At 36.5% G+C, this 72089-nt stretch overlaps 1 protein-coding gene across 1 annotated transcript; it reads right to left on the bottom strand.

Annotated features, from left to right (window-relative positions):
- Positions 1-43686: 43686 nt before the first annotated feature.
- LOC120426924 (uncharacterized) lies at positions 43687-67864 on the bottom strand. The gene is made up of 3 exons (XM_039591731.2): positions 67442-67864; positions 44825-45076; positions 43687-44757 (listed from the first exon to the last, which is right to left on the bottom strand). The coding sequence occupies exons 1-3, from the start codon at positions 67466-67468 to the stop codon at positions 43897-43899; spliced, it is 1140 nt and encodes a 379-aa protein (XP_039447665.1). The 5' UTR covers positions 67469-67864; the 3' UTR covers positions 43687-43896.
- Positions 67865-72089: the final 4225 nt, after the last annotated feature.

Genomic DNA, 72089 nt, shown 5'->3' with positions numbered 1-72089 from the left:
AAAGAAAAAGCAAATAAAAAAATTCAACATTAAATCATACATTTTCGGAAATAAAATGAAATCTGATCAGTTGTAAAAACAAAACATGAATTTGTTTGAACGTAAATTGAAAAAAAATAACTCACCATTTTCTTTCGATTGTCGTCCCATTGCATTGACTGAATCATTGTAGCTAATATTATTTTTGCAATTCCGTCGTGAAACTACTTACTTTTCCTGACATTCTTGAACGACGAAAAGCCTACTTTTCTGTACCAAAAATAACAGAATCGAATAGCAACACTTTTCAAAATAAATGCTGAAAAGTTCTTCTTTTCAGCACTGAAATGGGTGCTGAAAAGTTGAACTTTTCAGCATTTTTTCGAAAAGTAACACTTTTCAACATTTTTTTGATTTAAACGATTTATTGACAAAATACATGAAAATTTGACATAAAATTTCACTCAATGGGTGTTTTTCGGAATTGCAAAAAATGTTGTATGGACCTCGTTGCAAAACTTGATTTTTTCAGCACTCTTCGTATTTATCCAACTCGGTGAACCTCGTTGGATAAATGTACGACTCGTGCTGAAAAAATCCTCTTTTTGCAACTTGTTGCATAAACTACTATTTCAAATCACATTTCATGATTTCTATTTGCATTTTTGCAATTCCGTTTTGAAAAACTTACTTTTCCTGAAATTCTTCAGTGACAAAAGGCCTACTAATCATCACCAGAAAAAAAAGTGGAGAAAAGTTTGTGCAACAAGTTGCTAACTTATACTTTTTGCAGCAAAGGTCTTACGAGGCTCTGCCTCTGAATTAATATTACGAGTGCTGAAATAATCGAGCTTGCAACCAATGCTTGAAAAGGGATCTATCACTGAATGGGACTGCTCGATATTCGATAGAACTTTCTGTCAGCGATCATTTCCCAAAACGATATTTGATCGCTGACACACAACGCCTATCATGACCGTCGTTGCTTGGCGACGGTCAGTGAACGTTAACACGAAGACGAAACGAACGAAAAATGCCTCAAGCTCAAGCAGCCGCCCGAACGAGACAACGTGCTCTTTCTCTTTCTCTCGTTTTTGTCTCTCTCTTCCTAATGTATGTTGCGTGGTGACAGGAGTCATATGATAGCTATCATTGGAGAGATGATCGGAATATCGGTAGAATGTCAAACGATCGCTCTCCAAGCGATTTTTCTCCTGGAGGGAAGTCAATGACTGTGTGAGTGACTTTGCGTAGCACTCATTCCTTTGTGTGTGAAACGAACGAAAGTAGAATGTAAAAATCAGGTTGTCGTGGTGAAGACGATTGGAGTGTTCTGTCAGCTATCACCAAAAAAGTCGAAATTTCGCAAGCCCTGCTTGCAACTAGTTGCATACAACATTTTGTGCACTTCCAAAAAAACACCATTGAAGAAGATTTTTCAGTAAATCTTTTGTTTCCCAGTATTAACTTTCTGTCCTTGTTTTTGGTCAACTTAAAAACAGTAACGGCAATAAATACTTTTAGATACAGGTATAAACAAGTTGAAATTGCACTCAAATGACTGCTACAATAATTTTTCAGCTCTGACATTTTTGTTGATGAAAAGTTGGCCATTTTGTCATTATAGAATGACGGGAAAAGTAAATCAAAATAAAATTGCAAAAAATTATTATCTGATTCTGTCTAATCTAATCTAATCAAATCTAATCTAACCCTAGGGCAGCCAGTCTTTCGAGGGCATCCTGGAAAATGCCTTAGGTTGATTAACGCCTAGCATCCTCTTGTCATTATTAACATTTGCAGTTTCCCAATGCAATAAATTGCTTTGAAACATCACAAACGTTGAAGCGGCCAGGCCACCTGCGTAAAGTTAACCGCAAAGATGATTCGTTGAAGTAAATTGAGTATGAGCACAAGTGTTCAAACAGCATTACATTACTGAATCTACAGGGGAGGAATAAACGTGGGGATCCCCCGCTCACGCTCCTGTTTGTTTAGACAATTTATCGTTGGGAGCACCATGCTAAGAAGTTTTGGTGCTCCGGGACCCTCAGGGATGGGATATTGTATTTCCACAGATGCCCAAAACCGTGGTTATACCGCCACAACTCGCTCTCTGTTGATTAAAACAAATAAATATTATTCCGAAAATACAATTGATTTGTGTTACTAGGCTCTTATTTACAAATTCTGATGGATTTTTTTAACACTCAATGTTAAGGCATGCATGTTTTGAAAAAATAATTATCTGATTCTGTTGTAATAAATCGAAAATTTTGATGTATACAAAAAGGCTTTCCGAGATTTTGGTTTCTATCGATTACTTGGGAATAAAATAATCCATTCGCTGATGTAGTTCTCGAGATACAGCCATTTTTAGATGTTATATCCGATTTTTAATAAGAAAGCCAATATATTTTTTACAATTTCAGCATTTCAAAGAACATGCATTTCGAGATAATGACAAGTTTTAGAAGTTTTGTTGATGTAGTTCTCGATATACAGCCATTTTAAAATGTTATATCCGATTTTCAATAGAAAAAATTCAGAAATAACATTTTAAAATAGCTGAATCTCTAGAACTACATCAGCTAATTTTGTAAATTGTAATTTGTTGCTTTCTTGGATACGATAACTTGAAGTGTGCACTTTTCGTCAAGTCAAGACGGCAAATGTATGATTTTACATTAGAGCAATAATAAAGATAACAAATTTTCCAAACAAAGTTATTTAAAAAGTTTAAAACTAATTTAGAAATGAGCTTCTCATTGCAAACCTTCTGAAACTTGGCCCAAATATACTTGACAGTCATATGAAGCCAAATCCATCATAATCTTGAAAAGCATATTCTTTGAAATGCTAAAATTGTATAGATTAGATTTCTTATTTAACATCGGATATAACATCTCAAAATGGCTGTATCTCGAAAACTAAATCAGCGAAAGTTTTCTTTTTTTCCCAGAGGTGCGCTATGGTGTAAGGAATCGATAGAAACCAACCTCTCGGATTGTAATTTTTTTTTTTTTCAAAATAACGGTATTTCGAACAGCTTGGCTCTAGGTTAGACCGGGCCAACATTTACTTAACCGTCTGACGGAAGGCGTGATCAGACAAATTTTGTCTCGAAAAATGCCACCGGGACCGTCTGGAACCGAACCCAGTCCAGCTGGGGTGAGAGGCAACCACGCTTACCACTACACCACAGGTCCCGGTCATTTGGATAAAGTTTCTTCTAAATAAGAAAATATCAAGGAAAGTTGATTTCCACAAACTATTTTGTTTAGTAAATAAAGTAATTCCAAAATGGCTCGTTCCAAATCTCCGGATTTGAAATACCTTGTCATCCTCCAAACAATATGTCAATTAAGGAAAAATCTGCCGAGATTTTAAATTCAATTCTTTGCCCTTCAGCATGGCCTTGGCATACGCTAGTGCAAGAATCCTACTCGAAACTAGGTGTCCGAAGGCTTGAAACGGTGAGGCACATCCACCCTGGAATTCCAGCCAACGACTTTTGGATTGTGAGCGAGCTGGCTGCCGACATTTTCCTACAAATAATCAACAAAGTTAAGGCCACAATTGACATGAATTGTTATGAAAAGACTTTATTTACTCATCATAATAACAAGAGTATTGTTAAACTTGATACCACATTTCATTCGAGCACATCGCAGCATAATTTGTGGGTGAGTACTTCGCCCATTTTTGCATCGATTATGCTGTGCTGCTCTCGTTCAGTTCCTCTACCAAATCGATGCTCTTCCCCTGTGTGCCGTTGATCGTGAATAGAAATGATAGCAAAAAAATAAATGCAGATTACCGGTAGCGAACAGCTGGTCGATCGTATGCAGGATGGTCAGCCGAAGCGGAAAATTTGCACTACCCTCCGACCATGCGGCCTTGCCTCACTTCTTGTAGGAGGCTCTCTCCCAGCAAGCCATTCAACTCCCAGGTCTCCGGAGCTGCTGCTCTACAACTACTACCGTTACACTCTGGCCACTCGACCACTCTCCGTACGGCGTTGGCCACTTTCGTCATCTCAATTTAGTTCCGATTCGCACGTTCAAAAGCTCGGACGCAAAAGCCGGGCACGCGACCACCAACCGACTCCGACTCCAGATCTTAACGAAAACAGGTGCCTCGCGACGCGGAAAAAAAACGAAACTGTCCAAAAAAACCGGAATTTTGTTTTGGTTTAAAAAAGATTGTTGCGCAGACGCGGTCAACCGCTGAAAGTTACATAATTTGACAAACGATATGTGGTGCGGTGACGAAGCTGCTAACCAGTTCAGTGCACAGTGATGATCTCCTGACCGATTACGAAGTTTAACCTGCAACTATAATTGTGCAAACATAGGGTAGTACATTAATGAACAACGAGATACAACAGCTGAGAACGCATTCTTCGAGGCATCTTCTCACAAATGAATCATGACCGGCAAGTGTTTCGTCCTAGGGATCACAACCCTAGCGTTGCTGAACGCCGTAGTGCCAACTTACCAATACCAATTAGCCCCAGGCCCTGATCCTCGGGCATCCCGAAGAATCCAGTACCCAACAACCCTTCAGCAACTGCAGCAACAACAACCCCGCGTGTTCTTCCCGCTCGAAATCAACGTCCCGGATGTGATCAACGGGATCCTCTCGTCGTTCCGGTTCATCTGGGGTCGTTTCCAGTCGATCTTCGGCCTCGGAAGTTCCACGGAGATCGTCGGTGCCAAAGACCCACCGGCCCCACTCACTCCCTCTCCGGCACTTCAGGCTGTCCCGCTGGCTCCGGATGATGAGGAGTACAAGTCACCGGTCAAGACCGTGTCCGTGGAGGTCGATGACCCCGTGCGGCATCCGGCGATGCATCGCAAGACCAAAATTAAGAATCGGAAGCGGACGCCAACTACGAAGAAGAAGCGGAAGAAGATTGACCTGTCGGCCCAGTGGGAGATGATTGCCATGGATGAAGGGTGGTTTTGAGTGAAGATTAGTGAACAGAGAAGAGGAAAAATGGAAGTGGTTAATATGATGCGCGAACTTGACTGAGAAGTGCGAAGAATGTGAGTTGCTTAGCATTGTTGTACATAAATAGACTGAATATGATCGTAAGATCTAGTTAGCATACTTGTTTAACTTATTTATTGTAAGTGTAAGTGAAAATAAAGCCAAAATATTATTTATCAATGAATCTGATGATTTCACTCAATAAATGATGATACGCCTGAAAAAAAAATCGGTGGAAGTTTATTCAATTAACAAAGATATTGATCGGATGAATTTCTAACCATCGCACAGTGGGAAAAATCTAGGAAAAAACAGCCTTAATTGATACTGGTTAATTAGAATTTTCAAGCAAGAACCAGGAAGAAACTGTTCAACTTTCATGGTGCAATTTTGAATTTTGCACCATAAAAGTTGAACAGTTTCTTCCTGGTTCCCGAAATTTTCGTAAGGCCCGTTTAAGGTCGGTTTAACCTTTTTTTTGCTGTTTTTATTACTTCTAAATATGTTGCTGAAATGTTCATTATTTTGACATAACTTTTTCTTAAGTGAAAAATTTCGAGGAATCGATTGGCGATAGTTAGAATCCGCAAAATGTACCTGAAATTTATTTCGATGGAGAAGAGAAGAGATAAGAAAAAGTTTTGTCAAAGCATTGAACATTTCAGCAACATATTTAAAACTAATAAAAACAGCAAAAAAAAAACAGGGTAAATTGGCCTTAAACGGGCCTTACGAAAATTTCCGCGGATTTTCACCATCACCAAAGTGGTTAAAAGTTCTAATTGACCGGCATCAATTAATTCCGTTTTATGCCTCGATTTTTCACACTGTGCATCGTTACCAACCCTTTTTCCACCTGGTGTCAAATATGAACCACATAGCAATTGATTTTTGGTTATAACTTTTCTAAAAGGTGTTTGAGTTTGAGTTTTATGGGTAAAGTCAGCAGACTGACTGCAAGATACGTAGTTTACATCATCGCATTGTTATGTTGCTATTATTATTTATTCTTTAAGCCCATGCTCGTCCATCAACCTTATTATTTTATATTTTTTTGCTTATTTTATCACCATAGAAAGATATTCACTGCGGAAAAATCTCAAACCTATCGAAGTCAAGGCTATCAAAGTCAACCCGTTTTACGGTACTTGACAAAGTACACCGCAACGGAAGTCCACAGAAACGGTGAAGATGGATCTGATCGACAATTGGCTCCTACGAAGGCTACCGAAGTTCTGGATGGTTCAACCTCAGTAATATTAGATTAAGTAACGCCTAAATTAATCAGCTGTTGGAAGGTTCCCCAAATCTAGGCTAAGGACAGTAACTGTACCCATTTAATACTACTAGGAAATAAATTGAAGGAAATGGAATCAGTAATATTACGAAAATATTAATTCAATTCAGTCCAAAATCAATGAATGTACTCTAATTTTATGGAAAAACCGTAAACGGGGGTGACATTGTTAGGTAACGTTTATAGGTTGCAGAGTTTTCAATTTTAATAATTTTCTAAGTAATTGATTTAGATATACAGTATGTAAAAATAAGTATTTACACCCCTTGGGCACTATGCACATTTTGTGATGAAACATGGTAAAAAATTTAATGTTGACAGAAATCTAGTACTACGTTTTGTTTAGCATGAGTTTCTAAACAAAACGTAGTACTAGATGTACACCTTTCGAAAAATTAACATAAATACAGCTATTTGTTGACAAATCACAATAAATCCAGTCTCCCAACTCTAAATAGGCATCCTTCACTTAAAACTTAAGATAAGATAAGATAAGATAAGATCGGAAATTTTATGCCCTTTCCGATGCCACAAAGGTTGACTTGTGAATTGTGGACCGGTTCGGATGCCGGCGGATTTTCCGACGACGTAATTCCAGGTTGGAACGAAATTCCAACGAAAAATCTATTCTATCGATACAAATACCCCCAAAACGGTGTTATACCCACTCCAAAATGTTTATTTAGCAATTGTATGGTAATATTTTGACATTTAGTTGAATTAAAAGTTTGCAAAATTATGTTTAGATAAGTTTTATATAGAATTTCTAGAGTTATATAAACTTTTATACTAAGTAGTTAGTAAACTTTATATTCAATCCAAATTATTTTTTTAATCAGTCAAGGATGCCTATTTGGGTTTCGGAGACTGGATTTATGGTGAGTTGTCAAAAAATAACTTAATTTATGTTAATTTTTCGAAAGGTGTACAAACTTTTTTTGCACCTTTTTTGATTTTGTAATAGTATTTCTAGATTAAATTTTCAAAACAACCTATCCCTCATGGATTTCCTATGCAGATAGGACCTTTTGAAAATTTAATCTAGATTTGATATATAACTTTTTATTGAAATCATCTTTTCATGAGCTTTTTGTAACAAAATGTTCGGCATGAGTTTCTAAACAAAACGTAGTACCGTAAACCGGGGTGACTTTGATAGGATTTCATTTTGTTTTTGGAATATTTTCCAACTGTTAAGGTTTTTCTCAAGATTATTATTTTTAAAACATGTACTGGGGTAGGCCACACAAAGTCCATGCACTATTTTTGAAAAAAAGTTTTTTCAATAGTGTTTGGAAAAATAGTTACGTTAAAAGTTCTTAGTTTAAATTCCGGGGTGACTTTGACAGCCATAGTTTTTCTTGTTAAAATCTGATTTAAGGTGCTCAAACTTTATTTTTACGTCAAATGTACCATCACTAAGGTTGTTGATATAGTTTTTAAGAATGAAAATCAATGTTTATATTTAGTTAACTAAGTTTATAAGCTTTTTTTAACAAAATACATATAAATTATAGGTAAAATTGCTAAAATGTTGGAATATTTCCTTAAATTCGTTAAAACTAGTTTTGTTTATAAAAATATCGATTTATATTGCATTTTATACTAAATTCAAAGCACGAATCACAAGTTTTCACATTTTACATGAAATTTGTTCAACTGAAATTGCCTTTAAATTTGAAGATTTCATTGAATTGTGTGTTAAAAACACATATAATTTATTATTTACAAACTTATTTTACCATCACATTGTGGAAAATTGTCCAAAGAATCTGAAAATGCATTCCGTTTTCCGATTAAAAATCATGTTCATTGAGAAAATCATGACACTCTGAGAAGTTTGAAATAATGCCTTTAATCAACATTTTCTTAGTTATAGTTTACTAACTATTTAAACTTTTCAAATTTTTATGAAAAGTTCTTCTTTAGGTACTTTGAACACTTCTCTACCCCGGTAAGTATGATTCCAAACCATTCCGTATGTAATTTATTTGTACTCTTCATTTTGCGGAAAAATCTCAAACCTATCAAAGTCACCCCAGCTATCAATGTCACCCCGTTTTACAGTACTACGTTTCTGTCAAACTTTAAATTGTTTACATGTTTCATCACAAATTGTGCATAGTACCCAAAGGGTGTAAATTCTTTTTTACATACTGTAGAATGAAATTAAATTCAATAAATATATTCAGACTCATATGATGGTTAAGAAGTACAAGTGTTTTAGTAAGTTCCTTTTTTCATTAATGCTACAAAGTTTTTAATGAAGCAAATAAAAACTGAAACTGTTTATCTTTATCTCAACTTTAACATATTTAATATTTAAATAAACATTTTATGAAAAGTTAATAAATAATGTTGAACAAACATTAAATTTTTATTTTTTTTATTTATTTTTTTTATTTTTCATATGAAACATTCGGAGCAACCTTGACAGTGGTCAATTTGACGTAATTAATTAAATTGTTACAATTTTAGGCTGTTATTTGTTACTATCATGGATGACCTTGATAGTAACAAATTACAGCCTAAAATTGTAATTAGAATAATAATTTTGAGACAAATCTTACCTGTAGAATAATATTTGAAAAATAACTGAAACCCGATCAATAATACCCCGGTTTACAGTGTTTTAAAAAAATTAACCATCATGCACTGCACGGGAGGTTAGGCAAAAATTCAACAACAATGTTTTATTTGGTCATTGCAAATTTTATTACAAATCAGTATTCGCCCCAGGGAGGAAGGGGGGGATAAATGGCTGGAAATTGAAATGTTAATTAAGAAATAACGGTAGGGCACTTTTAGACTATTTGCCAATTTTGAATTTTGGATAACAGATATGAAAAAGAAATAAAATTCATAGAAATTAATGCAGATTTACGGAAGGTGCATAACTGTTACAATATGTACAGAGAAACTTTTTTTTACGCGGTGGCGTTAAGCTTTTTGTTCGTGGATTTCTCTGTAACAATACAATAATTTTGCAAGCTTCAAAAAACATGTTGTAGTTCAGAACAAAACCTACAAATAACTTTTAATAGATTGCAAATATAAAGCTATTTGTATTACTTTGCACCAAACAAATTGCAAACAAAAAATACAAAATTTTATTCAACGAAAAGGTAAAAAAGAAAACTTATGAAAAGTCAAACCTGGGCAGACCCGAACAGACGGTAATAACTAAATTCATGCCATTTCAATAACAAATACTGTTAAAATAACAAAAAGCGTTATGGCATATTCTTGCAAAATCCATTTTTGCATAACAGTTTAATAACAGTTTATGTTATCATAACAAAATTTGTTATTGGTTGGATATTGGTTGAAAACCAAAACAACTTGGGAATAACATTTTTTGTTATGGAAGAATACCTTTAACTGTTATTGGGATGATGGGATTAGCTGTTAAAATAACAAAAAAATAATAACAAAGATTTGTTCGAAGAATAACTAAAAATGTTATTAGTCTGTTATTACAATAACAATCTAACAACAAAAAAATCATAACGGTGAATAACAAATCTTGTTATAAATAACATAAAATGTTATCGGCCTAGTATTTTCAAATATCAAAAAATTGTATTCCCAAGTTATTTCCGTCTGCTCGGGAAATGTGAAGTATAATTGTTAAATTTGGCATGACATTTCACTTTGGTTTGAGAAAGAAAAATTGTTGCAAAAGCGGAATCTCACTGACTTAGTTTGCGTCACCCAGAAAAAAAAGTCGATCACCGAATGATGGGAACAATCCACTGTAGTAATATTTTTTCACGGCGTTTATTTTGAGTCCATTTTATTGAGTAATGAAGTCTGATCTACAGATTCAGTGAGGAGATAAGAAGTTGTGTCATTTTTATTTTTGATGAACGAATATCAATTTCACTGCAGTGACATTCTTTGATTTACATAAGCTTGATCCTTCCCATACTTTCTCAGAAATTGCATTGTTTCATAAAATAAAGAATAGCTTAACAAAACCGTCTTAACACATGCGCAGCATTATATCACCCAATTCAGCGTCAATCAATCCCTAAGTATCTGTGGCGGTGGTGACATAAGGCCCCGGAACGGAATTACAATCAAATCACACGGTTTTCGTTTTGTTTTGGCCAATTTGGCCGAGTTATGGCCGGCGCCATTTCACGATCGGCCAAAATTGCGGCAAAAGATCGATTACCCGCGCGCACATTTCTTCGGTAGTTTTCTCCAGCAAGCCATAAAAATGCCCGCTCGCGGCTCATCAAGGGCTGCTATAGTGCCTTAAAACGATTCATTCAGCTACTTTTTGAGGCTATGTAAACTTCTTTCTCTTTCTCGCTCTTTAACGATTCCCAGGTGATGTCGCACGATGACCACTTAAATTTTACCACCTATCGGAGATTGACCAACATATTCACTTACTTAAGCTGCTTGCGTTGATTGATGAGACCACCCGCTTCCCTGCTAGGAGAAGTCATGGGGATCGGTTGAGCAGCAGCAAGTGGAACCCCCCCTAAAAAGCTAATATTAGCTCAAGCATGCCGACCGAGCCCCGAGTGTTGATTTAATGGCCGTGAATGGCTATTGAGGTCTCTCGAATGGACGGACCTCGAGTACACTGAGGGTGAGGGTAGGCCGAGAAGTAGGTTGTGCCAACATGTTAATTGAAAATCAAAACTGCGAATCTTAAGTTTATAATGTTGATGAAAAATTTGGTCATTTTGCTTTCTGTAGAATTTTTTATTTATTTGATAACACTTAAAATTAAATTACCGTCAGCAAGAGTGACATTGGACCTTAAGCAAAATAAAAAAAATATATCTATTAAAAATTATGTAAACAAATATCGTACGATTTGCAATCTTCTTGACCTCAGGTTCCGCAGCAGCTTGAGCAGCCACTGAGTTGAAGAGCAATACAAATTAACTGTGAAGTATGTTATGAATAGGCAAGCACTTGATAAAATACATGATTTTCACGATTCAATTGATATTTTTGATTCAAAATGATCTAAACTACTGCTTTCTTGATTACAACATATATGGTTTAACATTATTTACAGAAAAGTTGGGCAAAATAGATTAATATTGAAAAGTGTTACAAACAAAACTCAGTCCTAAATGATTAATTGCACTGCAAATTTATTTCCCGCCCAAAAATGACACATTACACTGCAACATTTTTAACGCCAGTAAAGATAAATTTTCGCGAAGCGCGCTTTCTTCTCATTTTTTTTTTTTTTTTTTTTAAATAGTATCAGTTTTTCTTTTCCATGTACATTCATTCAGTTAAAATTTTAATGAGTGTCCAATCACAATCGATGACTTTTCACCTCAATTTTAAATACTAGCAACTTTCATTTATTCATGAAATATTGTAGCTTTCGCTATTCAGTGATTTCAAATGTAGGAGGTCCTACATGTACAAAAGGGAAAAGGGATACCTTAAAACTAACTTACACAGAAAAAAAAGTAGTAAAATGCCTGCATGTAATGAAGGGGCATGTACAAAATTTTATGTGATATTACACAGTTTTGCAGTACTCCCCTACGCTATTTTTCTTAACACCATTTACACCCTATTTATGTAATATTAACAGAAAATTCGTTTAGAGTGTTGTTTGTTTCCCAACTGTCAAAATATCAGCTAGTTTTCGTCTTCGCACACCAACAACTTTGTGGCCAACAACCGCGTAGATTCGAAGAAGGAGTTTGTTTACGGGTTTTCGCTGTATTTATCCGCAAGCTGGAGGCCGAAGAAGGACCAGGCGCTGCGGTACTCGGGATTCGCCAGAGTTGAGTGTGGCTGAGCCGACGTGAAGCCGTTTGGAGCAGTGAATCGACAAACACATTCCACCCCTGGGGTCAACATTTGTCGCTCCAAGCTGCTCTCGAGGTTGACCCTGTCCCAGCAACCGGGCCCCGCCCAGCTTCTTCTCACGCTTAAGCGGAACCGCAGGTATCCTGTTGTCGTCGGAAGTCGATGAAAAAGTACAGTGCAGTTCGGACAGTGGCAGAGGCAGCACCAAGCACACACGGCGGCTGCAACGAAAGTGTCTCCGCCGGCCTCGAGAATTTTCCGCGGAACCGGAGGTGCCAGCAATTCGCACAAACAGCTCAAACGTATGGCCCCAAAGGACGACAAGGACCAGGATGGTCGAGGATCTCAAGTAAGATTGAGTAAGGTTTGATTTCGTTCGAGAACTAATATACTTTTTTTAGCAGGGAGGTCATCTTTGAAGTGGACGGTCGGTGCCGATCGGGCGTGTGCTCAAGATAAACAGTGACTAAACAGCCAAGTTCCCGCTGCTGACCACCGCCGGCTCCGGAGGTAACTCGGGCTGAGTTGGCATAGGCGGTGAAAGTAGTAAAAAGGACAAGTTTGTCGACACAATTGAAGCTTGGCAGGGCTGTCCCTTGCTGCGGAAGGACGATCTGCAGGTGATCAAGTCTGGGGACTTCCCCGTCGAACGTGTCGCTGATTTGCGTCGGAAACTGCCCACTGTCTGCTGTTACAAGATGGATGCTGCCAACACTCCCGCCGAAAATTGCACCGAGCACCGAGAGGATCATTCCTCGAAGTACGATCTGGTCAACGACTATGGAAGTGGAACAACGCCCAAGAAAAAACGCCGTTTATGATGGCCATCACGTACCGAGCCTACCATCGTGTTCAAAGCGATCCTCAAAATTGACAACGGCGACGCGGTCATTCGCGAATCGATGATTCTCATGGCCGGAAGTGCAACCGTCCAGTCTCTACTCGTTCACCTGGATTTGTGCCGATCACATCAACCAGGACATTTTTGAGTGAAGCACGTTTGGCATGACCAGCTCGCTGTGTTGCTGTACTCAATGCACCAAGGTTTGACACAAGAAGCACGCCTGCAAGCTGGAGCGAACCTTCCATACTGTGTAATGCGACTGCTGGTTAAAGTGCAAGTGCAAGGCGTTGATCGCCGGCAACCAAACCAAGAGGTTCGAGCTGCTGTGCAAAATGGCCACGGACAATTTTTAACACAGCACACATCTGTTTGGCTGTCTAACTATCCAACTCTGCACGCAAGAACAAACGGCGTCGATTCTGCGTAAACTGCACACAACAGCTCAGCTCATCCAGGACCTGTACGAATTCTTAGTCATTGAGAATGTTTTCAGGTAATTGTATTTTTTCCGGTTTCTGAATTAAATTTTAATATTACCCTTTTCCCTCAAACACAGTGCGGCAGCCAGAGGAAAAGTCCATGCCGATTGTGGCCATCTCGGCAAAGTTGTCGCAGCACAAGTTCATATGAGAGTGCTGATTAGTGACATTGTGAAAGAAGTTCAACAAGAACTCGGATGTTCAAAAAGCGTCGGAGAAAAGGTACCAATTAACGGAGTACAAGTGTGACGAAATGTATCGATGAGCAATAAATCAGATTTCGAACAAAAATATTCCGTTTGTTTATTTTTAATTTGACGTTTCTGCCTTGAAACCAATTCGATATCTATCCCTGGACCCAAAAATGTGCTTTGTGTAATATTACACATTTTTTGGTATACATTCATGAATGTAATTTTAAGTGCTTTTTTTCACAAAGGTGATGTGCATGCTTTTGCATGCGATTTTACCATCGGATTTTTTGCTGTGTATAGTTTATACACAGCAAAAAATCCGATGGTAAAATCGCATGCAAAAGCATGCACATCACCTTTGTGAAAAAAAGCACTTAAAATTACATTCATGAATGTATACCAAAAAATGTGTAATATTACACAAAGCACATTTTTGGGTCCAGGGATAGATATCGAATTGGTTTCAAGGCAGAAACGTCAAATTAAAAATAAACAAACGGAATATTTTTGTTCGAAATCTGATTTATTGCTCATCGATACATTTCGTCACACTTGTACTCCGTTAATTGGTACCTTTTCTCCGACGCTTTTTGAACATCCGAGTTCTTGTTGAACTTCTTTCACAATGTCACTAATCAGCACTCTCATATGAACTTGTGCTGCGACAACTTTGCCGAGATGGCCACAATCGGCATGGACTTTTCCTCTGGCTGCCGCACTGTGTTTGAGGGAAAAGGGTAATATTAAAATTTAATTCAGAAACCGGAAAAAATACAATTACCTGAAAACATTCTCAATGACTAAGAATTCGTACAGGTCCTGGATGAGCTGAGCTGTTGTGTGCAGTTTACGCAGAATCGACGCCGTTTGTTCTTGCGTGCAGAGTTGGATAGTTAGACAGCCAAACAGATGTGTGCTGTGTTAAAAATTGTCCGTGGCCATTTTGCACAGCAGCTCGAACCTCTTGGTTTGGTTGCCGGCGATCAACGCCTTGCACTTGCACTTTAACCAGCAGTCGCATTACACAGTATGGAAGGTTCGCTCCAGCTTGCAGGCGTGCTTCTTGTGTCAAACCTTGGTGCATTGAGTACAGCAACACAGCGAGCTGGTCATGCCAAACGTGCTTCACTCAAAAATGTCCTGGTTGATGTGATCGGCACAAATCCAGGTGAACGAGTAGAGACTGGACGGTTGCACTTCCGGCCATGAGAATCATCGATTCGCGAATGACCGCGTCGCCGTTGTCAATTTTGAGGATCGCTTTGAACACGATGGTAGGCTCGGTACGTGATGGCCATCATAAACGGCGTTTTTTCTTGGGCGTTGTTCCACTTCCATAGTCGTTGACCAGATCGTACTTCGAGGAATGATCCTCTCGGTGCTCGGTGCAATTTTCGGCGGGAGTGTTGGCAGCATCCATCTTGTAACAGCAGACAGTGGGCAGTTTCCGACGCAAATCAGTGACACGTTCGACGGGGAAGTCCCCAGACTTGATCACCTGCAGATCGTCCTTCCGCAGCAAGGGACAGCCCTGCCAAGCTTCAATTGTGTCGACAAACTTGTCCTTTTTACTACTTTCACCGCCTATGCCAACTCAGCCCGAGTTACCTCCGGAGCCGGCGGTGGTCAGCAGCGGGAACTTGGCTGTTTAGTCACTGTTTATCTTGAGCACACGCCCGATCGGCACCGACCGTCCACTTCAAAGATGACCTCCCTGCTAAAAAAAGTATATTAGTTCTCGAACGAAATCAAACCTTACTCAATCTTACTTGAGATCCTCGACCATCCTGGTCCTTGTCGTCCTTTGGGGCCATACGTTTGAGCTGTTTGTGCGAATTGCTGGCACCTCCGGTTCCGCGGAAAATTCTCGAGGCCGGCGGAGACACTTTCGTTGCAGCCGCCGTGTGTGCTTGGTGCTGCCTCTGCCACTGTCCGAACTGCACTGTACTTTTTCATCGACTTCCGACGACAACAGGATACCTGCGGTTCCGCTTAAGCGTGAGAAGAAGCTGGGCGGGGCCCGGTTGCTGGGACAGGGTCAACCTCGAGAGCAGCTTGGAGCGACAAATGTTGACCCCAGGGGTGGAATGTGTTTGTCGATTCACTGCTCCAAACGGCTTCACGTCGGCTCAGCCACACTCAACTCTGGCGAATCCCGAGTACCGCAGCGCCTGGTCCTTCTTCGGCCTCCAGCTTGCGGATAAATACAGCGAAAACCCGTAAACAAACTCCTTCTTCGAATCTACGCGGTTGTTGGCCACAAAGTTGTTGGTGTGCGAAGACGAAAACTAGCTGATATTTTGACAGTTGGGAAACAAACAACACTCTAAACGAATTTTCTGTTAATATTACATAAATAGGGTGTAAATGGTGTTAAGAAAAACAGCGTAGGGGAGTACTGCAAAACTGTGTAATATCACATAAAATTTTGTACATGCCCCTTCATTACATGCAGGCATTTTACTACTTTTTTTTCTGTGATATATAAAGAGCGGATCAATGCAGCTGAAGACTGCAATGATTTTTGTCGAAATGCATCAATTATCTTATTGGACATAACATCCAAAGTGTCAACTTCGGCTAATTGATGAAGTTCACTGGTGCTGAACCAGGGAGGAAGTTTCAGAATCATTTTCAGAATTTTGTTCTGAATCCTCTGAAGTTTTTTCTTCCTGGTTAAGCAACAGCTTGTCCAGATCGGCACAGCATAAAGCATGGCAGGTCTGAAAATTTGTTTATAAATTAACAGTTTATTCTTGAGACAAAGTCTAGAATTCCTGTTTATAAGTGGATACAAACATTTAATATATTTGTTACATTTAACCTGGATACTTTCAATGTGATCCTTGTAAGTAAGGTTTTTGTCAAAAGCAAGTCCAAGATATTTCACTTGATCCTCCCACTTTAAATTTACCTCATTCATCTTTATAATGTGATGACTTTTTGGTTTAAGAAAATTAGCCCTTGGTTTGTGAGGGAAAATAATAAGTTGAGTTTTTGCAGCATTTGGAGTAATTTTCCATTCTTTCAAATAAGAATTGAAAATATCCAAGCTTTTTTGTAATCTTCTTGTGATGACACGAAGGCTTCTACCTTTGGCGGAGATGCTTGTATCATCAGCAAACAGTGATTTCTGACATCCTGGGGGCAAATCAGGCAAGTCAGAAGTAAAAATATTGTATAAAATTGGACCCAAAATGCTTCCTTGAGGGACGCCGGCACGTACAGGTAGTTGATCAGATTTGCTGTTCTGATAACATACCTGCAGAGTACGATCCGTCAAATAATTTTGAATAATTTTCACGATATAAATCGGAAAATTAAACCTTTTTAATTTCGCAATCAAACCTTTATGCCAAACACTGTCAAATGCTTTTTCTATGTCTAGAAGAGCAGCGCCAGTAGAATAGCCCTCAGATTTGTTGCTTCGAATTAAATTTGAAACTCTCAACAACTGATGAGTAGTTGAATGCCCAAGGCGAAATCCAAACTGCTCATCAGCGAAAATTGAATTTTCATGATTGTGTGTCATCATTCTATTAAGAATTATTCTTTCGAATAATTTACTAATAGATGAAAGCAAACTAATGGGCCGATAGCTTGAGGCTTCAGCAGGATTTTTATCCGGTTTCAAAATCGGAACTACTTTGGCATTTTTCCAACTACTGGGAAAATATGCCAAATCAAAACATTTGTTGCAAATTTTAACCAAGCTACTTAAAGTTGCTTCAGGTAATTTTTTAATTAAAATGTAAAAAATGCCATCCTCACCAAAGCTTTCATATTTTTAAATTTTTTGATAATAGATTTTATTTCATTCAGATCCGTATTAAAAACATCATCTGATGAAAACTCTTGTTCAACAATATTCTGAAATTCTATTGAAATTTGATCTTCAATAGGACTCAAAACATTTAAGTTGAAATTATGAGCACTCTCAAACTGCTGAGCAAGTTTTTGAGCTTTCTCCCCATTAGTTAATAGAATATTATCACCATCTCTGAAAGAAGGGATTGGTTTTTGAGGTTTCTTAAGAACCTTTGAAAGTTTCCAAAAAGGTTTGGAATAAGGTTTAATTTGTTCGACATCACTTGCGAACTTTTCATTTCGCAGGAGAGTGAATCTGTGGTCAATAACCTTTTGCAAATCTTTTTGAATTTGCTTCAGTGCAGGATCACGAGAACGTTGATACTGTCTTCGGCGAACATTTTTCAGACGAATCAGAAGCTGAAGATCGTCATCAATAATGGGAGAATCAAATTTGACTTGGACTTTAGGAATAGCAATATTCCTAGCATCCAAAATTGCATTAGTTAAAGATTCCAAGGCTGAATCAATATCAGCTTTGGTTTCTAAAACAAAATCATGATTTAAATTATTCTCAATATGATGCTGATACCTGTCCCAATTAGCTTTGTGGTAATTAAACACAGAACTATTGGGTCTGGTAACTGCTTCATGAGAAAGTGAAAAAGTTACTGGAAGATGATCAGAATCAAAATCAGCATGAGTCACTAAAGGACCACAATACTGACTTTGATTTGTCAAAACCAAATCAATTGTTGATGGATTTCTAACAGAAGAAAAGCAAGTTGGCCCATTCGGGTATAAAACCGAATAAAGACCAGAAGTGCAATCTCTGAATAGAATTTTACCATTGGAATTTACTTTTGAATTATTCCAAGATTGGTGTTTGGCATTAAAATCACCGATGATCAAAAATCGAGATCTATGCCGAGTAAGTTTATTCAAATCCCCTTTGAAATAATTTTTATTTTCCCCAGTGCATTGGAAAGGCAAATATGCAGCTGCAATCATAATGTTCCCAAATGAAGTTTCAAGTTCAATGCCCAAACTTTCAATAACTTTTAATTTAAAGTCACGTAACGTGCTATAAGTCATACTACGGTGGATAACTATTGCAACTCCACCGCCATTTCGATTCATTCTGTTATTGGTTATAACTTTATAATCTGGATCACTTTTCAAATAAGTGCCAGTTTTTAAAAATGTTTCGGTTATAACAGCAACATGCACGTTATGAACTCGTAAAAAGTTGAAAAAATCATTTTCTTTCGCTTTTAAAGAGCGAGCATTAAAATTCATAATATTGATGGAATTACTTAGATCCATGATTAAACTTCAGGGTAAGAACAACATCATTCGCAAATTTTAATCCAATCTGGATAGCTTCCATCATGGATGTAGCATTACTCATTGTTTGAATCAAACCAAACAGTGAGTTTTGCAAAAAAGTCATTTTTTCAAACGTAACATCGCCGAGATCAGAAGATCCCAAAGCGTTGCCAGCAGAAAAATTTTCAAATGAAATTTGAGGTACCTGCCCAATTTGAAGATTGGTAGAGGATTTAAAATTCGTGGATGAACCCGAACCCGAAACGACGTTGGCATAAGAAATACCATTAGTGTTACCTAACTTTTCCACGGTAGGGGTATTTCTAGCATTGTTCGAGTGAGACAGCACGAACGTTTGATTTAAAGTTGCAGGTACAACCTGACTTTGAGAAAATTTCGGTTTGGATTTCGGCTGATGCTTAGCACGAGAATCCAAAACCTTTTTTCTGATGGGGCAATCCCAGAAATTTGATTTGTGATTTCCACCACAATTTGCACATTTAAATTGGGTGACTTCTTTCACGGGACAATTGTCCTTGTTGAACCATGGCGGCATGATCAGTACCGTGACCGAATGCCTGGCAACGCCGGCACTGGGTCAGATTCTGGCCATTACCGCCATGTTTCTTAAAATGCTCCCACTTTACCCGTACATGGAACAAAAACTGAACTTTGTCCAAAAGTTTCAAATTGTTGATTTCATTTCTGTTGAAATGAATCAGATAAAATTGTGAAGTCAAACCAAAGCGAGAAATATTCCCGTTTGATGTTTTCTTCATTGGTATTACTTGGGATGGGGCAAAGCCAAGCAACACCTTAAGTTCGTTTTTGATCTCATCCACCGACAAGTCGTTGGAGAGACCTTTCAGGACCGTCTTGAATGGACGAGCATTCTTGGTCTCATACGTGTAGAAATTGTGCTTGTGGTTTTTCAAATAACCAACAAAAGTTTGGTGATCTTGTAAAGATTCCGTCAACAAGCGACATTCTCCTCTTCGACCAAGCTGGAACGAAACCTTCAAATTGCAAGTTTCCTTGCAATTCTTCAGTTGCGTTCGAAAGCTGGCCAAATCGGAGACGGAAGTCACTACAATTGGCGGAGCCTTTACTCGTTTCTCGACGGCAGTAGGCTCAGTACGAGGAGAAGGATCCTTGTCAACAGTTTCGGATAAAACACCGAAACCGTTTGCCAATGGAATTGGAGGATTGACCTCACTTTCAGAATCAGAATCAGACCTCAGAAGAGGCTGTTTTCTTTTTCTGTTTCCGTTAGCCGATTTAGCGTTCAAACGCTTCACCGACGTAACGACCAAATCTTCAGAAGATTTGCGTTTACCTTTGTTTTGACGCATTTTGCAAGCAAAGTTCTCTTAAAAAGATGGCTTCGTTTGTAAAATACAACAAAATTTCAGGTGGGGTTAGTCTTGGAAAGACTGTTTAGAATTTTTGAAAAGTAACTCAGGTAGTCTTTAAAAAGACTGTGAATTTTGTTTGAAATAACTCTGAGCTTAGGTAGTAAAAAATACCGCAGCTCTAGTGTCCGTTCACCACGAAGGTTCGCAAGACACTGACTTTCTTCTCATTAATTTTTGCGACTTACCCTTTCCGAGTGCGAATTGGACAAATATATTGGACCGGAGCTGCTCTTGAACAAAAATGCAAATTCATATTCCCGCGGCATTATTTCGGCTGGGCTCGTGCCAGACCTCGTCATCGTCACCATCAAGCAAGACCGGAAGAAAGTTTTTTTATTTAAATAATAATTCCCACCGCTTTTTTAAATTTTATTACTCTGCAGTGTCGTACAGCGAGCAAGGGTCGGTGAAAATGACCGAATCAGGCATATCTTACCGGGGGGTCCACGAATGGCAAGAATTTGAGGGAGTTTTGTGATATTAAACTGAGAGACTTCAATGAGTGGCTTCCGCGAGATAAGCGACGAACCTACAGCTTGTTATAGTTAAAAATGAAGATTTTTGAAGCATCAAAAGACCCCTCGTGCAATTATGCGGCTGATCTCATCTGTGATTGTAAACCCGTGTGACCGTACTGCACAATGAGCTGCAATTTGGAGATGCCGCCCAAAAATCTCCCCAAAAAATGTAAACTGACTCCATCAAGGGGGGGTTGATGTCTGATTGCCGCCACGAGCTGACTTATCGCAAAACACGCGTGGGTGGAGGAGAAATACTAGCATAAGGTATGCGAACTCATTTTATTGTGCTTTAACGGGGTAATTAAAAAGTACTCATAGCTTAAATCGCACGACCACCACAAATAGCTAATTGCAATCGTCGTACTAGATAGAGCACCTCTTTCACCTGTTGTGTTGATTGGGTGTTTTCGGAGAGGGTCAACGAATGGGACCCCTCCTTGGTGAGGGTGGTCAGGCACGCGGAACTTGTACCGCGCAATGTGCGAAAACAAGATTCGTTCCGCCGACGAAACAAAAGTTCGAACGGATCGCGTAGTGGATTCTTGTAAGTTGTAAACGAACAACATTGTTGGTGGATGGAAAATGATCGGTTATTCAAAACTCACTTTTAAATAACTCCCATCCGGAACATAAATTACAAACTTGTTCATGTAAAGGTGCGCCGCTTATTAAATATGGTTGTAGAGGTAAATTTTTTTTAAATTCTATTTTTGTTGTAAATCTATACTACCGCTCTAAACTAGTCCGTACCATATGTAAAAACAGCATGCTGAGAAAAACGTAAAACAAATCAGTACCGCTCATAAGGCTACGTGTTAGAATTTCAGAACAAAAAATGAAAATGTTACGGTTTTCTGGAATAAACTACTAAATTTTATTGGTTTTTCTGATAGTTCACATGATTTTGAACCAAATTGCATCATTAACTCAAAATTGACGAAATTACATGTGGGACGGACTTGATTTGAGCTGCAGTATAAATGTTGTAATAAATAAAGTATGATTTTAAATAGAAAATTGCTATTGAAAAATTTAAATGATTCGCAGCAGCGTGGATCTTCAGAAGCTTAAACAGCAAACATCGAAGCGACCACTCAATTCATCGGTTTGTTCATCAGAGGATTCATCCCCGGTGATTGATCGCAACAAACGTGTCAAAAATCAGCACCAGTAATGACTGCTGCTGAAGATCATTTTTTTTTGTATTGTGTTTATAAATGTTGAATACCAATAAAAGTTTTAATTGTATTGATGAGTGGCTTATTTCCAATACCAATCTACCCTGCGAGTCGTCTTTGAGAATTATGCAGCTCAACATTCGCAGCATGAACAATGTAACAAAGTTCGACAGCATAAAAGAGGTTCTACACAGATTCGACAGAAGGGTAGACATAATTGTACTAGGTGAAACGTGGATTCAACAAGATCGCGTTTGCTTGTTCAACATTGCGGGGTACAAGTCTATGTTTTCCTGTCGGAATGAATCAAATGGGGGCCTGGCAGTTTTTTACCGAGATGAACTCGATGTGGATGAATGCTGCAACACAATTAAGGACGGTATGCACCATATCCAACTGGTGCTGAAGCGGGGTAAGCCGATTGATTTCCATGCGATTTATCGTCCACCAAATTTCGAAGCAAGGAGATTTATTTCCGAAATGGAGCAGTTTGTGTCCAGCAGCAAACCAGGGCACGATTGCATAATTGTTGGAGACATGAACATAGCAGTAAACCAGCCATCCGTCAACACCGTTCAGGAGTACACGCGTGTTCTGGAGTCCTATAATACTTACGTGACAAACAATGTGGTTACTCGACCTATGAGCTCAAATGTGCTGGATCATGTCATCTGCTCTGAAGCGCTGCTCGATAAGGTTGTGAATGAAACAGTCTTTCATGACCTGAGCGATCATTGTTTGGTGCTGTCTTCATTCAATCTTGGTTGCAGCACAACGAGAACGACTCTGGAGAAGGACATCATCGATCATAGGCGACTAAACCAACAATTCCACGAGTTTATGATAGGGTTGCCGATGGAAATGTCAGCCAATGAGAAACTTACAGCAGTAATTACCAACTACAACAATTTCGTAAAGCAATGCACTAAAACAGTAACGGTTCAGGCTAAGATAAAGGGTCACTGTCCTTGGATTACGTTTGACCTGTGGACTATCATGCGCTGGAAAGAAAATCTTCTTAAAAGAAGCAGACGAAATCCGCTGGACGAAGAAGTAGCAGGCCTGCTGAGTCACGTGTCACGGATGCTGCAAACCAAAAAGGACAGGTGCAAGAAAGATTACTATCAAAGATTGCTTTCAAACACCAGCCAGAAGAACGCGTGGAGGATTGTAGGAGACGTACTTGGAAGGAACGGTGTAAATGATGCACCTCGGTCTGTTTACGACAACGGAGGCGTGACGACTACGGACATGAACAAAATCTGCCAGCTGTTCAACGAGTTCTTCTGCAGTGTTGGGCACGAACTTGCGGCCACTATTCCAAGTGATCGAAATATATGTCGCTTCAACACTCTGCCGCGCCGTCCCGATTCTATGTTCCTCAGTCCCACTACGTACAATGAAGTAGTCTCGTTGATTAACCAGCTGGACACCAAGAAATGTGCGGGACCGGACAACATATCTGCAACTTTCATTAAGGTGCATTACGAGATGTTTGCGCAGCTGATAACAGATGTCTTTAATGAAATTATCATGACTGGACAGTTCCCGGATTGCTTGAAAGTGGCTCGAGTCGTACCGGTTTACAAGGCAGGAGATAAGAAGGACGTCAACAATTATCGACCGATCTCAACCCTCTCAGTCTTAGACAAACTGATAGAGAAATTGATCGTTTGCCGCGTTAACGCATATGTAACAAGAAAGACCGACGATCGCCCTGCAATTCTTTACTCACACCAATATGGGTTCAGACCGGGGTCGAGCACGCTTACGGCAACGTGTGATCTAGTCGAAGACATATACAGCTCGTTGGACTCCAAACTACTTGCAGCCACCCTCTTCATTGACCTCAAGAAGGCATTTGACACCATAAACCACGATCTTCTCCTACAAAAGCTGGAACGCTATGGGATCAGAGGAACACCACTTGAGTTACTGAAAAGTTATCTACAAGGACGACAGCAGTACGTGTCTATTGGAAAACACAGAAGTGGGTGGTGTCCCATAACTGTTGGAGTGCCCCAAGGGAGTAACTTGGGTCCGTTACTGTTCTTGCTCTTCATCAATGACATCGGCAAACTGCAGCTCAACGGGAAAACTCGACTGTTTGCGGATGACACGTCAGTGTCATACAGAGGAGGAACCTGCGAAGAATTACAACGACAAATGGCAGCAGACATCGTCCTCCTGAACGACTTCTTCAGAACGAACGTGCTATCCCTTAACCTTGCGAAAACCAAATACATGATCATCCACTCGTCAAGGAGGAGAGTTCCAGATCACCCTCAACTTATTGTAAACGGACAGACTGTTGAAGAAGTTTCCAGTTATCCCTTTCTTGGCCTTGTTCTTGATAGCACCATGTCCTGGACTGCGCATATAAGGGCCCTCAAAAGCAAACTCAGTTCTCTGTGTGGAATATTTTGGAGAATCTCGTCGTTCATTCCTTACCCACAAATGAAAATGCTGTACTTTGCTTTGGTACACTCCAGAATCCAGTACCTAGTTGCAAACTGGGGAGCAGCCTTTAAAACGGATCTACACGACTTACAAGTTCTTCAAAATCGCTGCCTGAAAATTATTTCACGCAAGCCATTGCTGTTTCCTACAACCCAACTTTACTCAGATTGTACTGATTCGATCCTTCCGGTGAAAGCATTGTATGAACTACAAACTATGATGCTGCACCGCAAGATCTCAACGGACGCCAAGCAACATCACAACTTTGCACTGAGGAGAAGGGAGTCATCTCGCGCATCCCGACAACTAGGAGATTTCATTTTACCACGGCCGTACACGGAGTTTGGAAGGAAAAAATTCTCCTACCTCGGGGGGAAGTTGTACAATGCACTGACAACCGACTGCAAAAAAACGACAACCATCGCCGCCTTCAAACGGTTACTCACCATCAACATGAAGCAGAGAATCCACCTTTTTGTGTAGAAGTCAAAACTAATGTTCTGTTACATCTCGTTTCATGCCACCACCGCCCACCGCCCGCCACTCACCGACCGCCGCCCACCGCCCACCGCCCACCGCCCAACGCCCACCGCCCACCGCCCAACGCCCACCACCCACCAGCAACCGCCCATCGCCATCGCCGCTCATCTTAGTCAACAACTGCCACCACCGCTCGCCATCAATACCAAATCATAGATTGTAGTTAGAATATAAGAAATGCACTGCCTTAAAAGAGCTTAGGCTCACTGGCTAGTGCAACAGATTATTGTGGAAGGTTAAAGATCAATTGAAAAGAAGGGAGCCCATCCCCAAACTTAAAAAGACAGCCGAGCCTAACTCCAGGTCAATCTTGGAGTAGGTGAATATTCCAGCAAAATGCTGAGAAGTGTGCAATTCGGTCTTTTTAAAAAAAAAAAAAAAAAAAAAAAAAAAAAAAAAAAAAAAAAAAAAAAAAAAAAAAAAAAAAAATCATTTGATTTAAATCAAAAATAAGCCGGATGATTGGAAAAAATATTAACTGATATTAAATCCAGTTTTTTCGTGAAAACTTAACACGTAGCCTTACGTGTGGGACAAACTTCAAATGCGTTTTTCTCAGCTTGCTGTTTTTGCACATGGGACATTTATGTGAACATGGGCAGTATATATCTAGTAAAATTCCTTCCTTATTAAAAAAAATGTTAGAATCCTTAAAATAATCTAAAATCGAAAAAATCGCTTCTTTTTGCTTGGACGATTCTATTGAAGAGCAGCAGCAGCAAAAAAAAAAACTAACTTAATCCACCTATGTGGTTAGAGCCTTCCTCACAACAATGGCTGTACACAAATTTCATCTATTTTTTAGATCCGGCTTCAGAAAAGTACATAAATGTCACTTAAGTGACCATATCTCGAGACAGGGTTGCCAGATCTTCAATGTTTTAGACTCGTTGGAAAGGTCTTTTGATAACCTAACAAACGATGGGTCACATGGTGGATTCGGACATAGTTTACATACATTTAAGTGAGATCCGGCTTCAGAAAAGTACATCAATATCACTTAAGTGGACATATCTCGAGACAGGGTTGCCAGATCTTCAATGTTTTAGACTCGTTGGAAAGGTCTTTCGATTACCTAACCAACGATGTGTCAGATGATGGACCCGGACATAGTTTACATACATTTAAGTGAGATCCAGATATATGTGAAAACACATTTTTATACATAACTTTTGAACTACTTATCGAACTTCAATCTGTATAAAACACGATCTATGGAACCCTAAGCCAAGTCTAATGCAATAGGTTCGGTTCAGCCAGTGCCGAGAAACATGAGCTAGTTTGTTGGTCACATATTACATACACACACACATACACACACACATACACACACACATACACACACACATACACACAGACATTTGTTCAGTTTTCGATCCTGAGTCGATATGTATACATGAAGGTGGGTCTACGACGTTTTTATACGAAATTCATTTTTAGAGCAGGATTATAGCCTTACCTCAGTGAGGAAGGCAAAAAGTTGAAATGTTGAAAATTTGGTAGGTTGAATATTACCTCTTTTTTTAGTAATATTAGTAGTATTGAGTATTATTAATGAACCTAATGAATATTCACCAGAAACTGATCAAAATTCATTTTTTTCTGAGGTAATATTACACATTTGCTTGCCACAAAATCTGTCACCATTTCTTGATGCATATTACCATAATTTTGATTTCAGTGTATGTTTTATTTTTGAATTTTAATTAAATGAGCGAAACAACGATTTAAGCCCAAACAGTAGACAGTTGTACATAATTTCTATGATACGGAGCAATGATTGCCAACCTATCACTTTTCAGTAAATTCAATCAAAAATGTCATATTCTTGGAACAAGTTTTTTAAATGCCATTTTTGTATGTTTCAATAGATTCAGAGTGATAACTGATTTCCTTAAATAAATGAGCAATTCTCTGAGATTTCGGTCATTCGATTTTTTTTTGTACTTTTTAATCCGGCCGAAACTTTTTTGGTGCCTTCGGTATGCCCAAAGAAGCCATTTTGCATAATTATATTGTCCATATAATTTTCCTTACAAATTTGGCAGCTGTCCATACAAAAATGATGTATGAAAATTCAAAAATCTGTATCTTTTGAAGGAATTTTTTGATCGATTTGGTGTCTTGGGCAAAGTTGTAGGTTTGGATAAGGACTACACTGAAAAAAAATGTTACACGGTAAAAAAAAATGGTGATAATTAATTTAACTTTTTGTCACTAAAACTTGATTTGCAAAAAAACAATGCCAACTTTTCAGAAATTTCCAGGTCGTACAAAAAATCTTTGACCAAATTATTTTTTTTTGGATCAATACTGATTTAACAAAAAAACAAAATATTGGTCGCAAAAAAATTTCAACTTTATTTTTCGATGTTAAATCAAATTTGCAATCAAAAAAAATTGATTAAGTGCACCGATTTCAAGTTAAAGCCATTTTTAGGTACCTTTTTTGAAAGTAGTAGCAGTTTTTCATTTTTTTAAATTAGTGCACATGCCCACTTTTGAAAAAAAATATTTTTTAAAAGCTGAGAAAATTCTCTATATTTTGCTTTTTTGAACTTTGTTGATGCGACCTTTAGTTGCAGAGATATTGCCATGCAAATGTTTAAAAACAAGAAAATTGTATTTTCTAAGTCTCACCCAAACGACCCACCATTTTCTAACGTCGATATCTCAGCAACTAATGGTCCGATTTACAATGTTAAAATATGAAACATTCGTGAAATTTTCCGATCTATTCGAAAAAAATATTCATAATTCGGGCACAATTTGGCATTTTATGTCCCCTAAAACATATCCAAAAAAAAATTACAAATAGTTTTTTTTTTGCAAATCAAGTTTTAATGACAAAAAGTTAAATAAAAAATAACCAATTTTTTTACCGTGTATCATTTTGTTTAGTGTAGTGCTTATCCAAACCTAGAAATTTGCCGAAGACACCAAATCGATCAAAAAATTCCTTCCAAAGATACAGATTTTTGAATTTTCATGCATCATTTTTGTATGGACAGCTGCAAAATTTTAATGGAAAATTAAATGGACAAACTAATAATGCCAATGGCTTCTTTGGGCATACCGAAGGCACCAAAAAAGTTTCAGCCGGATTAAAAAATACAAAAATTAATATTAAAAAAAGGACCGATTTCGTAGAGAATTGCACAAATATTATGTCCATACAAAACATGCAAGTTGAAGTTTGCTGAAAAGAAAATTGAACTTAAATAATTCGGCTGTGTCTTTGAGATTTGGATTTAGATTATAGCATCGAAGCTCCATAACTTTGAGGTCGAACATCTCGGAGATGTGACGATATTTTCAAATGCTCTTTTTGCACATATTTAAGGAACCTATAAACTATTTCCTGACAATATATTTCTTAAAAAATATATAAATGAGTATTTAAGTATTCAACTAGCAATGACACCTTTTTTGCTATTTTTAGTGATTAGTGAATTTGTGCCATACATATAAGAGTATTTTGAAACAAGTTATTAGATTTTTAAAGGTTCAGCGAAGTTTGAATTGTTATTACGTTTAAGTTAGAGGCAGTTTTAACTTCCTTATCAAACATTCATAAATCATGGTTTTTTAAATAATGATTTTGTACACATTGAGTTTTTGCCAGTTCAGAAAAAAACTAATTTATTTTTTAGTGGAGCTCTGATGCTCAACTTAAAATTTAATATTTTTTTTTTCATATGGGAGTTAAAAAAACTGTTTTGAAATATTAAACCAAAATTTACTCATTTACTATTATGAAGCTAATATGCCGAGAGAAGGAAATGCATCTTAAAAAATATCTGTTTTGTAAAGAATTTCTAAAGGTTTTTTAAAAAAAAACTAGCAAACATTACTCAACATAGCAGAAATTTATATTTAAAAAAATATTAGCTTAAAATGGTGACCAATTTAATGATATTGTTTATGAACCTAGATTCATAAACAATATCATTTACGGGCTTTTTATTGTTCCTCGAAGCTGCCCATTTAAAAAAAAAGTTATAACAAATCACCCCATAATTCACACAAACAGATCGAAATCAATTCTCCTCTAACGAAGATATTTCCCGTTTATCGCAAACTACCAATCAGAAGCACTTACTCATTCAGACCTGAACCAGATCTACCCTCCTCGATGGGCGTACCCACTGCTCCCAATAGAAGACAACTTAATTTCACACCCGTTATACATACCATTTGTTTGCCATTAGCCCCGGAGTAAAATAAACCAAATTAGCGACTAATCTGCCTCTCCTCTGGATGTGTTACACACAGTCCACCGACTAACACGCGCCGCGAACAATTCAGTGCGGAAATAAAAGACCATAATAGAGTAATAAAAGTTATGCTCATCACACTTTTACCTTTCCGTTCGCGATGTTTCCTCATTACCTGGAGTTACATTTGTTTTCTTTCCATTTGGAGCTCGCTTTTAATTGACTGAAAATTAGTGCAAAATTTGCATAACAAGGTGCGATTTAAACGCGTTTCTGGTCGTAATGGTCATCGAAGTCGAGAAATGTTGAGAAGTTGGTTTACAAATCGTCCAAAATTCATACTGTAAAGGTTTAACTCTCTAAAACCTAACCCATTTGATCTAAAAAAATCTCGACCGAGTTTTAATCTTTAAAAAAGCATTTAAAAGTCGAACTAATAATTTATTATTATAATTATTATTCTAGTTTCATGTGACTCTGCCAAAGTTTTATTTTTTATTTCAATAAGTGTTTTTATTAGAATATAACAGTTCTGTTCTAGAATGTTACATTTGCAATTCAGAGATTTGAAGAACCTTTCAACCGAGATCAATCCTTAAACCTTTGCAGTGAGATTTTGCTAGCTAAGTGCTCTGCCAAACTCTAAAAAGATATAATTTCTGGGGTCAACTTCCCGGGCAGGTGGGAATAGCAAAACGGAGGTTTTTTCAATAACAAGTCGTGTTGAAATATCTTATTGTATTACAGTGAAACCTCTTTTTACGCGGTGCGTTACGCTTTTCTATTTTGTCGATTTCTCTGGAACGATGCAACATTGTTGCAATCTTTTAAAAGCAATGTGCAGGTTTTGTTCAGATCTACAAAACGCTTTTTGAAGCTTGCAAAAATATTGTATGGTTTTAGAGAAATCGACGAAATAAAAAGCGTAACGCCACCGCGTAAAAAGAGGTTTCTCTGTATCAGTAAGTCATGATCATGGATAATGAGAAGATTGATCGAAAATGTTGCGCAAAACGTATTATTTAATTATTGTTTTTTAACGCTAAAATTTTCAAACATTTTGGTTATTTGTTCACTTAGATATTTTGCCTGATCTATGTGAAATTTTACAACAAAATTGTAAGCCAATGTTTACTGATTTTATTCAGCATTTGAGCAGTTGTAATATTTAACTGGAACCAAGCAATAATATTAAAATTGTATAATTAGCGTATAATAAGAAATAAATATCAAAATCAGTTATTTACCAGCGCAAAAAACATGTCTCACCAATACCAAATTGAGTAATCGGAAGCTTTTTTTCTCTGTTATCGAATTTTCATGTAATATTTTTTGTAAACAGATTGGGTTATTTTTCGAATAAATCTCTGTTATTATTTTGTGTTATTATAACAGCTAATCTAGGTGTTTTTCTAACAAGTTTTGAACTCCTGACAATAAGAACTTGAACTTTTCCAGTTATTTCCACCTGCTCGAGTTTGGTTGTATTTTTAACTAACATCCCCTTTTTATTAAAAAAATACATATTTTTTAATTTTGGTTATGTCTCAGAGTATGTTTTGACTGTCGACACACTTTGTTGCCAACTAATGCCAAGCTAATGCCAAAGTTGATATTTAAATCGCGAACATTATAAGGTAGTAAAATGTTGGTATTTTTGACTTACTGTATTAAATTTAAAAGAAAAAACAAATCTACTGAATTCCTAGACATTACACTCTATAATTATCTGATTCATTTTTTAAAATTTGTTGTCTTAAAAGTTCAAAGTTATAATATTATTATAAGATTAATTGAGACTTCGTTAAAATAATAAGTGTGTGGGAAATTGCTTTTAATATAAGCATAATCGACTTCACTTTTACTTTACACACACTCTATATTTATCTTAGATTCAAAAGATCTAGAGAAACAAAAATAATCAGCACACTTAGCTTAGCGACTTACTTTAAAATCAAAATTCATTAAAGTTACTTGTGAACTTTTCATTACTTTGAAACTTGTTTGTGACTAACTAAGACCACAAATGATTTTAGTTAAAAAAAGGCCAGTTTTTAAAACAGCTTTGAACTCACAAAACATTGTTGATAAACTTTTGTTTATTTCTTTTTAAATATTTTCACTGTAATAAAACACTGTCCATTAACGTTGCTTTAATTCTACAAAGTTTCATTTTCAAAATTATTTTATCACCTATCTGTCTGAATATTAAATGCAATCAAATATTCTTCGGAGCGAATTTTTCAAAGCCCAATATCACTATTCAATCAACTCAAGATCTTCTCGAAACAAACTCCACGTAACACTGCGTTACATACAATTGCACGTAACTTTGCAAATTTGTCTTCCGCTGCGCTACCAGCTCTTCTGCGAGGCTGTGTCAATTATCATTAAAAATTTACGCGCTCAAATAGCGCGCCTCGCGCAATTGTTTTTCCACCTCCCAAAACCGCGTAAAACCACCCAAAAACAAATCCACCGTTCCAAGTTACGCCTTGATCACCTGACCACGAAAGACCCGTCTACGAGAGGGGTGCGGAGATTTGCACTAAAAAAAGGTGTTTGTGAGGTGTTCGAATAACAAAAGCCAGCCATTTTATTTAATAGACGCGCTTTTATTTTCGCTAATAACGGCTTCGATTGCAATCAGCTTCTTCTTTTTCTTCTTTTTTCTATAACCTCGCGAAATACTTCCTCCTGCACACAATCACAGAGCGTTTTCACGTTATCACTCCATTGGAAAAAAAAACTACTTAATTTCTTAAGCGACGGTTGTGTGAGGTCTTTCTTTTTGGTCACTTTTGGGGCTAATTTGCGATAATCGGCGTCGTAAATCGCCGTTTGAGTGTACGCGTTACACGCGTGAACCACGTGTTGCCTAACGTTAGGCGATTTTTCTTTTGTTTCTTCTAGCACTTTCGGTGATTATGATGAATACTGTTGGCGTTACATTTGAATTTTCATAACAACTAGGTTAATAAATAAATAACTTAAGGGTTTGGCATTTTCTTATCGTTTCAAAAACTTTTCACCGGAAGAATCCCCACGTGTCAATCGCGATAAAGTCGTCGTAGTCCTCGTGGAGGGCCTTCTTCTTCCGTTTCCCATTGTGATGCTGAACCGGAGGTTTCGCCTTCTTGAAAGAGAACCGACTCTTCGGGTACTTCCAGTACACGACCTGGGTAGCTCCGACCAGATTCGTGATGATCTTCTTCAGGTCGTCCCCGATGCTACCGATCTGCTTCTGCACGTCGTACACATCGTACACGCTGAAGCCGCGATCCGCCGTCCCTCGGCTGGCCATTCCGCTCCAGATCCCATTGACCGGGGCCCCATCTCCTAGCCATATGCAGGTCACCAGCACCAGCAGGCAAACCCCAATCGTCACCTGGAACCTCCTCATCTTGCAGGTCACAACTCACTTTCACACAAAAAAAACACTCTTCTTCTTCGGAAAACCTTCGCCAACCGACTCGGCGTCGACTAAACCAGATACACGGCACGGAACAATACTTTATAGCCCCCGGAGAAGGTGGAGGTGGTCATCAGCTTCCGCGGCTGGACCCGGCTACTCTGCCGAAAATTTTGGGGTGGGTGAAGTAACGCCGAACGAGCCGGCGATCAACCCTGCCCCGCGTCGTCAAACGAGATGAACGAGTTGCAACGCCACGGTTTTGGAGAGGAGGGATGAAATTTGGTGGCAATTTTTTCGCTCTTCACTGTCGAGTATAATTAAAACAAATAACGCGATGGGTACGTGACTCGACTGGTGGAAAGTGCTGAAAAATAAGGCCTCAACGAATACAATCTTTAAAAAATATGTATAACCATGAATTAATGATCAACAATCGACAAACTACTTTTATAAAGAAGAGAACTTCTTTAAGAATGCTCAGCAACCAAGAAAGTTGTTGTCTTCTTTTTCCAAAATTATCAAACTTACGGACCAATTCCTGCAAAAAGTTGATTGTAAAATTAGTAAAAAAAGTGAATAAATTGTTCGATCTACAGCACTGCCTTGGCGTCCTCGATTGCGAGATTCCTACTCGAAACTTGGTGTCCGAAGGCTTGATTGTTGAGGCAATTGCTCTTTTTACACCTAAGAATCCATCCACCCCGGGATTCGAACTGATGACCTTTGGATTGTTAGTCCAACTGCCGACCAGCGACTCAACCGAGACAGGACCCAGAGAGACTATTCCTACACCTGGATTGAGCTAACGGCCTAACCTCTAGGTTAGACCGGGGCCAACATTTACTTGCCCGTCCGATGGAAGGCGTGATCAGACAAATCTCGTCTCGAAAAATGCAACCAAGACCGTTTGGGATCGATCCCAGGCCGACTAGGATGAGAGGCAACTACGCTTATCACTGCACCACGGGTTCCGGCAAAAATTGTTAAATTTTGTTGTAAATTGTGTTGAAGATAGTACTTTAAGGGATGAATAAAAAATAAAATAGAAAATTCCCGTAGTTCTAAAAACACTTAAACAGGGGGGCCCAAAGTTTTTGAATAAAGGGCTAAATTTGAAGCTCACATGGCTAGCAAAAATGTGAAAAATTGTTTAGTTGAAAAAATTAAAATATTTCATTTCTTACTGTACAACTGCAAAATACATTAACCGTCATCTGGGGTGAATCGAGACTACAGTCTGAATAGGGACAGAAGTGTTTAGAGCACTTAAAGGTTTTAAATTTGGAAATGGGTGTACACATTTTGTTGGTCTGAGTCTGTTCTATCCGAAACCAGCCAGAAAAATAAAAAAAATGTGCTCTAACAAGGTTAACACTGCTGTCCCAATTCGTCCCAGTTGACAGTATCGATTTTTTTATTTAGAGCATTTTTTGACATTTTCTTCATTCAAAATATATAAAAAAAAAACATTACAAAATTACATTTTTCAAAAGTTTTGATCTGCTGATCAATTGGTTCAATTTACTAAAATCAACAAATCCAATGCAAATTGCTAAACAAAAATTTATTATTTATACACTTTTATTTGAAACATTCATGACTCAACAAATGTTGAAAAAAGGCTATTAGACTGTCCATTTTTCCATCCCGGGAAAAAAATCCCGGGATTCTCCGAAAAACGTTTTTAAAATTTACAAAAAATAAATAAAGAGAAAACTTATTAATTTTATTAATTTTAATGTTCTGTTCATATTGAGCTTATCAATATCAATTAAGATTTATTTACTTTATTATGGAACGGATTCTGTTTAAAATTTGTTAGCCTTCTTAACGATTTTTTTTGTAATATCATTTGAAAATAAGATATCAACTCCTTCCAGTCAAGATCAAAGTAAGATTTTTTTTTTAATTTTGTTTACCGTGACCAAATTGGAAGAAAATTGAACTGGTATCATTAAATGTTTTAAAGAGGGTCGTGCAAGAAGAATTTGTTTAATTGTATTCGAGAAATTACGCCCATTTTTGAAATTTTTTGAATTGGTATTTCAAGAAATAGTTGTCCAAGTAGAATAACGCAAGATGTAACATTCATAAGGTGAATTCAATGATATTTTTTTTTATTTTGTCAACTTTATTTTTAAACATATTCTTAGAGACAAACGCAACTTTATGGTTGCATGGATTCATTTTACTCACTGCCATAACACTTTGATTTAAAAAATAATAATTCTCAACAAAAAAATACTACTGATCATTTTCTAATTCGGTACAATTTGAAAGAAAGCATATAAAATTAGAAGATTCATCTATTTTCTTGAAGATGTATGATTTTTTTTAATAATAAGGCAAGCCCTTTATTGATCCTCAGACTCATTTTAATCACTTAACGGTGCACATCAACCAAAGCTTTTGCACCCTGATTATTGTTACAGACATTTTAGTGTCTTCGAAACTACGGGAACTATCGATTTATTTTTTTATTCATCCCCTTAACTACTATATCCATAACCATTTACAAAAAATTTGTCAATTTTTATAATCAAATAATTTTGGGATTGGGTCCGTAAGTTCAACAATTTTAGAATAAGAAGGCAACAACTTCCTTAGTTGCTGTGCACCCTTAAGTTACTATTTTGTACAATTTTGTTACAAAATATTAATCAGAAGCAGGATCAGAATAATTTTCGAGACGTTTCAAATTTTCCGGGAGTTACTGTGAAATTAGTTGAGATTTTTCCGTTTCCCGGAAATTTTATAAACCCGGCTAATTAGACGATCTAAAGGTTATAGAATATTTTTATAAGAAATATGAGCAAAGTCGAGGGATGGTTGTACATTTTGGGTCATAAGGCAATCGTAATTTTACAAATTTAATGAATTAATTAGGTATTTAATTGAATGCGCTTGTATTTTCATTTTAATAATAATTGTTGCATAAAAGAGGATTAAAAAAAAATCTGTCTGAATCAGATGTAAGGCACTCTGAATCGTAACCCAAACGTGATGAGTTCGAATCTGAGGTAAAATAAGTTTGAGACCTAACCATCAACAATAGCAAGTTGTGACTTTAATTAAACCCAATCTTTACAGTTTTCTACTTAAGTCAAGTTTAACGTTTTTTAACTCACTTCCTAAAATGTTTGATGAACATTTTGAAGAAATGCATTCCTTTCAATCACATTCAAACGTGTGTAATTGTTTCAATGAGAAATATTTATATCATGCGGATTAAAAAGTATGAATGAATCTAAAACTCAAAAAGTTTTTTCTTCCTCATAAAAAATCTCACCAACACTTTTGAACTGTCTAATGGAAAGCAACTGTGTTGATGTGTATTTTATTTTACAATCATGTTATCATTAAAAAGAGGAAATGGTAATTTATAGTTAACCCTCGTATTCGTGATTGGGAACCAAAATATCCCTTTAGAGCAAGGTTTCACGAAAATCGTAGATCGTGGAGAACCGACCGAGAACCCACAACTTAATTCAAATATCACATCAATATTGTCATCTCACTCGGCTCGGGGTTTTTTCCCCCAAATTCCTTGACGTAATACAAACCGATCCCAGCAAATGACCAACGCGCGCGCAAATTTGGCCACAACCGCGGTAACCGATTGCCGCTTGCCAGTTGGGCTTTTCTACTGGCGCCCATGAGCTCTTGACCAGCTTCATTCAGCGGGGGGTCATTATTTGCCATCACTTCCACTACCACCATAACGTGTGTTACTCCATTTTCCCGCCAAAATATTCAGTCGAGAGTGGACAAACGGTCAAATGTGAAGAGATGGAGAGCAATGTGTGCGAAAATATTTCCGGCTGCTATTTTTATTTGGAGTAAAATTTTCAGGCACTGTAAAAACTCCAGTTTTTTTTTAACTTGAACTTTTTTTATGGCAACCCTATTTCTATTTGGAATTGTTCCTCAAATAAATTCTAAATTTAGAGGTAATAAAACGAAGAAAAAAAAGTAATCTGCATAAGAAATTGCTACAGTGTTGCCACCAAAATTGAGGGAAAAAACACTAAAGCCCAGGCAATTTTCTCATTATGCTGTGAGAGAGGCATCATCACTTCTTGTGCATCATTTTCGCTTTCAATGGTGGTGGTGGTGAAGGTGGTGGGTGGTGTGCAGTAATGGTCAATGAATTATGTCGAGCGGCTCGAATTATGCGTGAGATAATGCTTAAATTTTCAGCTTGCATTTTTTAAAAGCGTTTTATTTACACCGTCACCGGCTGTGTTATATGACACGGCCATAGTTGGCATTGTTGTCACTAGATGAGTGGGCCGGGCGGCGTGACACTATGAAAGTGACTCTTTTGAAGAGTGTCGGGGCTTGTTTTGAAAAGTAAGGTGTGAGTATATGATTAATTCAGGAGGTGCAACCACGGCAGAGACTGTCACTTTCAATATGAGGGTGAAAAGCATGGAATTTTTGCTGTTGCTTTTTTTAGATACATACTTTATATTTCAACAGAACGTCCAACAAATATGTTTTTGCCCATTCAAAAGTTAACTCTTGATTTAGAAATTATTTTTTGCAACTCCATTGCGAAACAACATTCTTCAATAACGAAACGGCCTACTTTTCTTAACCAAAAGTAACAGAATCGACAAGTAATACTTTTCGATACAAGTAGAGGGTGACGAGCGGGAATTTGGTCGAGAGTCCCGGGAAATTTTATACTAATGAATATCGAAGCAAATTTTTTTAAACTAATCAGAAAAACATTCGAAAATTTCGAAATGGTTTGAAACATTGGATGTTAACTTGTCGGATGTTCCAATAACTATAATTGAGAGAAGCCCGAAAAATATAAACCCTAAAATTTACCTTAAAGCATACTCAGTAGTTACTCAGTTTTTTTATATATTTTTTTATTATTTGTGATAGGGAAAACCCCTTTCAAAATGTTCAATTTCCATATCCTCTCTCGAGCATAGCAATTTCATTTTTGATGTTTATAAGTCATTTTTGATGTCAATAAGTCATTTGGTGTTTCGCATCAACCTCAATATTAGAATATACTTTGGAAGAAAAATGTCTTGCAATTTGTAAAGATTGCCTTAATCTTTCTTAAGGTCCGCCAATTGTTAACATTCGGGTTTTCCTGATAAATGTAAATATTTCTTCAAGGAATATTTCTAGAGTTTTTTTTATAGGCCCTATAAACATATGAAAGACAATAGTTTATTGGACCTTTTCAAAACAAACTCTAGATTTTCAGTTGACCTTAAAGCGGTGTATGCACTTCGGAAGGAATCGGTCAAGAAAAATTTGAAATGGGCAGCAGCGGCAGCGAAAGCAAGCCAGAGAGAAGTGAAGAAAAGCCCCAAGAAAACGCTCCCTCTCCTTTGTTCTACTGTTCGTAAAGCTGTTTCTTGACCCCTTTTCTTCCGATCTGCATATTAGCCTTAAAAAAGAAAAAAATATTCAATTGTTGTTTTGAGTTGTTATGTATCATATTGCAAAAATCCCGATACCGGGAAATAATATATTTGCTGTTTTTTTACTTCAAAAAAAATCTAATAACAAGTTCATGCAACAAGCTTGTGCAACTTTTGAAAAATCACTCTGTGCGAATTAAGACTCGTAAACATTTTAAACTTCAATTTTGAGTCCCAAAAAGCTCAAAAAAAAAGCTCTTGTATTTGCAGATTCAGAAAAAATCTAAATAGTTCCATGAAATAATGAGCCTTAAATAAACGTTTCTTTTAAGTATGAATGAATTGTAACTGAATTCATTGAAAAAAAAACAAATTTATGACCTTTCATTTTTAAATTTTACTACTATTGGCACACTAAAAAAAAACTCCCGGGTCCCGGGAATTCCCGGGAAAGGGCCAAACTCAACTCTCGATTCCCGGGAAATTCAAAATCTCGAGAATGGTCACCCTCTAGATACAAGGGATGAAAAGTTCTAGTTTTCAGCTCTAAAATGGTAACTATATAGGTAGGCTTAGTGATTTTTCACGCTCGAAAATAGCAAATTTCACGGGGACCTCAATTTCAAAACACAAAATTTCACGAAAATTTCGCGGAACGTGAAAAATGTTTTGTTTAAATCGCAGAAACTACTTTTTATGCTTCATAATATATTATTCTTCAATAAACTAAAAAAATCTTCACTAAATTTGAATGTGACACAAAAAAATCTCATAATTTTCAAAAAACTTTCCACCTGGTTTTAGGATGAGCTCTATTTATATTTTATAACAAAATATAGGGCATGCGTATTATCATTTATTGAACTACTTTTTTAATATTCAACTAATAATGCAAAAACATTTTCGCTGATTCGCTTCTGTTTTATCTGTTTACATTTTATTGAATTTCATATCAAAGCAAGATTCACGATCTTGTCCAAAATGAGTAAAATAGTTTGAATTTTCTGCGTCATTTAGCCCATTCAAAATATTTTTGAAGGATTTCATCTCTCTTTTCAAAAACTAAATTTAAAATCAATAGGCAAAAATAAAATAATTTGTAACAAAATCGAATTTTTTATTCAAAATGAGAATAGATTTTTTCTAACTGTCACGGGAATCATCCATCCAAATAATCAAAATTCTTTTAAAATTAAACAAAACTTCGAAAAAAATGAATTTTTTTTAAAAGGTGATTTCAAAGATAAAAAATACTATTAATTTAATTTCAAATAAAATAAAGCTTATTTATTTGAATTTCTTTTGAGATTACATTTCAAATGAAATATAAGTAAAAATTTTACTTAAGTGAAAAAAAATATTACCAAATTTGGTTAGTTCCTAAAAAACTGAAAAATCTAAACAATTCTTCAAATTGTTCATATCAAGCTTTTCAATTGAAAACTTATAAAATTTACTTAAATAGTCTTTATGGTTGAAATATTGATGTTAATATTTGAAAAAAAAAATATATATATACTTGAGAAAATTTATCAATTTCAAGAATTTCACACCGTCCGCGTTTTTAACTGAAATCGAGTGATAAATAGTTCAATAGGAAGTGAGCAAACAAGTTTCTATCATAAGTTTTGCAAAATTTGTTGTTTAAATAGTTAAAATTAGCAAATTGGATGGAGTTAGGAGCGAGTGCATTACCTGCCAAACATACGAGAATTTCCCCTAATACTTTTCAAAATCATTTCGATTTGTAAGTTGAATTGACTAAACACATGAACGTTTGACTTAAAATTCCATTCCTGCTACTATTATAAATAGAGTATAATATTTTGCACAATTTTCATTTACGAACATTTAAAATTGAAGCAGTAGCTGCAGTAGTTGTAGCAGTAGTTGTAAGGTTCTTAGCAACTTCTTAGCAAAGCTCTATCGACAAACGGAAAATTTTAGTGTTATTTTATGCTTTAAGTCATGGTGATTCATAGAAAAATAGTTGTTTTTTTCTAAATCCAGGTTTTTATTGTACCGAGCTGATTTTTCTAGACATTTGTAGAGCTTATTAAAATGGACATTTTTATTTAAAAAAAAGAATGACCATTGATCAGTCACAGTTTAAACAGTTATAGCCAACAACGGTTCGAAAAGACGGCATTTTTAAATGCAAATATCTGAAAAAGATGGAGAAATTTAACCTCGTTCTTGGAACAAATCTGATAGAAGCAAGCAAGAAAACGGTTTGATAGTTCTAATTTTTAAACGAATAAGTTTAACAAATATTTTTTTTACCAAAATACTCTCGTATATGTTGATGTGATGCCGCTATCAATTTTATTTGCTAGGTTTTATTTCATGTTTGGCCAAATTTAGGCTTTAAAAGGATGTATCTCAGCATCCAGCCGTTAGATCAATAAAGTCAAAATATAAAAATTGAAGGAAATTTTCTAAGATTTTCGAAAATATTATTATTTAGAGGTAGGGTAAATATGCCCTTTCTAATCAAACACCTAACTTCGTCATATGGAGAGTTTGATGCTCGATTAAAGCTCCAAAAATACTATTTAGGCTATAAACTTACCAGCAACAGCACCGCCTCGAGTAAGCACGCAAATGTATGCCACTTACTGGCCAAAAATATCAAATTTAATGCACTTTTGATCATAATTTCTATTTAGCGAGACCATTTCTCATAATTTTGGTGGCACACACATCCACATGCATGATGAGAGCTAAACTGCTTAATGAAAGTCGCTATCAATATCTTTTCACTTGCGCTATCGTTTTCAAAGCGCATAAGATATGAAATTGCTTCCAACTACCGGCAACATGTTCTTTTGAACATTAGTTAGTCACTCACTTGAAAAATAATCCCGAAACATATAAGGCTTCATCCATAAAGTACGTCACGCTAAAATCATCCAAAATTTACCCCCCCTCCCCCCCTTTGTCACGCTATTCCTATACTTACAACACGCAATGTCACACTTGCTCAGACCCCCCCTCCCCCCCTAGAGCGTGACATTAGGGTGCCCAGAAAAAATGACCCTCTGCTCCACAAGCGGAAAACGGTTTTTTGGGTTATTTTAAGCATCTGTGTAAATTTTGAGCGAAATTGGATGAGATTAACCCATTGATACCCGAGCCTGAAGTTGGTGGAAAAAATGTTTTTCATGCAAAAATGACTTTTTTAAATCGCTAATAACTTTTCAGGATCGAGTTTTACAGCTTTGGTATGTTCTACAAAGTTGTAGAGCATTAAATTTCCAATAAGAATCTCACTTTTGAGAATATTTGGATGGAAGTAGCGCACCGTGTAGACCAAACCGTAAGAAACTTGGGTTTTCCATACATTTTTTCGATTTTTCCCATACAAACTTCACCTCCGAGTATCAATGGGTAAATGTTGACCGGTTTTGCTCATAATTGGTCCAGAATCCTAAAATAGGTCAAGGAACAATATTCAGCTTGTGGAGCGAGGTTTTGAAAAAAAGTCCCATATTCTGGGCACCCTAGCGTGACATACTTTATGGATGATGCCTAAATAACTAGCAAGCGTCATAAAAAAACAAACGCGCCAAGTCTTTTGACGTTTGACTTTTGACGACACATTCCAATCGAAGGCTGAAGAAAACCGAGCGAGAAGCGAAGGCAAATAAAGAACAAAGGGTGGCCACCAACACCACCAGCAGCATTTGTTAGAGTGAGCCAGTGATGCCAGGAAACTTTCTCTATAAATGCTACTTTTCGTGAGTGTTCGGTTTAAAAAACAACACAATTGGCAGCACTAAGCAGACCCAAAAGAGCGCTTGCTTTATGGATGGCCCCATAGTTGAATCACGATATTTTTCGATGTATTTTGATTAGTGACTAGCTCGAATAGATTTACAATTTTTTAATCTTAAGTGGTGCTGAAATATTTAAAAACGTTTTTGGTATGCTTACTAGGGTGGGTACGGATTTTGAAAAGTTTTCAGATCAAGTTCTGGTGTGGTTCCCCTTATAGGGCATACCCACAGGGACTCTCACGCCAAATTTCAGCTCATTTGGTTGAAAACTGGCTTGTCTCAAGCGGGTTCAATTTTACATGGAAATTACTACGGGAAATTTTGAATTTTCGTTCATTCGCTCCTACAGGCCTGGGAAAAACATGTAGAAACTTCTAGGATGGCCAGCGGAATTGTCTGGAGAACAACTTTCCCTAAGAGACCAGGTCGATTCGTTCAACCCCCATCGATCTCAACGGCAATACATCCGGAGTTTTCGGAACCAACGGTTTTCCTCAGAAAAGCATCAAATTTTCCTCAGCATGCTATGAATGCTTGATGAACACCGCGACGCCACATGTCAAACAGCTACCACGTGATTGTAAAATTAGCACCATAGCAGTTTTTTTTTATTACTTGGAGGTTTAGAATACAGCTAAATAGTATCAGGATCACCATAAATGATAATTCTATAGTTCAAAAAGTAATAAAAAGTTTTTTTCATAGGCGATGCTAGTCCACGTGGTAGCTGTTTGACATATGGCGTCGCGGTGTTCATCAAGCATTCATAGCATGCTAAGGAAAATTTGATGCTTTTCTGGTGAAAACCGTTGGTTCCGAAAACTCCGGATGTATTGCCGTTGAGCTCGATGGGGGTTGAACGAATCGACCTGGTCGCTTAGGGAAAGTTGTTCTCCAGACGATTCTGCTCATTTCTGGCCATCCTAGAAGTTTCTACATGTTTTCCCCAGGCCTGTAGGAGCAAATGAACGAAAATTCAAAATTTCCCATAGTAATTTCCATGTAAACTTGAACCCGCTTGAGACAAGCCAGTTTTCAACCAAATGAGCTGAAATTTGGCGTGAGAGTCCCTATGGGTATGCCCTATAAGGAGCACCACACCAGAACTTGATTTGAAAACTTTTCAAATCCGTACCCACCCTAATGCTTACACACTTACAGGCAATATTTTTTTTTTAAGAAATACGAAAAAAATATTATGTTCGTGATTCGATTATTCTAAGTCCCATACAAGCCTTCGAATAATCAAGGTTTTGGATATTCGAGTCTGAACTGTTTCATTGTTTTTTTTTTTCAAAATCACTTTCCGTGTACTTAAACAACAGACAATAAAAATAAACTATAACTTTGCCCTTCTTAAGGTCATCAAACTCTCTCAAACTTGTAGATTGGAATTTTAAAAACAAAATTATTTTTGAACCAACGTCTCAGCTTCTTCAAACTTCTTGTTCAACATTTTGGATATTTAAAATTGACCCATTGTTGAGTTGTCCCGCCCGTGTGGATCAATCGGACCGCGCACTGGACTTACAATGCAGAGATTGCTGGTTCGAATCCCGCGGCGGGTGCTCTAAAATTCTTTGTGTAAATATGGGTATTCGGCGCCGTCGCTCCGTGCCGTACACTTAGGAGCCCAGGGCGGCGAAGTCCTTGTAGATAAAAAGGAAGACACTAGTGGTTGGTGCTAGCAATGGTGGCCGACAGCTATAAAGTCAACTTCGTCGTCATCGTCATTGTTGAGTTGAAAGACAGTTCACCAGACGTTTCCATTCCGACACCTCATCACGACTCTCGTACCAAAACCTCAAACCCAAGCAGCACGTCATCGATCAAATGCCAAAATGATTCATTTCTAACCATTTGCACCGCTGCAGTTTGTTCAAGCACAAAGCAAACGCCAATTTTCAACTCGAGAATGCAAAAATCCACTCAATTTCCGACTGACCACCACACGAGTAGCTCATGTGGAGTGTTGATCCCTCGAAAACCCCGCAGAACTGCTTGATTTATTATGGTAATGAAGTTCACTCGATTAGTGTTTATTTTTTCACAGTTTTTGCCTTTATTGTTCGTCGTTTTGAGTATTTATTCGTCATTTTTTATACAATTTGCTTCGCTTGTACATTTGTCATCACTTCGTTTTATTTTTCAAGATTTCGTCCTGTTGCACACTTCTGGGGAGATCTTTTGCTGTATTTTTTTTCTCTTGAAACGCGCTCTCATTGCTGGGAGCTATCAAAATCTCTTGTCATTCACTGCTCACTGTTGAGCTTCTGCTTGGGCGAGATCTGCACGTCGTGAACCGCGGCCACCAGCTGTTCGCCGGTTTGGATGGCCTTCAGCGACACCCGGTTGTCCTCGGGCTGCTCAACCGGTTCCGCTTCGACGACCGGTTCAACGACGCTCTTTACCACCGGTTTGGGCTCCTCGACGGCGACGGTCTTGACGAGGGGTTCACTTTCGACCTGGAGTTCGGCCGGCGGGTTGGAACGCTTGAACTTCTGGGTGCGACTCTTGGCGGCTTCCGTTTCCGAGATCGTGTAAACTGGGTACTCGAAGCTGTAGAAGAAACCCTTCGGGTCGTACTGGGGCTCATCGTCCTGTTGGTCAGCGGAGCCAACTTCGTCGTTTTGACGCTTCTTCAGACTACGGACTGCTTCAACCACAACGGCATCGTCGGAAGCGGCACCTTCGGGAGCGATGTGGTCCGAGTAGGGCAGCGTTGGGTAACGGACCAAACTCTGGTGCTGATTCGACAGAGCCCCAACGACCTCATCCTCTTCGTCATCAACCGTGTTCTGGACAGGCTTGTTGTAGTTCACTCCCGAGGGGCCTCCAGACCGTGCCAGGTTAGCCGCCTCCTCCCAAGCCTTCAAGTGAGCAATTCTAGCTTCGCGCACTTCGGGCGTTTCCGTGACCGGTTCCAGCCGCACCTCCGGACGGTTGTCAACCTGGTGGAAGCCGAGCCCGTCGGACCAATACTGCACAATGACTTCCTCGCCGAACGGGTCGATGTACTGGTACGAGCCGCGCACTTCACCGTTGGCATTACGAGCCTCCAGTCGGGCCTGGTTGTAGTCGGTGTAGCCGAACATGGCGCGGCCCAAACCGTCCTGCAAACAGAAAGAAAGTCACGGTCAATTTTCAATTAGGAAATTGTTACATGACCATTTGCCTTACCTGTCCATGGAACTGGTTCGCCTCGTACACCTCCTCGACATAGTCTTCCGGCTTATCAATCAGTCGGCCATTGTGAAAGAACTTCGCCTTCTCGGGATCCTCAATGTTGCGGAAGTACCCCAGCGGATGCTCGCCCAGTTTCTTGGCGTAGCGCAGGTCCAAACTCTGCTGGGTGATGTACGACTGGGCTTCCTCGGGCGACAGGTTCACCCGCTGAATTCGGCCGGCCAGCAGCAGCGAAGGGGCGGCAATCTGCGAAATTAAATAAAAAAAGAAAAATAAGATGATGGATGGTGAAAATGAGGTCAGACGTGTTTGTGGAATTTATAAACCGGAGTATTTTAACTAGCTATGACAATTAGCTAAGCCGACAGGAAGCCAAACAAACGGATATTAATCCAAATTTTATACCAGGAGATTTGCCGTGAGGTGGGCTGTCAATCAAATGGGTAGACAAGGTGTTAGGAAGAAACGGGAATCGATTTCAATCTTGGCGTCAAGTGCGCATGAGAAAGCGACAAAAAGCGGATTCTCGAATCTGAGTCCAAAAAAATATAAACTGTGGTTTGGAAATAATTTCATCAAGATTTCTTTTATGTTGATTGCAGTGCAACAAAAACAAGTAATAAAAAGTATGAATATGGCAGGTCTTAAAATATACCTCAAAGAGCATTGGACAGAATGTTTTCTTTGTGAATATAAAAATAATCATACGAAAATATTCGTGACACAAAATAAACATGTGATTTGTCTAAAGATGTGTTTAAAGATGTTTAAAGACTTCGGGAAATTATGAATATTCTTATTTTTTTTATTTTTCTCATACTTAAAATACACATTTCTCACATCCAAAGTAGCCATTTTTATCATTTATTCGTCCATACAAGATTCCATACCAATTTAAGGAATCATAGCACAAATGTTATATAAATATTCGAATTCTGTATCTTGAGAAGCAATTTCCTGATTGATTTGGTGTATTCGGAAAAGTATTAAGTAGGTAGAATTAAAACAAGTAGGAAGAAAGTAAGTAGGAAGAATTAAGAAAGAAATTAAACACTCCAAAAAATAACGTTTTTTAATGATCAAATGGTATAGACACATCATTTTTGTTTTTTTGTTTTTTTCATATTTGGATATTGTTCAGATGTCTAAAAATGCCATCATTGAAGCTCCTTTTTGTTTTTTTTTAGATAAAATTTGATTTTGCAATTGAAATGTATTTTCAATTTTTTTAAAGTGCAGTGTCTTTAAGTTTTATCTACCCAACAGTTTTTTTTTACTATAAAAAGCTATTTTTTTACCTGTAGTAGTCATGATCAAGATCGTTCTTTTCGAAACATTTTATTTTATGAATTATCCTAAAGTTTTTGATGGTTGGGCCAAAACAGAAAACTTCTAAACTAGGGGTGCCCATTGTTTTGGTCTTGTGTTGCAAATAAGATTCATATATCTTGATTTTAAGAAAGAAAAACATTGATAACTTTCACATATGTGTTTATTTTTATTTATTTTAATTTTATTTTGGTTAAAATTGTATTGTAATTCTTTTTTTTTTCTATTGAAATTATATACCCTGATATACCTAACAAAAAAATCAAAGCTGCAAGTTTTTTAAGTTTAATTTTCTCAACACAAAATTATCAAAAAAAATCAACGAGACAGGATTATTGATAGGATTGTTGAAACGAAATTTGGATTTGAATCTTCTTTACATAAAAAAACATTTTTTGCGTTATTGAGCACCTTTATTCAAATATTTTACAAAAGCTTTGAAAAACGATTTGTAGAATAGAAAATTGAAAAAAAGTTTAGAAAAATATAAATTGAATAGTTTTTAACTCTCCATTCTTCACATTCTACGAATTATTGAAGTTTATGGAAATAATTTTTTTTGCTCTCTTATTTCGTGACATTTTTTTTATGTTTTACAAATATTTGCAGCGGTCTTTATTTTTAATATGATAAATTAGCTTTTTAAAGCTTTTTCCAGAAAAACTTTATCACTGAATAGTTGTTCTGAGTAAAATACATGATTTTTTGCTTACCCATTAATCAGAAATATGTTTTTATTCGAATTACTCAAAACAAATTATTTTTCAAATATTATTGGACCGGTACAACTTATCTCAAAGTTATTATTCAAACATTTACTGAAGTAAGCCACACAATGTCAATGAGCGATATCTTTAAAAAAAAAAATGTTTTCGGTAGTACTTTAAAAAACAATTTCGTTTTGTAAATTAAATCCAGGTTGACTTTGATAGCCACTGTCACTTACGAATTTCAGCTTTGAAGGTGTGGAAATTATATTATGAACTTTTAATAAAATGAAAAAATAAAAAAATAAATGAATAAAAAATTCCCAATCAGCTTAAATTACATTATTATTGGTTTTTGTTTTTCAAAGAAAATATCCATTTCTGTTGCCACTAAAACAAATGTCCTAGAGTCCTTTACATTAAAAGAAAACTCTATAACCAGTACACTGCCCATGTTCGCATAAATGTCCCATATGCAAAAACAACAAACTGAGAAAAACGCATTTGACCGATTCTTAGCGAAGCTACACCAAAATGTCACATTTTTCAATTTTCAATGTGATTTTTAATATGAAAAAAATCATTTTTATTATGATGCAATAATTGCAATGTGCTTTAAATGCGTTTTCTTACCTTAAAAGTCAAGAATAATGACCAAATGTGGTCTGCAAGCCATTGAACGGGAGAGGAGTTTTTTCATAAATCTGCTCCTTTCGTTGTCCCGTCACGAAAAGAAATGGCTGGCCATAACTCAAATTTCAACCAATTCTTTCAGTTCAAGGAGCAAAAGATTCGTTTTTTAATTTGTGATAATGTGTAGAAGAGCAAAAGTTTTTTAAAATCAAACTGGCAAAACTGTAGTGATTTTTGTAGTGTGCCTTTTAAAAGTCCAGTTTTACGATGTTGTCCCGTCACGCTACATTTTTATTTCAGGGGAAGCACAGGTACTATATGGTTCATTCTGCATGATATTTCTTTGTAGGAAAATCAATTATCTTTCCAAATATGTAATAACATTGGGGGGTTTCTTCTTTTATTTTGCCACTACAGCCAAAACGCTGAAAAAATTGGATTTTTTTTGAAAAGGAGCCGAAGAATCGGTCATTTGAAGTTTGTCCCACACATAATGCTACGTGTTAAGTTTTCACCGAAAAAGTGGATTTCCTCCCGATTTCTAGAACAAAGTACTGGATGTTATAGGCTCTTTAGAAAGAGCACACGATTTTGAACAAAACTGCATCAATAACTCAATAGTGATGAAAATGCATATGGGACATTTATGCGATCATGGGCAGTACACGTATTTTTCAATTTTCTAAGATTTGTTCAAAAGCTTAATGTGTTGCAAATTAAAAATATTTCATGAAGGAAAAGCACCCAGCAAAAAACATCAGTGAGCTCAAAAAAATTCTTTCATTTTAATCTTTCAGTGTAACCCAATTAGCTCCTTATTTTTGCACAGACGGTATCTTAGAAAATAATGAGTCACAGGAACAGTGAAAACTTTTCAAAAATATGAAAATTTAATGTTTTCTTTTTGAAAAAAATTAAAGCAAGCCAAACATTTGAAAACGCTTAAGGTTTTTTTTCCAAGCCGAACATATACGACATTCTTTAAAAAAAAACAGAACATTTTACAAAATTTAAAATTTTCAATATTATGCAATAAAATTTCATAAATTAAAATTTCGCAATTTACGAATTACCAGCATCAAAAATGCTTGAAAATATTTATCAGCAGGTCCTTTTGATGGTATTTTACTGAAAAACATTTAAATATTTGATTTGTTTTAGAGAAAACTAGCATACAACCGAATCCAACAATTAGACTAACTGGATTGGAATTGGATATTTTAATATATGTGGATTTAATCTATTCCGTTTAATTTACCTGAATGCAATCCACTGATCAAAGATGTTTTCTCCAATAATTTTTAACAGTGTTGAATCATAACCCTTTCAACACACACTGCATTGAATGCATCTAGAACAAAACTCAATTGACGGGCAATCTCAGATCAGAGATCCACATCTCACGAGTTGTCAGTCAACCGGGATGCAAATACAACACGCGTGCCAAAAGTGTCAATCAACGCGGGTGCACCTCAACCACGCTATATGTCCACCTGGTAATCTCACTGAGTCTGATTTATGACAGGATCAGAGATTGGGATCAACGGATTAATAGAACATGCATTTTACTGTTGAATGGGGAGATATAAACTACTGCGAAACTTTTATTATTTGGTGAAACTGTTCAAATTTCTAATAATCACTGATTTAAAAAAAAATACATAAAAATATTGAAGACTTTCATAAAATACAGAATCACACTTTTCTACAGTTCCACTTATTTGCTTTCTTTTTTTTTCCTCCCCAACAAATCATTGTTCCAACACCGGTGGCGACGTTCCGTTCGATTGATCCTGTATCATGTGTCGGTTTGTTGGTTTGATCTTTTGCTAGTTCCAGTCGAGTGAACCCGGCGTTGACAACTTGCGTAGGTTCTTCTGGCACGTGAGGTGTTGAACCCCCGTCCACCATCCACCATCAAGAGCTTAAGGTGACGACAGATTGTATCTGCGTGGCTCGTGCGGTGGCGGTGGTGACCAGCAGTTAAGAAACAATTAATGACCGGTTTTTATTGTCCCGTGGGTTATTGGAAGGTGATGAAGAGTTGCGGGAAGTGCGGGCCTGAGGTGATATTAAGTCATGTCACACCACGTTATTAGTGTCAATCTAGATGCGGTGTTGTGTTGTGCGGACGGGTGAGTAATGAGAAGAATGGTATTTAAAAGCAATTAAGTTCTGCGTTGAGGTTGGGTTCTTGAGTAAATTGGACCCCAAGTGCAACTGTAATTTGAATTCTTTGTCTTGTAATGAACATGATAAAAACATTATTTAATCAACAAAACTTTTTCCTTTTGCTAAGAGGAAACTTAGGATGCATTGCTGTTAAGAAAGTATATAATATTTGGATTTTAATTTAAACAAAAAAAAACATCTGTTTAATTCATCGACGCCCATGGTTTTAAGCACTAAAACATTGAAATGAGCATGAGTTATAGAATTAATGATATAGAATGATTACTGAAATCTGTTAAAATGCTACCAAATTTTGTAAAGTTAAATCGTGTTACAGGGTAAAATGCCAAAAAAATTTCCTCGTCGGTGGAATATTTTCCTCCCGGAAGTGAAGAAAGTTCAGGAAAACCGCTAGTAAATCATTTTTATGGCTTCACTAGTCACAGCCAACAGGACTCGTTCAAAGTCATCGCCACCAGGCTGAGGGGAACTAAGTGTTCCCCGGAGGGACGTGTGCAAAACTTTTGCACTACTGAACCGTAATGAATCTACAATGTGCACAGACGACGACCAGTTGGACCCGGCAGCCTTGTGCATCCTGTGTCACTTTTTTGGCAACCGGTCAAAGTCGGTTTGCTGGTGACTGGAGCCGAAGAAGGCAGCCAGTAGACGCCATCAAGGGATGTTGGAGCTGGCCGAAGGAAAAAATCGAATTTATAGCTTGGGTTACACAGCTGATTACATGGTAAGTCGAGGAGAGTTACTCGATAGGAAGGGGTTTATGACATCATCATCCAACGAAGCGGTGACGAATGGAAATAGATCTTTAAAGTATCATCATAATTTGATATATTACGGGTTCTAAAACGGGGAATCTTAAACCGGCCTCTAAGGAGCCAGTTCGTTCCAAAAATATTCCGAGAAATACTCCATATTTTGCCATATATTCCAGATTCCAACGAGGAAATTGTCCATATTGTGGCAACAATTGTCTCGAGTATCATAAATAACTTTGAACATTTATTTTGAATTAAATATAAAAAAACCATATCAACTTTCTGTCTAAACAAATACCATAAACTCGAAAAGACATTGATAGCCGGGGTAACTTTGATAAGCTAAACTTACTTTGATTTTTCCGCTAAATGAAGAGTACAAATTAAATACATACCGTGGTAGAGGAGTGTTCATAGTACTTCAAGAAGAATTTTTCATACATAATCATTGAAAATTTTAAAAAGTTAGTTAATTATAATTGAGACAATAATGATAAAGAGTTCACAAAGTTTATAGGTATTTTCAGTAGAATAAATATCATAATATGATAAAATATAAAATGTTGGAACTTTTAATTCGTGCTTCAATTTTATTTTCAAATCCAACATAAATCGAGAAAACTTGTTTCCAGAAATAGAGCAATTCTCCCCCAAAACCGAAAATGGATCGGTACACTTTATCAAAAAATCTTTTAACCCTTTACAACCCAACCCCACATCTAGGCGGGCTTCGATTAAAAATATCGCCAAAAAATCAACCAATTTTTGATATCAATGTAGCATTGAAAAGAAGAACTGTTAAAATTTAAGAAAATTTTAAGGTTGGAAGTGTGCAGGGTTGTTAAAATATCAAAATATCAGCTGTCAGCAACTACAATTATCCCGCCTGAATATTCATGCTTCAAATCCAACTGCTCTTCTCTCCTTATTGAAGCTCTCAGCGCCGAACATAGCCGAACACGTTTGTGTTAACACACTCGCGATTGACATTTTCCTTTTCTCTCACATTCCCGCTTCCACGATCATCCCACCGCAACAGCGTTTAACCACAAAAGCCGTCACAAAACCAATTTCGCAAACGCAGTTTAACGGGACGTCATGCTTGGTCGGCTCCTAACTTGGGAATAACTTTTTTTGATACTTGAAAATACTATGCCAATAACATATTCTGTTATTTATAACAAAATTTGTTATTCATCGTTATGATTTTTTGTTATTGGATTGTTATTGTAATAACAGGTTAATAACATTGTTAGTTATTCTGCGAACGAATCTTTGTTATTATTTTTTGCAGGGCTGTGGAGTCGGAGTCGGAGTCGGAGCCGGAGTCGGTGGAGTCGGGTCTTTTTGGGGACCTGGAGTCGGAGTCGGAGTCGGAGTCGTCAAAACTCGAACAGCTGGAGTCGGAGTCGGAGCCGGAGTCGGCTAAATTTTAAGAGCTGGAGTCGGAGTCGGAGTCGGAGCCGAAGATTTCTGATAACCCGGAGTCGGAGTCGGAGCCGGAGTTATCTTAAATTTAACAAAAAATATGTTTTTTTTATTGTTCAGTATTTCCTATAGAACAGCTTAATTTACAAAACATCTTATATTTTTAATGGATTTATCAGATGACATTATGTTTTTGAAACAATTATTGTGATTGAAAATCTCTAATTGTGTTATTACACTATAATCACTAAATGATAACCTCTTACCCAAGTATGTAGTATCATAATTTAAAAAAAAATAATAAAAAATATTGGTTATGTAGTCAGACATATCTTATTGATTCTTGAATGCTTCTTTTTGCCTATATTTATGTACCCTTTAAATTCAAATATGACCAAATTTCATCCAGTTATTTCTGAAAAAAGTAAACACACAGTCATCTTTTACCCCGATAGCATATGTCTTGGAAGTTTTAAATCAAATCATTTTTTAGGAAAAAATTACGAGGTACATAAAAAGATTAAAAATAGTAATCACTATTTTTGCAAATCGAAAAAAGTCACTGACAGTTTAAGTTTTGTAACAAATAATCAACGATAATAACAATCTCTTACTTGGAACTCAACATGCGCATTTTGTTTATAACTGAGTACAAGAAAATCAAAGTGTTGCATTTAAAATAATTGAAACTAACAAAAAATATCAAAACAAGTTGCAACAAATTTTGAAATAATCATTGATTGTTGATGTTGATGTTGATTTAAGGTAAACTATTTTGATATCGTTGCAAATTATCGTTGAACAAATCTCAAGAATTCAGTACAATAATGAACTTATTAAAAAAATGTGTAGAACAAAATATAGTATTTTAATTTATTTTTCAAATATTAATAAAAAAAAAACAAAATCAAAATATTATCAACTGGTACGAATTTTCTCATACTGTTTGTCCCACGCCAATATGACGGAAGGTGATAATCATTGCATATCAATGTACCTTAAAAAAATGAAATATTTGTGACCTAGAAAATATTTTACTTGTGGATATTTGTTTTTTATTACATATTAAGTTTTTTCATATATTTTGATGGAGGCGCAAGATCATTCATAAAGCTTCGTTTTAGGTGAAGATTCACGAAGTATCGTGCGCCTCCTTTTTAATGTATATAAAATTTTAAATTAAAATAAATTAAAAATTTCCAGGGTAAAATATTTTCCATGTCACAGATATTTGAAGGGGACATCTTAAGCGTCCTTTCCACGAAGAAATTGTTTAGATACATTGATTTGCAATAATAATCTCCTTCAGCCATGGCGTGATGTCCATGTACGTCTTAAAAAAAAACAAAAAAAAATGTTTCGTTTAAAATTGTCATTTAAAAATAAGGTGCCTGTCACTGTGCTTCTTACAAATGTCAGCCTGAAAGTGAGCAAATTGAATTTTAATGTTCAATAGATCATTAAGGCCAGGTTTCTTTTAGTTATTCATTCAAAAATAACAATTTCATATTTAAATTTATTAGCTTTGAAAAAAATATTTTCAAATTTGAGGTTAAGCAAATAAATCCAATTCTCAAAATGCCTCTAAAACTGAAGCTTTTTTTTTATTTCTGTTTCCATAACGTATTAAACTTGTAACCTAGAAACTTTTTTCCCGTTTATTTACTTTACTTTACTTTTACTTAACTTATTTTTCTTGAGAAAAACATGACGCTTAGAGAGTATTTAAATAATCCTATTTATCAATGTTTTAAAAATAATTAACTAATAATAGTTAACTAACTTTTGAAACATTTAAAAATATGTGGAGTCGGAGTCGGAGTCGGAGTCAACGATTTGTTGAAAGCTGGAGTCGGAGTCGGAGTCGGAGTCGGCTAGAGTTGGTAGGCCGGAGTCGGAGTCGGAGTCGGAGCCAACCATTTGTTGAAAGCCGGAGCCGGAGTCGGAGTCGGAGTCGGCTAATCTGAGAAAGCCGGAGTCGGAGTCGGAGTCGGAGTCGTTTGAAATATGACCCGACTCCGCAGCCCTGATTTTTTGTAATTTTAACAACTTATCCGATCATCCCAATAACAGTTGGTGGTATTCCTTAATAACAAAAAAAATTATTCCCAAGTTGTTTTAGCTTTCAACCAATATCACACCAAGAACAAATTTTGTAATGATAACATAAACTGTTATTTAACTCTTATGCAAAAATTGATTTTTCAAGAATATTCCATAACACTTTTTGTTAATTTAACAGTATTTGTTATTGAAATGGCATGAATTTTGTTATTACCGTCTGCCCGGGAATCGCCAACTCGCGTTCTCTCTTTGCAGTTTTCGGAGAGATTGAGACTCTCAGCGGTGAGAGCGCATAGTCGAGGAAAAGGGGAGGACTCCTCCGGAGGAGTAATAAAGAGAGAATGACATCGCTAGGAATCACGAGACACACGAAGAGATCTCACAAGCTATAGTGACGGCCGCTATACTCTCGGATGTTTTTGGTGCAGAGATAATCAATTGATAGCTTTTCTATCACTCATTTGCAACATTGGAAGTGTGACTTGTTTCATGTAACTTTGTCAATGTTTTAAAAAATGTATTTTTTGTGGGGTCAATTTTGACTGTGTTTTATATTTTCTTTAAATAAATAAAAATAAGTATGCAGTGTCCCAAATTATGCCTCTAAACAATTTAAATGATCATAGTTTCATTCTAGAGTATAAAATGTAAAAAAACATGCAAAAAAATAAAAGGTGACTGTATAATAGGGTGCCCAGAATATGGGACTTTTTTTTCAAAACCTCGCTCCACAAGCTGAATATTGTTCCTTGACCTATTTTAGAACTCTGGGCCAAATATGAGCAAAATCGGTCATCATTTACCCATTGATACTCGGAGGTGAAGTTTGTATGGGAAAAAATCGAAAAAATGTATGGAAAACCCAAGTTTCTTACGGTTTGGTCTGCACGGTGCGTTACTTCCATCTAAATATTCCCAAAAGTGAGATTCTTATTGAAAATTTAATGCTCTACAACTTTGTAGAACATACCAAAACTGTAAAACTCAATCCTGAAAAGTTATAAGCGATTTAAAAAAGTCATTTTTGTATGAAAAACACTTTTTTCGCCAACTTTTGGCTCGGGTATCAATGGGTTAATCTCATCCAATGTCGCTCAAAATTTACACAGATGCTTAAAATTACCCAAAAAAAACGTTTTCCGCTTGTGGAGCAGGGGGTCATTTTTTCTGGGCACCCTACTGTATAACCATGAAAAAACTAAATAGACTAAAGGTAATGATTAAGCTTAGTGATTGTTCACGCTTTAAAAAAATCAAATTTTCTCAGGGACTACTATACGAAACCACAAAATTTCACGGAAATTACACAGAGTGTTTAAAATGCTGAAATAACCTGTAAAATCTTATATTATATAACGGGAAAAAAATGTGTACGCTTAATCCTATATTATGCTTCAAAGCTTAGTGATTTTTCAAGCTTAATATATCCAGTTTTCCAGTCCCAGTCAAGGGCATTTCAGTGAGCAAAAGAGTTCCTCAATTTCGCCCAGTGAACGAGAGTTTCTCAATTGGTCCCAGTGAACCATCGAGCTTAAAATAGATAATAAATGCAGGGTAAGGCTTTTTTTTTAGTTGATTGCTCTTCTAATTTCACTAAACATTTCAAAGTATTTAAAAACTGTATAGTTTTTGTCCCAGAAAATAATTTAAAAAAAAATTACCTGTGTATTTGTTGTCATTTAAAACAAAAAGCATCCATTTCCAATTTGGAAAAATCTTAAAATTGCCAAATTTTGTTTAAAACGCTCTAACAAACCAAATATATTGTACTATTTTTTTTCAATGAAAATCGATAGTTTTAGCATTTTTGTTTTTCAACCCCTCAGAAAATCTTGGAATTTCACGGGATTTCGCGGAAATTAATGAATTTTACGCTGTCCGCGAAATCTATGGTCAAGTCCTGCCAAGACAGGGGTACTGTCCGCGAAATCGTGAAAATTCACTAACCCTAGTAATGACAGAAGGTGTTAGTATTAGCCCATGCTATCAAAAACAAAAATAAACTAAACGAGATTAATGCAAATATAAATAGGGTAAGTTTCCACCAACTCACACAGCAGTTGGCTCGACCCCTCTTCGATTTGCGTGAAACTTTGTTCTAGGGGTAACTTTGGTCCCTGATCACGAATCCGAGGTCCGTTTTTTGAACATGTGAAAAAAGACATGTTTTTCAATAATTTGCAGCCTGAAAAGGTGATGAGATGGAAATTTTGTGCCAAAGAGACCTTTATGTACACAGTAAAAAAATGATGGTAATATATACTCTGGTAAGGGGTACATCTTTTTGTCAGAAAAATGTTAAATTTTCTGATGTAATGTCACCTTTTAAGTCTAAATTGAGGTAAATTTACATCTTAAAAGAGGTAATATTCAACCTTCCAAAATTACACCTTCAAAATTTACACAATTTTTTACTGTGTAAAATTGGACGCTATACTCAAATTTCCGAAAAAACGATTTTTCCATCGAAAAAAAAAAACACTTTAAAAGTTTTAAAAACTGTACCAATTTTCGTTATTAATTTGTAAAAAAAAAGATAAAAAACATTGGAATATTTACGTACCATTTTTAAATGGACAGCTGTATGGATGGAGATGGAAATGGAGTCTGTATGGATGAACCTATGAAACAAAATTGCGTCTTTGGTCATTGGGAATGCTTACAAAAAGTTTGAGCCAAATTAATTAATACAAAAAAATAAAAATGCACGAAATCGGCAATTTTTGTAGAGAATTCCTCAATAATTTTGATTGTTGGAAATTATTTTGGAAATTTCAACTAGTTAATAATTTGATTAGTTCTTGTAAAAGTGGTATAGTTACTTTAACCGTTTTTAATTTATGCATAAAATTATGCCGGTTTTCGTTGCAAAACGTAGCCCCAACAAATCACTTTCCCTCAATTTAAAATTTTAATATTTCCTGGGCGCAATTCATACCGCCATTTGCATTCCGTTTCCCGAGGGATCCAATCATTCCAGCCCCAGCAGAAATAATAACACATTCAATTTTAATCTAATTTCAACCGGCTGCCACACGCTGGCGCGTAGAATCCCGGGACAAAAACAGATAACTCATGGTTAATTCCAACCACGTACGCAATCGAAATTGCAAAGTGAGTGAGCCACGGCTGGCGTTTGTATTTTTTTTAAATCGTAGGGCGGTTTGGGGTGAATTTGTTGGCGTGTTCCTCAAATATCTTGTTTGGTTTGGCGAAACTTGGCATTCGTTTTAGGTAAATTAATTGCCGAAATTTGGTACTTTTTTGGATGTCTATAATTCTACAACGCTCAGAACGGGTCGATGACTCGCCGCGTCCAGCTAGGAGGGCTCGTCAAATATGGGGTAAATTTATTCCATTCATTAATCGACCGAAAGTTTGCAAACCACTTGAAATTCAAGCGGCGTTTGGCAAAGTCAGAGAGTACGTAGTAGTGTACTAGCGGGGATAATCAGTTCGGGAAGAAATGCCAACTAAAGATTTAGTTTTTTGCAAACTATGGATTCGTGACCGATGAACGATTTATGGTGCGGATAGAGCTGGTGATGTTCTAGTTTATTGAGCTTTTGATATTTGAGTCACGGAATGCATGAGACTATTGCAGTGGGTCATGCGTCCTAATTAAAATTCACAAGTTCGAGAAGCCAGTTTTTGCGATGTTTTGATTCCGCAGAATCTAGTCAATGTTAATTTATATAACTGTACAAGAAATAAACTAGAAACCAGTTTCTCAAAAACCAGATTCGTTCTTGACTTTATCAAACTCTCAATCACATTCCAGCGAATCCTAAAATTATGCAAAGCAAATCGCTTTCATCTGTTTCCAGCAAATTATTACATCAGGATTAGCATTTCTCATGCAGAAAACTAGTTTGGCGTTGGCCGCCAAAGTTCAACGTCCACAATTTAATCGTCACCCTAATGCGAAATTCAAATTTTCTTGGAATCAGGCGCACTCCCACCGAAATTTCAAAATATCATTTTGATGCTTTCTGCCAAAAAAATCGCGAGCAAAGCAAATAAATTTTCAATCCCATAAAAAATCCCGGCGCTGATATTTGAAGTTTATGCAAATGAGCGATGCTTTTTGGCGAGCGAACAAGTTTTTGTAGGAAGATCTTCCCCGAACGTCGTAGGACAAACAAGTTTGGATTATGGGGTTGTAGTGGCTAAGATCACCTTTCTTTTTGGCATAAATTTACGGCCCGCTTCAGGTGGAAGTCGAGCAGGTTTGGTTGGGTTTCTGCGCGGCCAAGATCACGGCCACTTGATACACTTTTGAAAGGGGATTAACTTTGGATTGAGGCATTTTTTGTGATTTTTTTAGACTTGAACGAATTTCTCGAAAGCTTTAGTAGTTACTAGTTCGATCAACGAACTTTCTTGTTTCTTCATAGTAAATACCAACTCAAGCTAGCTTTTCAAACCTATCCTGGAGCGTATATCCCGAACCAAGTCGAGCAAGTCCCGGATCATAAAAAGATCCAGCTAATTTATTCGGATTGTCACCTACCGGGCGGGATGATCGTCAACTTGTTTCTTCGAAAAATCTCACCACTTTATGATTATTGCCAGCATTGTTCGATCATCGTTCGGCAAATAAATGTTCAAAATGTCTGACGCAAGCGTTAGATTTGATAGGCATTTTTAAATAAGTTTCAAGTGCTTAGAAGCGTCGTCTCGAACTAATCGCGCGGTGAGTGATGACACTTCGTGACAGGGGGCTTTTTGGGGTGTAAAACTTCTCGGTCATATGGAATTTCCGGGTGATTTATGGGCAGAGCGGATTACTGCCAGGGACAGCAATAGCTGATCGTTTGGTTAGATTTAAGGATGTGGAACATGTTCTTGTAGACTGAAATTCTCATGAAGATGGATTTTAATCGAAATATTATGCCAAAGATAACTTTTTGGGTTTGAAACAGGAAATTCAATAAAGCGTCATCCATAAAGTACGTCACGCTCTAGGGGGGGAGGGGGGGGGGGTCTTAGCAAGTGTGACATTGCATGTTATAAGTATAGGAAAAGCGTGACAAAGGGGGGGAGGGGTGGTAAATTTTGGCTGATTTTTGCGTGACGTACTTTATGGATGAAGCCTATCCCCAGAAACGCCTCACGTTGCTTAAATTAAGTCCAAAGGGACCATTCAGAAACCGCGATCCTCACAAAAAAAATGTTATTTAACCCTCCACTGTTCAGTTTTTCTTTACAAAGATTTTATTTTTCTCGTGTTAAGGTTACGTTTTTGAAATATTTTACTTCTTCTGTGTTTTGTTTTTCCTCTGTATTTTTTTTAATTGTAAATTTATTTGGGTAATTTCTAGTACATTACAAATTTTGTAGAGTTTTTTTAAAGAAAAATCTGCTTAATCAATGCTTATCATTGAAAATCGAACCAATAGTTTCCAAGAATCACTACCGATCAAAAATGGCAAAATTCAATTGGCTTTCGAGCAGATAGATTTAATCAATTTCAAACTTAATATTGCCGGTAACATCACAAACTCTAGCGCAGTGGTCACCAAACTGCGGCCCACTGAGCTGTTATTTGTGGTCCGCGAGATGGAAACCTGAATGACTTATGAATTTTATAGTCTAATTATATGTATCAAGTCAAATCAGTTACTAAAAAAACCTTTTTTTTTTGTTTAATAAAAGAAAATTATAAAAAATTATCTTAATTTGTTTAAGCTTTGCATTAATTATATTTTTTTGAGAGGAATGTATCATTAAAGCTTTGAAAATCTTGGAATTTCGACAGAGGTGTTTCACAAATAGAGTTGAAAAAACTAGTTGTATTTAATTATTAGATGAAGATTTTGTAATTGTTCCATCACGATTGAAATCGAGTTTACAATATACTTTGTATTTTTCAACACAATGAAGCATACGTGCATAATTTTTCAAAAATAAGATTTAAACAAAAAGACAAAAAAAATAAATTCTGCGGAATTCTTTTCTTTAAAAACTAACTTAATCCACCTATGTGGTTGATGCCTTCCTCACTGTTTACCAACAATGGGTAATATGAGTGGTTTGGACACATATTCCAGCTATTTTTTTAGGTCCAGAAAAATAAGTACACAGATATAACTTAAGTTGTCATAACTCGAGACAGGGTTGTCAGATCTTCAATTATGTGTACTCGTTTGAAAGGTCTCTCGATTACCTAACTAATGATGGGTCGGATGATGGTTCCGGACATCGTTTACATGCATTTGAGTGAGATCCGGCTTCAAAAAGTACATAAATATAACTTAAGTTGTCATAACTCGAGACAGGGTTGCCAGATCTTCAATGTTGTGGACTCGTTGGAAAGTTCTCTCGATTATCTAACCAACGATGGGTCGGATGATGGATCCGGACATCGTTTACATGCATTTAAAAGAGGCCCGGCTTCAAAAAAGTACATAAATATCATTTAAGTGGTCATAACTCGAGGCAGGATTGCCAGATCTTCACTTTTTTAAGCTCGTTGGAAAGGTCTCTCGATTACCTAACCAACGATGGGTCGAATGATGGATCCGGACATCGTTTGTATACCTTTAAGTGAGATCCGGCTTCAAAAAAGTACATAAATATCACTTAAGTGGTCATAACTCGAGACAGGGTTGCCAGATCTTCAATGTTGTGGACTCGTTGGAAAGGTCTCTCGATTACCTAACTAATGGTGGGTCGGATGATGGTTCCGGACATCGTTTACATGCATTTGAGTGAGATCCGGCTTCAAAAAAGTACATAAATATCACTTAAGTGGTCATAACTCGAGACAGGGTTGCCAGATCTTTGATGTTGTGGGCTCGTTGGAAAGTTCTCTCGATTATCTAACCAACGATGGGTCGGATGATGGATTCGGACATCGTTTACATGCATTTAAGTGAGATCCGGCTTCAAAAAAGTACATAAATATCACTTAAGTGGTCATAACTCGAGACAGGGTTGCCAGATATTCGATTTTGTGGACTCGTTGGAAAGGTCTCTTGATTACCTTATCAACGATGGGTCGGATGATGGATCCGGACATCGTTTACATGCATTTAAGTGAGATCCGGCTTCAAAAAAGTACATAAATATCACTTAAGTGGTCACAACTCGAGACAGGGTTGCTAGATCTTTGATGTTGTGGACTCGTTGGAAAGTTCTCTTGATTACCTAATCAACGATGGGTCGGATGATGGATCCGGACATCGTTTACATGCATTTAAGTGAGATCCGGCTTCAAAAAGTACATAAATATAACTTAAGTTGTCATAACTCGAGACAGGGTTGCCAGATTTTCAATGTTGTGGACTCGTTGGAAAGTTCTCTCGATTATCTAACCAACGATGGGTCGGATGATGGATCCGGACATCGTTTACATGCATTTAAGTGAGATCCGGCTTCAAAAAAGTACATAAATATCACTTAAGTGGTCATAACTCAAGACAGGGTTGCCAGATATTCGATGTTGTAGACTCGTTGGAAAGGTCTCTTGATTACCTAATCAACGATGGGTCGGATGATGGATCCGGACATCGTTTACATGCATTTAAGTGAGATCCGGCTTCAAAAAAGTACATAAACATCACTTAAGTGGTCATATCTCGAGACAGGGTTGCCAGATTTTCAATGTTGTGGACTCGTTGGAAAGGTTTCTTGATTATCTAATCAACGATGGGTCGGATGATGGATCCGGACATCGTTTACATACATTTAAGTGAGATCCGGCTTCAAAAAAGTACATAAATATCACTTAAGTGGTCATAACTCGAGACAGGGTTGCCAGATATTCGATGTTGTGGACTCGTTGGAAAGGTCTCTTGATTACCTAATCAACGATGGGTCGGATGATGGATCCGGACATCGTTTACATGCATTTAAGTGAGATCCGGCTTCAAAAAAGTACATAAATATCACTTAAGTGGTCACAACTCGAGACAGGGTTGCCAGATCTTCAATGTTGTGGACTCGTTGGAAAGGTCTCTTGATTACCTAATCAACGATGGGTCGGATGATGGATCCGGACATCGTTTACATGCATTTAAGTGAGATCCGGCTTCAAAAAGTACATAAATATAACTTAAGTGGTCACAACTCGAGACAGGGTTGCCAGATCTTCAATGTTGTGGACTCGTTGGAAAGTTCTCTCGATTATCTAACCAACGATGGGTCGGATGATGGATCCGGACATCGTTTACATGCATTTAAGTGAGATCCGGCTTCAAAAAAGTACATAAATATCACTTAAGTGGTCATAACTCGAGACAGGGTTGCCAGATCTTCAATGTTGTGGACTGGTTGGAAAGTTCTCTCGATTACCTAACTAATGGTGGGTCGGATGATGGTTCCGGACATCGTTTACATGCATTTGAGTGAGATCCAGCTTCAAAAAAGTACATAAATATCACTTAAGTGGTCATAACTCGAGACAGGGTTGCCAGATATTCGATGTTGTGGACTCGTTGGAAAGGTCTCTTGATTACCTAATCAACGATGGGTCGGATGATGGATCCGGACATCGTTTACATGCATTTAAGTGAGATCCGGCTTCAAAAAAGTACATAAATATCACTTAAGTGGTCACAACTCGAGACAGGGTTGCCAGATCTTCAATGTTGTGGACTCGTTGGAAAGTTCTCTTGATTACCTAATCAACGATGGGTCGGATGATGGATCCGGACATCGTTTACATGCATTTAAGTGAGATCCGGCTTCAAAAAGTACATAAATATAACTTAAGTGGTCACAACTCGAGACAGGGTTGCCAGATCTTCAATGTTGTGGACTCGTTGGAAAGTTCTCTCGATTATCTAACCAACGATGGGTCGGATGATGGATCCGGACATCGTTTACATGCATTTAAGTGAGATCCGGCTTCAAAAAAGTACATAAATATCACTTAAGTGGTCATAACTCGAGACAGGGTTGCCAGATATTCGATGTTGTAGACTCGTTGGAAAGGTCTCTTGATTACCTAATCAACGATGGGTTGGATGATGGATCCGGACATCGTTTACATGCATTTAAGTGAGATCCGGCTTCAAAAAAGTACATAAACATCACTTAAGTGGTCATATCTCGAGACAGGGTTGCCAGATCTTCAATGTTGTGGACTCGTTGGAAAGTTCTCTCGATTATCTAACCAACGATGGGTCGGATGATGGATCCGGACATCGTTTACATACATTTAAGTGAGATCCGGCTTCAAAAAAGTACATAAATATCACTTAAGTGGTCATAACTCGAGACAGGGTTGCCAGATCTTCAATGTCTTGGACTCGTTGGAAAGTTCTCTCGATTATCTAACCAACGATGGGTCGGATGATGGATCCGGACATCGTTTACATGCATTTAAGTGAGATCCGGATATGTGTGAAAACACATTTTTATACATAACTTTTGAACTACTTATCGAAACTTCAAACAATTCAATAGCGATGTATGGGACCCTAAACCAAGTCGAATGCAACTGGTTCGATCAAAATCGGTTCAGCCAGTGCTGAGAAAACTTGGCAAGATTTTTGAACACATACATACATACACACACACACACATACACACACACAGACATTTGTTCAGTTTTCGATTCTGAGTCGATATGTATATATGAAGGTGGGTCTTCGAGCATTTAATAAAAAGTTCATTTTTAGAGCAGGATTATAGCCTTACCTCAGTGAGGAAGGCAAAAATATGTTTTTTTAAAGTTTGTGTCGTTCCCTACTTCAAAATCATGAGCATGAGCATGAGCATGAGAGATCACCCATGGTTGCCCCTCCGTTGCTGAACAGAACCGTAATATCCTTTCATCACTACTGATTATAGGCTTCGACGATCTTGTGGTGTTTCCCTTATCAACAGCATGTATGAATGCGCTGAAAAGATAAAACACCATGATTGCTAAAGCTAGATCAGTTGCGAATAGGTAACAGTCATTGGCCACCAACGGCGCCCGCCATGTCAGTTTGTAGACCTCGATTTTAGGGGACGGGAATGTTAGTTAGCGCAGGTTGCTACTAGGGCAGCTGATTTACTCTGTGCTTACACCCCACAAGCGCCAGGAACCTGAAAATTTGTTAGTAGGATAGGGTGTTTGGTCAGGATTCATCATAGAAGATGATGATGCGACCCAAAATCATAGTGTTTGTTGAAAGGTATTATATTTTATTCTCAAGGCAAACAATCGGATGCTGCGGATGAGACATTTCCCGTTTATCGGCTGTTAACTTTTAATTGAAATGGTTTAATCTTAGACAGCCGGCTGTGGAAAGATAGAACCAAAATTGTTGGTAATTACATGATGAAGGATTTAACAGTCTGACTTTTTAATTGAGATGTTTTTACGAGTTTTACATGATTCATGTTTAGTGGGGTACTGATTAACGAAGCGAACGACGAGTTACGATGTTTATCGAGCTGAAATGGTATGATAAGGTTTTGTTGTTATTGCACACCGACGACGAACGCGAAAAAACCCTGCGACCCGACCGAAAGGCATCGCAAATTAGACTGGCTCAATTGTCATCGATGACAACCAGAGCCAGCCGCACCTTTACACACAAACACGCACGCGAAAAAAAAAAAGAAAAACACACCGACGACGAACGCGAAAAAAAACACGACCCGACGGAAAGGCATCGCAATTCAAACTGAGGAAATGAAGAGAAAGAAGATAACATTAAAAAATAAAACCCAATCACCTAAAACCTAATCACATAAAATCAATCACCCCATGTAAACAAATAGCGACACAAAAGAGACGAAAATTATCACGAAAAAACAGGACTGCGCGTCCCAAGAAGCACTGCACTTTTGATGGCATTATTCAATTATTATGCCCAATCACCCCATGCACACAAAGAGCGACACAAAAGAGACGAAAATTATCACGAAAAAACAGGACTGCGCGTCCCAAGAAGCACTGCACTTTTCTGTGTCGTTCCCTACTTCAAAATCAGGGGGAAAACAAAAATTTCAGAAAACTTCAAAGTTATTTATGGAAATAGGAGTCATATGGACTGAATGCAATTTAAAATGCATTTTCCAGCCTTAAAATCATATTTACCATGTTTGAGTTCGATTAAAAATATCCATACTTAGATTTTTTGAAGATTAATGATTGCAAATCAACTGGACTGGTGAAAAGTGTTTTGAGCAGTTCTCTACGAAATCGATCATTTTTTTTAATTTTTAAATTTTGTATTTGTTAATCAGACTGAAACTTTTTTGGTGCCTTCAGTATGCCTAAAGAAGCATTTTGCATCATTAGTTTGTCCATATAATTTTCCATACAAATTTGGCAGCTGTCTATACACAAATTTGTATGAAAATTCAAAAATCTGTATGTTTTGAAGAAATTTTTTCATCGATTCACGTGTCTTGGGCAACAAGTTTTAAATTTTTTATCAAGACTAACATTTCGAAAAAGCCCTCGAATGAATGTTTGGCAACATATTTTTTTCAAAAAGAGCAAACATGTGCACTTATTTCAAAAAATTAAAAACTGCGACTATTTTCAACAAAGTTACCTAAAGATGACTATAACTCGAAAACGGTGCACGTAATCAAAATTTCACTAAAGCACTTTTTGATTGCAAATTTGATTTAACATTGAAAAATTAAGTTGAAACATTTTTGCGACCAATATTTCGATTTTTTGTAAAAATCAGTGTTGATTCAAAAATTCATAACTTGGTCAAAGATTTTTTGCACAACCTGGAAATTTCTGAAAAGTTGGCATTTTATGTCCTCTAAAACATATCAAAAAATAAAAAAAATAACGATAGTGTTTTTTTGCAAATCAAGTTTTAGTGAAAAAAAGTTAAATAAAAATCACCAATTTTTTTTACCGTGTATCTTTTTTTTCAGTGTAGTCCATATCCATACCTACAATTTTGCCGAAGATACCAAATCGATCAAAAAATTCCTTCAAAAGATACAGATTTTTGAATTTTCATACATCATTTTTGTGTGGAGAGCTGCCAAATTTAGATGGAAAATTATATGGACCAACTAATGATGCAAAATGGCTTCTTTGGGCATACCGAAGGCACCAAAAAAGTTTCAGCCTGATTAAACAATACAAAAAAAATCGAATGACCGAAATCTGAGAGAATTTTACTATTATAAAAAAAAATTGCAATGAAATTTTCAAACCATTTCTTGTTATTTCAATTTTATATATTTTTTTTAATATTTTTTTTGTTTTTTTTTAAGCTTAGATTTAAAAAACTGAATTTAATTTTTTAACGAAACAGCGAAAACATTAAAAAAATGCACCTTAAAAATGTGTGTCAGTGTGTTGTGTCAGTTTTTACCGAAAAAGTCCGATTAAAATTTAATTAACATCAAAATAATTTGAAAAATCATAATAATAATCCTCGAAAAAACGAAACTATTGGCACTACGCCCCCCGGGGCATGGCCTTCCTCTAACGTGGGATTTCTGCTCCAGCGCCTCTGACGAGACAGGAGAAACCGGGACCGACGTTTTACTTCACCATCCGATAGAAGCTCAGTGGATAAGGCGGGAATCGAACCCGCGTCTCATAGCATCATCGGGATCGGCAGCCGAAGCCGCTACCCCTGCGCCACGAGACCCCCTCGATCCTCGAAATATTTGGATTAATTCCAGCTTAAATCTGGAATTTTTCTGATACTTTTGTAACCGATCATCTCCAATCTTAATGAAACTTTGTTGACATTTTAGCTATTTTTGTGTATATGATGCCAGCCAGCTGATTTGAAAATGAAATTCGAGAAGGGGCTAGATTATACAAAATTTTTGTATTTCAGAATTTAAAAATTTATTTATCTCGAAGCTTTTACATCCCTTCAATGCGATTTTTCTATTTTTAAGCTTAAAATTGAAATTTTATGATGATGTCATGCTTTTTTTCTTTTAATTTTTTTGAGGAAATAGCCTACCATGTTACAAAAAAAAACTCACAAAAATGCAGGATAGTATGTCTTTTCTAAAAATATACAAAATTTATTTACTAAAACTGTTATTTTTTTCAAAAAGTGGTCTAATCGTCAAAATTCCAAAAACCGATAACAGATTTTGCATAAAAGTTTCCATATTGACCATTTTCCTAAAGCATAAGTAGGGACAAAATCCCTGTTTTTCAACATTTTATTTTTAAACCCAATGTATCTTCCCAAGTAAAATAACATTTTTTTTAAATTCTGAAACATAAAAATATTAAATTAACTTTTGCCCTCCTCTTATGTCATTTTCGCGTGTAATTGGCTTATAAAGCCTAACATAACAAGCTTTTATAAGCCTAACATAACAAGACTACAATGTTTCATTGAAATCGAAGTCAGTGGTATACAAATGTACAAAAAAAATCCCGATTTGAGCTGGAATTGCTCATTACTCAAATTGATCCTATCGAGATATTAAAAGCGCACATATGGAGTTAAACATTATATCAAGCTTCTGTTAAGCTTACCAAGACAGCCGCGAAAATTTAGCTACATGTTACCGACTCTAATCTCTCTTTTTAATTTAGCATCACTTACCGCCAACACCAATATAATTTTGATCATTATGCCCGCGTTCTCCCCCACTTGATCACGATTTGCACTCGTTGAAGAAAGGGAAATAAAATTTCCAATTTCACTTTTAATTAAAATTCAATCACCACTCCTCCACAGTTCTGTTCGTTTCGTGTCTGTCCTGCAATTAACTCCAAAAAGCTCTGGATTCGTTTTCCAAACCACTGTTTTTTATCAATCACTTCCTCCCCTTCTCGAAGGTTGATGCTGCTCAGGTTCAAGGTCTTCCGTCCTTGCGCGCGGTGATCCCGAAACGCGTGCGCTCGCGAATAACTGCGCAACCTGTCTTATTTTTCTACAATCACAGGGACGACCTCCACGCCGGTCGCCGGTTCAAAAAACAATAACTGGGCGGCCCGTCCGGGACGCGGCTTTTTATATAGACATCTTCTTCGTGGTCATGGTCGTGGTCGTCGTCGTCACCGCCGTTGTCATCGTTTGAAGCAAACCTCAACAACCAAACGTTCGCTCAGGTCTGCACGATCTTCAGGACGCAGAAGGAGAAGTAACTGCACAGGTAGAACTGAACTTTGGGAAAAATCGGGATGACTTCGAAGAAGACGCAAGGCGGGGATATAGCAAGGCTTCGGTGGAGGACACCTTAATTGGAGCATCAAGGCTGGGTCATTTCATCGAATAGCGTTCTACAGAAATGGACAGTATCAAAGATGCATGATTCTGTAAAGCGGCCTTTCAGTGATTTTTGTTTTTCAATTTATATTATTTCATGAATTTGTGAAGTACAAATCAAGAATTTTTTAATGATTCTTCTTAACGGTATTCAATAAAACACCCCTCGTCATGTATATAAAATCCAGTCCTTAATTAGAAACTGATTTCAATTTTAGTCCCAAACCTTCCAAAGAGTCAAGAGTTACGACGATTGTTCCCGAATAATAACGAATGGTAATAATGATGATGATGATGATGGTGCGGGAGATCCCAATTTGGACGTCGCGGTTCTAGCTTCGGGAGCGTGACAAGGTTTGGTAACCTGTCGCCTGGAATTTGGAGACGACGCGATTGAATCATGCGAAGATGTTGTTTGGTTTAGCAGCGGAAGATCAACAGGTTTAGTGATCTTCGGCTGAGAGTTTGTAAACAAGCTAATTTAAAGATGATTGGTATTTGCGGGTGACTCAAAGGACAGATTGATGTCGGTAGAATGGACAGAAATTAATTGTTATCAAGCCATTTCTCGTCAGAAAAACTTTCAGCGATTTGACAAATGACAAATCCTGACAACAATTCTGATACAAAACAAATGGTGTCCACAATGTCATAGGGGAAATATACCCATTTTAATCACACTAATCCGTTCGACCAATTCTCATCACTATTGCCGTTTCTGCTATTAAATCAACACTTTCAGATGTTTCAACAATGGAGAGTTGCTTGCTCACTTTTATTTGAGCTATTTATTACTTTGGAACAGTCAAAAACACTTTATATAAGCTGTAATTCATGATCAAAGTGCTGGCCGATAATAGAAATAGGCTGAGAAAGGGTATAGTTCCCCTACCTTCAACTTAATTGTTTTTTTATGTCGATTTCATTCCGATATGAAATCTTTGGCAAAATTTCACCACTTTTCAGAGACCAAATTTTCCTTCAACAGTAGTCGGCCAGTTGGCAACAAGTTGGTTATTCACGGCAGCATGATTGATGAGCTGCCAAAACAGCTGATATGTGTATATGGAGTAGTCTATCCTGGGCTTTGTACCCAGAGTGTTCTTCATCAATCCCGCTTTTAATCATCCTCATCGAGCATGAGTCCAAATTTTGACTCACTGGGAGATTGACACCTTTTTTCGCTGTGATGTTAAGAGGATCACTTTCTGTGGTTTTCTGGTTTGTCAACCAGATTTGACTCAATGTAACGGTTTCTTCAAGCTGACATTGAGCTGACTTTCCACAAGAAAACGAGTTCTTCCTCAAGGTTTTGGAGAATGATTTACGACTACATTGTTTAAATATTTCTTACAGTAATTGCTCTGGGTGTACTGCCTTCTGACGTATGGTAATTTTGATTCTCTCTTGCAAATACAAAATTTCACAAATATTTTTTGGCTCTCATTCTAGATGTCATCTCGAGGCTGGGCCCAGTCACCTTGGGAAGTATATTCCACACGGGTAGGCAAACAAACGATTCCGAGAATAAAAATCCTACCAGAAAAAAAGTTTAATTTGCTTGTTTGTTTGCCAAGAGCACAGCCAGAGCGGAAGCTTGCTCATGAATATTCAGCGGCATTTTGCTGATTACGTTCGAAAAATAACGTTCTTATTAGCCACCAGAGCTGCTCCTGATTTCGGCTGCTCCTTTGGGCCTTTAAAAGAAGGCTTTATTTAACCTTTATCGTAACACTTTCGTGACGACACAACCGATAAGCATTGGCTTCAAATCATTCAAACTATGAATCAACCCGGTTCCATTGTGAGCGCATCCAACCACTTCCTAGAATAGATGTAGAATACAACAACAACATTCTGAATCACACGTAAATTCCATTTTAGGCTGAAAAAAAGTTTGGGAAACACACACAATATTCTTTCGATTCAGCGATAACAACAAACTTCAGAGGTTGAAAAACTAATTTAAAATTTATGGTTATCGGACAACATTCCAGCTTGCAACTTTATTTTCACGCTAAAAGAACGCCGACTGAAGAAAGAAAGAAAGAAACTTGAACTGAGATAGGAACATTCTTTTCGAATCATTAACACATAACTTGCTTTACCACAACCAATTGATCCTAAAAAAATAGTTTCATAAAAGTGTTCAGGGTGATTTTGCTGGAAACAATAAACAATAAACAATAAACAATAAACAATAAACAATAAACAATAAACAATAAACAATAAACAATAAACAATAAACAATAAACAATAAACAATAAACAATAAACAATAAACAATAAACAATAAACAATAAACAATAAACAATAAACAATAAACAATAAACAATAAACAATAAACAATAAACAATAAACAATAAACAATAAACAATAAACAATAAACAATAAACAATAAACAATAAACAATAAACAATAAACAATAAACAATAAACAATAAACAATAAACAATAAACAATAAACAATAAACAATAAACAATAAACAATAAACAATAAACAATAAACAATAAACAATAAACAATAAACAATAAACAATAAACAATAAACAATAAACAATAAACAATAAACAATAAACAATAAACAATAAACAATAAACAATAAACAATAAACAATAAACAATAAACAATAAACAATAAACAATAAACAATAAACAATAAACAATAAACAATAAACAATAAACAATAAACAATAAACAATAAACAATAAACAATAAACAATAAACAATAAACAATAAACAATAAACAATAAACAATAAACAATAAACAATAAACAATAAACAATAAACAATAAACAATAAACAATAAACAATAAACAATAAACAATAAACAATAAACAATAAACAATAAACAATAAACAATAAACAATAAACAATAAACAATAAACAATAAACAATAAACAATAAACAATAAACAATAAACAATAAACAATAAACAATAAACAATAAACAATAAACAATAAACAATAAACAATAAACAATAAACAATAAACAATAAACAATAAACAATAAACAATAAACAATAAACAATAAACAATAAACAATAAACAATAAACAATAAACAATAAACAATAAACAATAAACAATAAACAATAAACAATAAACAATAAACAATAAACAATAAACAATAAACAATAAACAATAAACAATAAACAATAAACAATAAACAATAAACAATAAACAATAAACAATAAACAATAAACAATAAACAATAAACAATAAACAATAAACAATAAACAATAAACAATAAACAATAAACAATAAACAATAAACAATAAACAATAAACAATAAACAATAAACAATAAACAATAAACAATAAACAATAAACAATAAACAATAAACAATAAACAATAAACAATAAACAATAAACAATAAACAATAAACAATAAACAATAAACAATAAACAATAAACAATAAACAATAAACAATAAACAAAATTGTTTTTGTTTTTGTTTTTGTTTTTGTTTTTGTTTTTGTTTTTGTTTTTGTTTTTGTTTTTGTTTTTGTTTTTGTTTTTGTTTTTGTTTTTGTTTTTGTTTTTGTTTTTGTTTTTGTTTTTGTTTTTGTTTTTGTTTTTGTTTTTGTTTTTGTTTTTGTTTTTGTTTTTGTTTTTGTTTTTGTTTTTGTTTTTGTTTTTGTTTTTGTTTTTGTTTTTGTTTTTGTTTTTGTTTTTGTTTTTGTTTTTGTTTTTGTTTTTGTTTTTGTTTTTGTTTTTGTTTTTGTTTTTGTTTTTGTTTTTGTTTTTGTTTTTGTTTTTGTTTTTGTTTTTGTTTTTGTTTTTGTTTTTGTTTTTGTTTTTGTTTTTGTTTTTGTTTTTGTTTTTGTTTTTGTTTTTGTTTTTGTTTTTGTTTTTGTTTTTGTTTTTGTTTTTGTTTTTGTTTTTGTTTTTGTTTTTGTTTTTGTTTTTGTTTTTGTTTTTGTTTTTGTTTTTGTTTTTGTTTTTGTTTTTGTTTTTGTTTTTGTTTTTGTTTTTGTTTTTGTTTT

Source organism: Culex pipiens, chromosome 3, assembly GCF_016801865.2.
Source record: "Culex pipiens pallens isolate TS chromosome 3, TS_CPP_V2, whole genome shotgun sequence".
NCBI classification, from domain to species: Eukaryota; Metazoa; Arthropoda; class Insecta; order Diptera; family Culicidae; genus Culex; species Culex pipiens.
This window is presented reverse-complemented; position numbering and strand designations above follow the sequence as displayed.

Coding starts and splice junctions, on each gene's coding strand:
- LOC120426924 (XM_039591731.2), bottom strand. CDS start 67,468: ATGATCAAAATTATATTGGTGTTGGCG. Junction 45,077..67,441: donor AAATTATATTGGTGTTGGCG/GTAAGTGATGCT, acceptor TTAATTTCGCAG/ATTGCCGCCCCTTCGCTGCT. Junction 44,758..44,824: donor CGAACCAGTTCCATGGACAG/GTAAGGCAAATG, acceptor TTCTGTTTGCAG/GACGGTTTGGGCCGCGCCAT.